This window comes from Bufo bufo, chromosome 2 (genome assembly GCF_905171765.1).
Source record: "Bufo bufo chromosome 2, aBufBuf1.1, whole genome shotgun sequence".
Classification (NCBI taxonomy): domain Eukaryota; kingdom Metazoa; phylum Chordata; class Amphibia; order Anura; family Bufonidae; genus Bufo; species Bufo bufo.
In genome coordinates this window covers 805346517-805418605 of record NC_053390.1, presented here as the reverse complement: position 1 = coordinate 805418605, position 72089 = coordinate 805346517, and the positions used below count along the sequence as shown (strand labels likewise).

General features: G+C 43.9%; 3 protein-coding genes across 6 annotated transcripts; all 3 read right to left on the bottom strand.

The window, feature by feature from the left end:
• Positions 1-27711: 27711 nt before the first annotated feature.
• UBOX5 (U-box domain containing 5) lies at positions 27712-43566 on the bottom strand. 3 transcript variants are annotated; one of them, XR_005776426.1, is made up of 6 exons: positions 43429-43557; positions 33003-33095; positions 30654-31830; positions 30072-30239; positions 28114-29621; positions 27712-27781 (listed from the first exon to the last, which is right to left on the bottom strand). XR_005776426.1 is itself a non-coding variant. In XM_040419321.1 (5 exons), the coding sequence occupies exons 2-5, from the start codon at positions 33054-33056 to the stop codon at positions 29413-29415; spliced, it is 1608 nt and encodes a 535-aa protein (XP_040275255.1). In that variant the 5' UTR covers positions 33057-33095; positions 43489-43566; the 3' UTR covers positions 27900-29412. The 3 variants fall into 3 exon arrangements, 2 of the variants coding, with proteins under 2 accessions (XP_040275255.1, XP_040275254.1); XM_040419321.1 differs by lacking the exon at positions 27712-27781 and having other exon boundaries at positions 27900-29621; positions 43489-43566; XM_040419320.1 differs by lacking the exon at positions 27712-27781 and having other exon boundaries at positions 27900-29621.
• On the bottom strand, positions 38459-43550 carry FASTKD5 (FAST kinase domains 5). Of its 2 annotated transcripts, none has more exons than XM_040419319.1 (2): positions 43489-43550; positions 38459-40972 (listed from the first exon to the last, which is right to left on the bottom strand). In XM_040419319.1, exon 2 carries the CDS (start codon positions 40936-40938, stop codon positions 38641-38643), a length of 2298 nt encoding a protein of 765 aa, XP_040275253.1. In that variant the 5' UTR covers positions 40939-40972; positions 43489-43550; the 3' UTR covers positions 38459-38640. The 2 variants fall into 2 exon arrangements, with proteins under 2 accessions (XP_040275253.1, XP_040275252.1); XM_040419318.1 differs by having other exon boundaries at positions 43429-43541.
• Positions 43567-48070: 4504 nt separating the features above from the next.
• LOC120991836 (progonadoliberin-2) lies at positions 48071-64008 on the bottom strand. The gene is made up of 4 exons (XM_040420589.1): positions 63912-64008; positions 57631-57803; positions 50520-50603; positions 48071-48924 (listed from the first exon to the last, which is right to left on the bottom strand). The coding sequence occupies exons 2-4, from the start codon at positions 57766-57768 to the stop codon at positions 48889-48891; spliced, it is 258 nt and encodes an 85-aa protein (XP_040276523.1). The 5' UTR covers positions 57769-57803; positions 63912-64008; the 3' UTR covers positions 48071-48888.
• Positions 64009-72089: the final 8081 nt, after the last annotated feature.

Sequence of the window (72089 nt, the reverse complement as noted above, 5' to 3'; positions counted from 1 at the left end):
ACTGCACTGTGGTATCTGGTTCTGCTGGGGTGGTATTTTGTTCTGCACTACAGTGTTGTTAGCCCCGCCCACAACATGGGGCCACTTAAAGTTCCCAGTCTGCCCCTGAGGAGCAGGCAGATGAAGAGAACCTGACTAAAAGGCTGGGAGCACAATAATCTTGCAAGGAAGGAAGTGCAAGGCCAGATTTAAACAGCGTGTCCAATCAAGGAAACACAGGGTGAAGCCAATCAGGAAAACAGCAACTGCATTTGCAGGAACAATGAACTAGAACAAGATTCAGCAGAGGAGTTGTCTAGAGAGCTAAATCACTTAGTGAGAAGAGCTGCTGCCTGGAGAACAGGAGTTCCGAGGTTTGAGTCCTGAAAGTAGTCTGCTCCTTCCAGGATGTCCTCTGGAGTCCAGAATTTTGTCAACAATATATTCTTCTTCACCTTGGACATTTAATAGTGGAGGAGGTGCCTGATTTCTCCCAGGAAAGGGGTTCTCATTGAATGGTTTGAGCAGTGATATATGGAACACAGGGTAAATTTTTGCAGTAATCTGAGGTAGAAGGAGCTTTTCAATGTTTATCCGCTGCTTTCTTATAGTCTTCTTAGGCCTCTATTAGTTGTTTTTCTGGGTTTACTGCAATGTTGTTATTAGTCTGTGAGTAACAGCAGGAATAGGAGTATTAAATGGGAGATTAGGAATAAATACTGGGTGCAAGCCAAAGCTAGCATCAAATTGACTTTGAGATGTAGAACTATGTTTGAGATTGTTATAGATTAATAATCTAATGTATACAACAGGTATGGGGGGGGGGCACACTACAAAAGGGAACACCAGGCAGTATATTGATAATACACTTAATTGTGTTAATCTACTAAAATATTACTATTTTGCATTTGATCAGGAGTTCTATGTACAGCGTACTGGCACCGCCATGGGTACCAGATTCGCCCCCAGCTATGCCAACCTTTTTTTGGCGCAATGGGAAGAGGAGGTCGTCAAGCCCAGGCTGGGGACGGATCTGGTACTGTGGCGGCGCTACATAGATGACATCCTGTTCATATGGCAGAATACGTCTGAATCTTTGGATGTATTCCTCCAGGATATTAATATGAATGAAAAAAATCTGGTGTTCAGCCCCACAGTTAGCAAGCTAAAAGTAGAATTTCTAGATTTGGAAATACAGGTAAAGGGGGAACAACTATATTGCAACACTTACTTCAAACCAGTCGCTAAGAACAGTTTTATTAGATATGCTAGCTGTCACCTACCTCGTTGGTTGGTAAATGTGCCAACCAGTCAATTTCGGAGACTTAGGCGAAATTGTACAGATGACAATAAATTTGAGGAGGAAGCGACTGTGTTGAAGCAACAATTGCTAGAAAGAGATTATCCAGTTCAGGTGATAGATAGGTCACTGGAAAAAGTGAAAAGAATGGAAAGGAAAGATTTCTTTTTGGCGAGTGATCCCCCACCACAAGATGAGGTATTGAGAATTATACTACCGTTTAATTCTCAGTATAAAACAATGGAAAAAAGTATTCGCAAACATTGGGGACATTTATTAAATGATAAAGTCTTTGGTCCCCTCTTGAGTGAAGCCCCTCAAATTACGTACACTAGGGCAAATAATTTGGCCGGCAAAATAGCTCCTACAGTGAAATTGAGGAAAGAAACCCAGAAAAAAGAAAACTGGTTAGCAGTCAATGGTTTTTTTAGATGTGGCAGGTGTGCCAACTGCAAAATTACCAGCTTCCCAAAAAAGACCACAAAAGTAGAGTCAACTGTCAACCCATTCAGTTTGGAAATACAGGAATGCCTAACGTGCGATTCCACAGACGTGATATATCTGTTACAATGTGGATGCAAGAAACAATATATAGGCAGGACAAAAAGAACATTAAAAAAGAGAGTAGCCGAGCATGTGGCAAATATTAAGAAAGGCCTGGAGACGCACTCTCTATCCAAACATTTTAGAGTATTACATAATAGTGATCCTACAGGGTTGAAGTTTGTAGCAATTGAAAAGGTAAAAAAACCCTGGAGAGGAGGGAACCATATTGCACATATATCGCGTCAGGAATCCCGGAGGATTTTTGAATATGATACTATTATTCCTAGGGGTCTCAATGCTGAGATGGAGGTGTTCGGGTTTTTGTGAGGGCCTGTCCGGTAGGGATAGGACATCGCAGTTTGGTCGTTTACCGACACTGTGATCTCCCCTCCCTGCCGGACGGTTTCTCCTAAGCTACAACAAGCCACAACAATAACAGAACGACTTCCAGTCAATTGACCCGCAATTGGTCACAAAACGCAACAGAAAACGCATGCAGCTCAATGCGGTTTGTGTGCGTTTATTGACATTCTGTGTGTTACTTTAGTAGTCCTCTCCAATTACCTAGATTTTAATGGGGTATTTATGATTATAAAGATATATTTATTGTTTTATGTTTTTATGTAATGAATTGTTGAATATGTACAAATATAAATGCACAGATGAACCGCTCCATCAAGGGTGAATCCACTCCGTAAATTATATAATGTACAAAAAAGATGGAGGATAGGGGGCGGAGTTAACCATTTATAAAGAGTGAGGATCCGTTCACTCAGTAGGCCACTGAGGAAGGGGCGAGGGACCCCGAAACGCGTCTGGCGGTTGTTAGAGTGAGCGTTGATCCACCCCAAGTCAAAGAAAAAGAATAAAGCCAGCAAAGAAAGGAAGACAAGTGGACTAAGCAGCGCCGCTGTGAAAGCTGTCGCACAATACCGACGTCACACAAGTAAAGCATCCGGTCTCCTTGGATACCCGGTCACGTGGGACGCTACGTTTAGGCAGAAGCACACCACGTGGGACGCTGCGGGTGTGCGGCCTTTCAAACCACCGCTGCAGTACTAGCAGTGAAGACCGGTAAGACCGTGCTCAGCTTGAGCATAGATATCATGTGTATTGTATTGTGGAAGGCAGCGGTATTGAGCCGATCACCATAGGCCATACCCAGCAAGCGCTTTGGATCTAATTTGGCCCCACAGGTTAAGACTGTTACTGAGGGTTACTAAGTAAGAACTGTGCAGCATCAATCCACTATATTTGGACACTTGCCGGACATTATTGTGGTTGTGGACAGTATTACAGGTGTGCTGCTAATTTCTATCAGCTGCTATTCGGTTGTCAAATTGTGGTATTACCTTGTGTGCATTACATAGATTTGTATATGGTCTATATTTTATGTGTATTTTAGGGGTATGTTCTTAATATTTTAACACATTCTAGTGTAATAGATTAACACAATTAAGTGTATTATCAATATACTGCCTGGTGTTCCCTTTTGTAGTGTGCCCCCCCATACCTGTTGTATACATTATATTTCCCACTTGGTCCTGAGGGTGGGACCTGGGGATGAGCACCATTTCCATATAGAGAGGAGGTGAGCCGCTGTATCTTTTCTATAGATTAATAATCTACCCAATCATCCTGGGTGTAGGAAATAAAACAGCAGAGGTATTGCTCACGAGTCTGGTTAGTTCTTTCAGTCTGGCCATAGAAATGAGGATGGAAGGCAGTACACAAATTACCAGTAAATCCTAGAGCTGTACAGAAGCTTCTCCAAAGTCTTGATGTACACTGAACACCTCTACCAGAAACTTCATTGTCAGGAATTCCATGAAGCCTAAATATCTCCTTGATCATTAATTCTGCAGTTTGTTCAGCAGTGGGAATCCCTGTAGCTGGAATGGAATGGGCCCATTATTGTGAGTAGGTCTACCACAACAAGGATGGCAGTCATTTATTTTGTGAATCGTGAGAGCCATGATAAAATCCATTGATATTGATCCTCAAGGCCTCGATGGAACTGGAAGTTGATGAAGAAGTCCTAAAGGAGGAGATTGTGGTTCCTTGTTTAGTGCACGTTAAACAGGAGGCAACATATTTCCTCACATCGTTCTTACAAATAGGCCACCAAAATGAATGAAGCAGTGGTTCATGAGTTTTCTTGACTCCAAGATGACTGGCAAGTTTAGAATCATGGACCAGTTTAAGAACTTCAAGTCGAGTAGATTCATGGACATACAATCTTTGTTCCTATATCCAAAACCCCTCCTTAAAAATAGATCAACATCCTTAGAAGGATGGTTGAGAAAAGAGTCATTTTGCTATCGATCTATGAACATTGTTAAGAATGGACTCTTCTGGGCGTCTAGATCCCACGTGGTATCAGCCACCCAGCGACGAAATTCTGCTCTACATTCAGCAACGGAGCGTCGCCCTTGTCGTAAATTATGTCATTTGGTTTCTGCTGTGGCACGGCGATTTGGGTCATCAAAAACTTGATCCTTAGCAGTGGTAAAGGTATTTAAGTCATTGAAGAGTAATTTTCCGCAAAAGGCGAAGCCCATGAGAGTGCCTCATCTGTCAGAAGATTGATAATATGCAGGTTGCATTTGGAAGAAAATATGGCATTGGTTAAGGAATCCTCTGTAATGGTGACGATCCCCGCTGAACTTTGCTGGCAGCGGCATGCGTGCATTTGAATCGGAGTCTGAGTTGCACAAATCCAGAATTTGCCTCTAAGTCAATTACTTATTTTTCTTTATCCAGCACCAGTATTTGCAAATTAGAACATTTTTCTTGGCATGTGGCACCAAATTATTGAAGTTCAGCAACTTGTTGCCTCAAGGTGGTGACAATGGACTTCATTTTTAGACGAGGATAATCTGTAACGGGCCAGTTTGGGATTGCAGACTTTTTATTGCAACCAGTGTGGGCAGGGCGCGTGATCAGGTGAAGCCAGAGGTTGGTACACAGGAACATCAATATCCGCATGGAGAAGCAGGCAGATGACGAGTGCTTGACTAAAGGCTGTGAGCACAATAATCTTGCAAGGAACGAAGTGCAAGGATAGGGTGTCCAGTCAAGGAAACACTGGGTGGAGCCAATTAGGAAAACAGGAACTGGATTTGCACGAACAAGGATCTAGAACAAGGTTCAGCAGAGGAGCTGTCAAGAGAGCTGGATAGCTTAGTGAGAAGATCTTGGAGTACAGGAGTTTCTGGGTTTGAGTCCTGACCATATGATAAATGGGAAGAGATTTTTATATTATCTCCACTGAGCAATTCAGTGATAAAGCAATATGCTTAGCAACTACTCCACTAATCTGATTTTAGGATTGTGGTCTTGTAAACGGTATGTAAACCTTTGCAATAATACAGTGGGATGCGAAAGTTTGGGCAACCTTGTTAATCGTCATGATTTTCCTGTATAAATCGTTGGTTGTTACGATAAAAAATATCAGTTAAATATATCATATAGGAGACACACACAGTGATATTTGAGAAGTAAAATGAAGTTTATTGGATTTACAGAAAGTGTGCTATAATTGTTTAAACAAAATTAGGCAGGTGCATAAATTTGGGCACCACAAAAAATAAATGAAATCAATATTTAGTAGATCCTCCTTTTGCAGAAAGTACAGCCTCTAAACGCTTCCTGTAGGTTCCAATGAGAGTCTGGATTCTGGTTGAAGGTATTTTGGACCATTCCTCTTTACAAAACATCTTTAGTTCATTCAGGTTTGATGGCTTCCGAGCATGGACAGCTCTCTTTAAGTCACACCATAGATTTTCAATTATATTCAGGTCTGGGCACTGAGATGGCCATTCCAGAACGTTGTACTTGTTCCTCTGCATAAATGCCTTAGTGGATTTTGAGCAGTGTTTAGGGTCGTTGTCTTGTTGAAAGATCCAGCCCCGGCGCAGCTTCAGCTTTGTCACTGATTCCTGGACATTGGTCTCCAGAATCTGCTGATACTGAGTGGAATCCATGCGTCCCTCAACTATAACAAGATTCCCAGTCCCTGCACTGGCCACCCAGCCCCACAGCATGATGGAACCACCACCATATTTTACTGTAGGTAGCAGGTGTGTTTCTTGGAATGCGGTGTTCTTTTTCCTCCATGCATAACGCCCCTTGTTATGGCCAAATAACTACATTTTAGTTTCATCAGTCCACAGCACCTTATTCCAAAATGAAGCTGGCTCGTCCAAATGTGCTTTAGCCCACCTCAAGTGGAGAAAAGGCTTCCTCTGCATCACTCTCGCATACAGCATCTCCTTGTGTAAAGTGCGCCGAATGGTTGAACGATGCACAGTGACTCCATCTGCAGCAAGATGATGTTGTAGGTCTTTGGTGCTGGTCTGTGGGTTGACTCTGACTGTTCTCACCATTCGTCACTTCTGTCTATCCGAGATTTTTCTTGGTCTGACACTTCGAGCCTTAACTTGAACTGAGCCTGTGGTCTTCCATTTCCTCAATATGTTCCTAACTGTGGAAACAGACGGCGGAAATCTCTGAGACCGCTTTCTGTATCCTTCCCCTAAACCATGATGGTGAACAATCTTTGTCTTCAGGTCATTTGAGAGTTGTTTTGAGACCCCCATGTTGCTACTCTTCAGAGAAAATTAAAAGAGGAGGGAAACTTACAATTGACCCCCTTAAATACTCTTTCTCATAATTGGATTCACCTGTGTATGTAGGTCAGGGGTCACTGAGCTTACCAAGCCAATTTGGGTTCCAATAATTAGTTCTAAAGGTTTTGGAATCAATAAAATGACAACAGTGCCCAAATGTATGCACCTGCCTAATTTAGTTTAAACAATTATAGCACACTTTCTGTAAATCCAACAAACTTCATTTCACTTCTTAAATATCACTGTGTGTGTCTCCTGTATGATATATTTAACTGACTTTTTTTATCGTAACAACCAACGATTTATACAGGAAAATCATGACGATTAACAAGGTTGCCCAAACTTTCGCATCCCACTGTATATATTACTCCAGAGCATCTAAAATAAAAGAAGTATCTTTGCTGATAATTTTAATTATCTACAGCTCCTGTACAGACCTAAGTGTCTCCATGGTTACAGACTACAAACAATGTGTAGTCTGATCCTGCAGTCATGTGTTAACCTCCATCAGAAGGAGAGGTGGAGTAACATAGACTACAGGATGAGACTACCCAGAGATGTTTGTATAGGAGCTGTATATCAAAAACGGCAGATTTTTATCAAAATTATTTGGAAATGTGCTTTCTTTTTATATTTTAGATGTATTGCAGCAACAACGCCATGTCTTTGCACAAGTTCACACACCTTTAATGTTTAAGTATTGTTTAACCTGTTGATTACATGTTTATAATATGTCATATGTCCTATGAGGTCTTCTGGATGAGGTCATGGAGAAGGCAGTCATCCTCGGGCTTCCAACCCCTATTAGCCAGAGCAGAGCCCAACGAGAAGAGCAGCCTGAATATTGCCATATATTATACGGTCAACCATTCATATGCACCATCTCCTCTTCGGCAGTCACGGCAGAAATGAGTGACCACATGGATCTTAGAGAAGTTGGATCCAAGTTGATCTAAGGAGATGCGGACAACCCATTTAGGAAAGGCTTTTCTTAAAGATAATGAAATCCCCAATTTGCTCTTTGATTAGGGAATCATAGTGATCAAACCTGAACATTCCTCCCACCCCAGTGGTGTCTCCTGACATGGCATTTAAGAAGATATTTTAAGATGGATTACTCCTTTAATCCAACTACAAAGTGAATAATAACATTCAGAAAGGTAACCAGTCAAGGGAAATCCGTTATCAGTAGAAAGGAGTGAAGGAAAGCTAGACTTCTTTGGTGGTATTACTTGGAAATGTCAGAATGAACTAGAAACTTTGCCAAGAACTTATTGTACAATACCTGCAACAGATGATGACATTTTAGGTGTAGAGTAGAGGGAATAATGTTGATTCTTAGAGTCCAAGGAAGCCATTACTTCGGCTCTCCTGAACATCTCAAAAGGATAACATTCACTCACCTGAAACAAGCAGAATTAACAATGTACACCAGGGTGTGAAGACCGTTCTTGTGTTTCTTTTTTAAAGCTCTCTCTCTGGACATGTCTTGTGTAGGAAATGAAGTAACACGTCTGTAGTATCTAAAATGGATAGATAGATAGATATGAGATAGATATGAGATAGATAGATAATAGATAGATAGATAGATAATAGATAGATAATAGATAGATAGATAGATAGATAATAGATAGATAGATAATAGATAGATAGATAATAGATAGATAGATAGATAGATAGATAATAGATAGATAGATAGATAGATAATAGATAGATAGATAATAGATAGATAGCTAGACAGAAAGATATGAGATAGATAGATAGATAGATAGATAGATAGATAGATAGATAATAGATAGATATGAGATAGATAATAGATAGATAGATAATAGATAGATAATATATAGATAGATAGATAGATAATAGATAGATAGATATGAGGATAGATAGATAGATAGATAGATAGATATGAGGATAGATAGATAGATAGATAATAGATAGATATGAGATGATAGATAGATAATAGATAGATAGATATGAGGATAGATAGATAGATTGATGTGAGGTAGGTAAATAATGATTGAACAGATAGATCGATAGACAGAGGAGCTGACAGTTGGTAAAGTGATGTGCGACAACGATGCCAATCTGCTGAGCGCACTGAAACAGGGCAAAATGACACACTTGCCGTGCATGGCACACGTTCTGAACTTAGTAGTGCAGCGATTCGTTGCCAAATACCCCGGGGTCCAGGACGTCTTGCGGCAGGCCAGGAAAATCTCTGCCCATGTTAGAAGATCTTAAACGGCCATGGCTGCCCATCAGACGTCTGATTTGTGACTGCCCGACGTGCTGGAACTCCACCTTGTATATGCCTGATAGGCTGCTCCAGCAGAAATGTGCCATTAACGACTACCTGTACGAACTCTGCGGCAGGTTCTGGGGAGCTTGGTTTCATTTCACAGCGCCAGTGGCTGCTCATGCGCGACGCATGCAGATTTCTGCGGCAATTTGATGAGATCACCCAACTGGTCAGTCGCAGCCAGGGCGCCATCAGTAACATCATACCTTACGCCTTCTTTCTGGGGTGTGCATTGCATCGTGTCATTCATCAAGCCGTCGATGAGCAGGAGCTGGAAGATGAGGAAGTCGCAATGCTGAATGAATTCCCAGGGGGGCTACTCCATCTGAGACAAGTCATCAGGAGTCTGAAGAGGAGTCAGAGGAGGATGGTGCCAGGGCGGAGGAGGAGCAAAAACAGCAGGCTTTAAACTTTTCGGGGATCCCTGGTGTTGACCGTGGCTGGGGGGAGGAGACCGAGGACGATATTATCCTGGGCGATGAGCAGGAGCCAGGACGCTCCACCACTTCCAATTTAGTGCAAATGGGGGCCTTCATGCTCCAGTGTTTGAAGAGGGACCCCCGTATAAAAAGCATAAAGGTCAAGGACCTGTACTGGGTGGCAACGTACTTAGACCCCCGGTACAAACACAAAATGGCGGACATGTTACCAGCATCACAGAGGGCTGTCAGAATGCAGCATTTCCAGGCCTTGCTGCGAGAGATGCTGCATTCTTCTGTTGCAGGCACTGGCAGAGGAATTTCCACCCACAGCGAAACAGGTGCGGGTGCCAATCCTACCGCGCCTGCAAAAAGAGGGCGGTTTGAAGATGTGTCGGTCACTTCGGATATGAGATCATTCTTGCAGCCAACCCATCGACAGCCGCCCGCCGGATACAGCCTCAGGGAACGCCTAGACCGACAGGTGTCCGACTACATCAGGTTAACGGCCGATGTAGACGCTCTGAGAAGCGAGGAACCCCTTGACTACTGGGTGTGCAGGCTTGACCTGTGGCCGGAGATGGCACAATTTGCCATGGAACTCTTGGCTTGCCCCTCGTCAAGTTTCCTGTCCGAGAGAACGTTCAGCGCAGCAGGGGGGATCGTGACCGATAAGCGCACTCGCCTAGCTCAAGACAGTGTGGACTACCTCATATTTTTTTAAATGAAGCATGGATCTCGGAGGAATTCAACACCTGTGATGACCACGTGTAATTGAATTTCCTCATGCCAGCCCACACATATCCTACACCACCCAGAACAAAGAATGGTCCTTGTATATACAGCGGAATAAAAGGTCTTTTATGTCAAGTGAATGCCTAATTTTTGGGGCCTGTACTGGCCGACCGTTACATATTTATCCTATGAACAGCGAATGCACCAACAGCCACAGAATCCAAAGTTCTTTGCTGTCAGGTGAATGTCTATTGGCAAATTTTTGGGGCCTGTACTGGCCGACAGTTACATTTTTTATCTCTAGCCACATAATCACACCCTTGTCTCACTCCTCTGCCTCTCATGGTGGTGAATGAACCGCATTCACCATAAGGACCTTCTAATGTCACAGGGTCATGTGACTGTGCCCCCCACCCCATACTTTGCCCCTCACCCTGTACTGTGCCCCCTTACACCCTGCATTGTGCCCTCTTACCACACCCTGTGCGTTGCCCCTAGTCATTCCCTGTACTGTGCCCTCTTATACTCTTTTATCCGGTCACGCTATGGTGGTGTTATCCAGTCACTGTACAGAGGTGTTATCCGGTCAATGTATGGCGGTGGTATGTAATAACTGGATGGCCATAACTGTATCCCTTTCCCTGCCCACGCCATCCTTTTTTAGACCTGGCATGAGCAGGAAAAATATGCAGATTGCGGTGCTAAGGACCTTTGCGCCATAATCTGTGTCATAAATACGCCTAACGTAGACGTATTTATATATAATAAATGACCACCTAAAAAAACATGGAGTGCTGCACATTTGTATACATCAAACCGATAGGAAATAACATTTTCTAGGCTCCAGCAGGGCACATTTTTGAGAGTTTCCCTTTAAGACACATAAAAATGGCCCCTGATTAAACTACATATTTTTTGTGGGAATTTTTGCAGAGAAGACTGCCGGCATCAGCGATAATTGGCAGTCTTCTCTTCCAGGTGTAGTGTGACGTAATCGGCGCAGGCGCACTGAGGAAGGAGCTGGCAAGCGTGCGTCCTTCACTCAGTACGCCTGCGCCGATGGAGGAACGTTACGGCGCAGGCGCGGGAATTCAGCAGCAGACAGGGCCAGCGAGAGGAGAGCGCTTGCTGGCCCTGTCTATCAAGAGGAGATGGGGCGTGTCTAGAAGCGGCAGATGCGGCTGCTACCAGCAAGTACACGCCCAACTTGACGGTAGTGAAGAAATTTGCATGTGATAAAAGTATGATTTTTACAAGAGATAAGCCACAGACAAAGGTAGGACACGTATGATTGCACTCAGCTAATGTCGGCTAATGAAAATTGCACAATGGGGGGTGACAGAAGCCCTTTAAGCAAAATCTAAATTATTTTTTCAGTTTATACATTTAAAGGGGTTGTCTCATCTGAGATATTGGTGACATATCGCTAGGATATGCCACCAATGTCAGATAGGGGCAGGAGCCTCACCTCTCTCTAGAACAAAGCTCAAAAAAGGCACAAGAGAGCACCACGCATGCGCGGCCGGCCTCCATTCATTTCTATGGGAGCGCCAAAAATAGCCGAGCGCAGGTTATTTCCTGCAGTTCTAGAGAAGCGACTGGAGCGGTGGCTGTGATTGCGAGGTGCGCTCTCCATTGATCTCTATGCTATTTCCGACGTTCCCATAGACATGAATGGAGGACGGCTGCGCATGTGCTGCTCCGTTCTAGAGATGGGTGCGATTTCCATAGGTGGTACCTGCCCCTATCTGACATTGGTGGCATATCCTAGCAATAAGCCACTAATATCTCAGATGAGACAACCCCTTTAAATGTTTGAGTTTTTGAAGAAAAATGCTGGCGAACAGCCCAATATTCCCTTTTCTTCACTCTGCACCCGCACTGAATCCCGAACCATTCATTTCAATGGGTCTGTGTACATGAGCGTTCATTTTCACGCATCATCTCTGCATTGCGTGAAAAATCGGAGCATGTTCTATAGTCTGCGTTTTTTCATGCAATCCTGGTCCCATAGAAGTGAATGTGGCTTCGGTAAAAAACGCATCGTCCGGATATAACCTGGATGCATCCGGATGCAAAGCGTTTTTCACTGATGGTCGCTAGGAGAAGTTTTTTTTTTCCTGCGCGTGCAAAATGCATCAAAACTGATTGCACCTGCGCAGAAAAAAAACAAAACACGGAACCATTGAACGCAATTGCAGACAAAACTAACTGACCTTGCGCGCAAAATCTTTAGTTTTTCTCCTGAACAGATCCGGACACGATCCGTATTGTTTGTGTGAAAGGAGGCTAAAACTTTTCTTGCCACAGAGATACTGTAGTTGCAGGTGAAGGGGTTGAATACTTCTGAAAACAACATGTTTCATTTTCATCTAGACAAACCCAAATCAATGGTTTTTAAGGGGTTGAATACTTTCGCAAGGCATTGTATGGGGTGCACACGTATATTATTGTAATGTAAGACCCTCCACGCTTTGAGATATTATTGTATAATTAGCTTGTTTCAATGACATTATCACTCCAGAATCCTGTACGTCATTCGGTCGCCTCTTTTGCATTGTAATAAGACATTTTCAGAGGTGAAAGGACCGCCTCAACGCCTCGTCTGTACATATTGACCTTTGAACTACGGAGACGCGTTCATGTGACAAACACGCACGTTGCTAATGGTGGAAGCGATATGTGCACAGGCTGATATTACTGACGAGGACGGTGGTAATTGCAGTAATGAAGAACCACCCCCACGATATGTGTGGTACTTACCTTCTTCTCACTGCCGACTTAGCTACTCTATACTCACCTTTCTGTGCACTGAGCTTGTACTGGACCTGTACCTATACTTACCAACTAATCTGATGAGCTGAGATGCAGTATAAAGTGCCTTTCAAAAGTATTCACTCCCCCTGACTTTTTTCGTGTTTTGTTACATTACAGCTGTACAATGTTTGTGATGGATCAGAACACAATAGTCTAAGTCGGTGAAGTGAAATGAGAAAAATATATAAAACAAACTATTGTTTAGAAATAGAAAACAGAAAATTGCCATGTGCGTATGTATTCACCCCCTTTGTTAGGAAGCCCATAAAAAGCTCTGGTGCAACCAATTACCTTCAGAAGTCACATAATTAGTGAAATGATGTCACCTGTGTGCAATCTAAGTGTCACATGATCTGTCACTAGATATACACACCTTTTTTTTTTAAAGGCCCCAGAGGCTGCAACACCTAAGCAAGAGGCATCACTAACCAAACACTGCCATGAAGACCAGGGAACTCTCCAAACAAGTAAGGGGCAATGTTGCTGAGAAGTACAAGTTAGGGTTAGGTTATAAAAAAAATATCCAAATGTTTGATGATCCCCAGGAGCACCATCAAATCTATCATAACCAAATGGAAAGAACATGGCACAACAGCAAACCTGCCAAGAGACGGTCGCCCACCAAAACTCATGGACCGGGCAAGGAGGGCATTAATCAGAGAGGCAGCACAGAGACCTAAGGTAACCCTGGAGGAGCTGCAGAGTCCACAGCAGAGACTGGAGGATCTGTACATAGGACGACAATAAGCTGCACGCTCCATAGAGTTGGGCTTTATGGCAGAGTGGCCAGAAGAAAGCCATTACTTTCAGCTAAAAACAAAAAGGCACATTGTGAGTTTGCGAAAAGGCATGTGGGAGACTCCCGAAATGTATGGAGGAAGGTGCTCTGGTCTGATGAGACTAAAGTTGAACTTTTCAGGCATCAAAGAAAACGTTATGTCTGGCGCAAACCCAACACATCACATCACCCAAAGAACACCACCACCACAGTAAGACATGGTGGTGGCAGCATCATACTGGGGGATGGGAAACTGGTCAGAGTTGGAGGGAAAGATGGACGGTGCTAAATACAGGGATATCCTTCAGCAGAACCTGCCCCACTCTGTGCGTGATTTGAGGCTAGGACGGAGGTTCACCTTCCAGCCGGACAATGACCCCAAACACACGGCTAAAGCAACACTTGGGTGGTTTAAGGGGAAACATGTAATTGTGTTGGAGAGGCCGAGTCACAGCCCAGATCTCAATCCAATAGAAGATCTGTGGTCAGACGTAAAGGTTGCTGTTCACAAATGCAAGCCATCCAACATGAAGGAGCTGGAGCAGTTCTGCGAGGAGGAATGGGCAAAAATCCCAGTGATAAGATGTGGCGACTGCTCATAGAGACTTATCCAAAGCGACTTGGGGCTGTGATTGCCGCAAAAGGTGGCTCTACAAAGTATTGACATTAGGGGGGTGAATAGTTCTGCACATTGACTTTTTTCTGTTATTTTGTCCTATTTGTTGTTTGCTTAAAAAAAAAAAATATATAATTTTCTAAAGTTGTCGGCATGTTTCATAAATTAAATGATGCAAATCCTCAAACAATCCATGTTAATTCCAGATTGTGAGGCACCAAAATACCGGAAAAAAAAAAAGTCAAGGGCAGGATAAATACTTTTGCAAGGCACTGTAAATCATAGGGGACACAAATCAGACTTCATATAACCTCTGACACCCATTACAGATTGGATCTATTTATTTCCTCTATCCATCTGATATCTGTCTCATCTATCCATCCACCTAAATCTTTAAACATATTTTATTATACTTTTGCACTGTACATGGAGCTGCACACACAATCTCTATGTCCTGACCTTCTGACCCTGCACTCAGCATAACACAATGAATATCATTTATGAAAACTGGAGTGTCCCTTTAAGCTTGAGGAGATCCCTCAGAACCAGGAGCGGGAGGCCGCTGTACATGACACATTATAATCGCCTGCCCTTCAGCGTCTTGTAAATTACCTCCTGAATCAATGACTAGATCATTATCACTCCATTCTGTGTACAAACACAATGAAGACGAGGAGCGGGAGGTCCAGAGAGAAGAAAAGTGGAGGACCTCGTGCGAACATTAAGCCATCAGTCTTTAGGGCAGGCTATTATAGTAATGAAATTATTATAGGGTTTTCATATCCCCTGTATGGACCACTTCAAAGGCAAGTCCTAAAAGCAGCCCCCCAACGACCTAAGTAGACAAAGAAAGCGGAGGGCTCCGACACAAAGGATAAAGATTCTTCAAAGTCTCCTTTCGCTTCTCATGCAGCGCCCGCACAATGAAGGGGATTATTCATGCAGCCATTACATGACGCTCTAATTTGATGACAGCTTCTGGAGATGGTTTAGGGGCAGATTTGAGAGCACCAGAATTATGGAAATTAGGATGCCATCAATGACAAGCTGATGAGCGCCCTGCTGGAGGCTTGAAGTTAGGATAAGAAAATCCATATTTCTTGTTAATCAGGTGTAGATATTATTTTCATGCAAATTTTTCTTTTATGGGAAAAAAAACTGCTAGGGAGTGTGTCACTAGAAAATTCATGGTAACACCGGGCACGATGTCTTGTAGGACTACCTCAGCGGAGTGTAAGGGTACCTTTCACTTCGCGATCGTTGCTCCATACTGGAGAAAAAGTACTTTTATTCCATATGCAAATGAGCAGCTAAGTGCACCGAGGGCGGGCCCAAGCCACTCTATGCCTCCTTGCTCCTCCTCTGTCCTCTACAAGCTCCTCCCTCTCTTTGGCAGGGCATGAAACAAAATAACAGATCCTGATCAGTTCCTATCAGGCAGGGACTGATATTTAGAGGGGAAAAGGTCAAAAACGTCACAGAACAAAAATTCTCAACCCCCTTAAAACTTAAATTGCAAAGGATTGGTGGCTCACTCTCTGTTCCACTATTGGGTAGGTGCACTGCCCAACAGCACTCCCTATTGGTGGTAAGGTAAAGAGATAATTAGTTGGATTGGGCGTCACTCAAAGAGTGACGCCCAATCCAACTAATTACCCCTTAAAACTTAACTTTTAATTCCAATACAATAGAAAATTTAACTTAAACCCTGCCTAGGGAACAGAATGGTCACCATGAAAAGGGCGATATTATCGGTCCTCAAAACTATCCCTATACTTAGATCATCGGAGTATCACCAAAACAACCCCCCAAGATAAGGGTTCATGCACACGAATGTACAGTACAGACCAAAAGTTTGGACACACCTTCTCATTCAAAGGGTTTTCTTTATTTTCATGGCTATGAAGGCATCAAAACTATGAATTACCACATGTGGAATTATATACATAACAAACAAGTGTGAAACAACTGAAAATATGTCATATTCTAGGTTCTTCAAAGTAGCCACCTTTTGCTTTGATTACTGCTTTGCACACTCTTGGAATTCTCTTGATGAGCTTCAAGAGGTAGTCCCCTGAAATGGTCTTCCAACAGTCTTGAAGGAGTTCCCAGAGATGCTTAGCACTTGTTGGCCCTTTTGCCTTCACTCTGCGGTCCAGCTCACCCCAAACCATCTCGATTGGGTTCAGGTCCGGTGACTGTGGAGGCCAGGTCATCTGGCGCAGCACCCCATCACTCTCCTTCATGGTCAAATAGCCCTTACTTTCAAAGTTTTCCCAATTTTTCGGCTGACTGACTGACCTTCATTTCTTAAAGTAATGATGGCCACTCGTTTTTCTTTACTTAGCTGCTTTTTTCTTGCCATAATACAAATTCTAACAGTCTATTCAGTAGGACTATCAGCTGTGTATCCACCTGACTTCTCCTCAACGCAACTGATGGTCCCAACCCCATTTATAAGGCAAGAAATCCCACTTATTAACCACCTCAGCCCCTATAGCTTAAACACCCTTAAAGACCAGGCCACTTTTTACACTTCTGACCTACACTACTTTCACCGTTTATTGCTCGGTCATGCAACTTACCACCCAAATTAATTTTACCTCCTTTTCTTCTCACTAATAGAGCTTTCATTTGGTGGTATTTCATTGCTGCTGACATTTTTACTTTTTTTGTTATTAATCGAAATTTAACGATTTTTTTGCAAAAAAATGACATTTTTCACTTTCAGTTGTAAAATTTTGCAAAAAAAAACGACATCCATATATAAATTTTGCTCTAAATTTATTGTTATACATGTCTTTGATAAAAAAAAAAAATGTTTGGGTAAAAAAAAAATGGTTTGGGTCCGCTTTTTGAAGCAGCTCTGACTTTCTGAGCACCTGTCATGTTTCCTGAGGTTCTACAATGCCCAGACAGTACAAACACCCCACAAATGACCCCATTTCGGAAAGTAGACACCCTAAGTAGACACCCTAAGGTATTCGCTGATGGGCATAGTGAGTTCATAGAACTTTTTATTTTTTGTCACAAGTTAGCGGAAAATTATGATTTTTTTTTTTTTTACAAAGTCTCATATTCCACTAACTTGTGACAAAAAATAAAAAGTTCTATGAACTCACTATGCCCATCAGCGAATACCTTTGGGTGTCTTCTTTCCAAAATGGGGTCACTTGTGGGGTAGTTATACTGCCCTGGCATTCTAGGGGCCCAAATGTGTGGTAAGGAGTTTGAAATCAAATTCTGTAAAAAATGGCCAGTGAAATCCGAAAGGTACTCTTTGGAATGTGGGCCCCTTTGCCCACCTAGGCTGCAAAAAAGTGTCACACATGTGGTATCTCCGTATTCAGGAGAAGTTGGGGAATGTGTTTTGGGGTGTCATTTTACATATACCCATGCTGGGTGAGAGAAATATCTTGGTCAAATGCCAACTTTGTATAAAAAAATGGGAAAAGTTGTCTTTTGCCAAGATATTTCTCTCACCCAGCATGGGTATATGTAAAATGACACCCCAAAACACACTCCCCAACTTCACCTGAATACGGAGATACCACATGTGTGACACTTTTTTGCAGCCTAGGTGGGCAAAGGGGCCCACATTCCAAAGAGCACCTTTCGGATTTCACCGGCCATTTTTTACAGAATTTGATTTCAAACTCCTTACCACACAATTGGGCCCCTAGAATGCCAGGGCAGTATAACTACCCCACAAGTGACCCCATTTTGGAAAGAAGACACCCCAAGGTATTCGCTGATGGGCATAGTGAGTTCATGGAAGTTTTTATTTTTTGTCACAAGTTAGTGGAATATGAGACTTTGTAAGAAAAAAAAAAAAAAAATCATAATTTTCCGCTAACTTGTGACAAAAAATATAAAATTCTAGGAACTCTCCATGCCCCTCACGGAATACCTTGGGGTGTCTTCTTTCCAAAATGGGGTCACTTGTGGGGTAGTTATACTGCCCTGGCATTTTCCAGGGGCCCTAATGTGTGGTAAGTAGGTAAATGACCTGTGAAATCCTAAAGGTGCTCTTTGGAATGTGGGCCCCTTTGCCCACCTAGGCTGCAAAAAAGTGTCACACATGTGGTATCGCCTTATTCAGGAGAAGTTGGGCAATGTGTTTTGGGGTGTCTTTTTACATATACTCATGCTGGGTGAGAGAAATATCTCGGCAAAAGACAACTTTTCCCATTTTTTTATACAAAGTTGGCATTTGACCAAGATATTTATCTCACCCAGCATGGGTATATGTAAAATGACACCCCAAAACACATTTCCCAACTTCTCCTGAGTACGGCGATACCAGATGTGTGACACTTTTTTGCAGCCTAGATGCGTAAAGGGGCCCACATTCCTTTTATGAGGGCATTTTTAGACATTTGGATCCCAGACTTCTTCTCACGCTTCAGGGCCCCACATGTGACCCCATTTTGGAAAGAAGACACCCCAAGGTATTCAATGAGGGGCATGGCGAGTTCATAGAATTTTTTTTTTTGTTGGCACAAGTTAGCGGAAATTGATTTTATTTATTTTTTTCTCACAAAGTCTCCCTTTCCGCTAACTTGGGACAAAAATTTCAATCTTTCATGGACTCAATATGCCCCTCACGGAATACCTGGGGGTGTCTTCTTTCCGAAATGGGGTCACTTGTGGGGTATTTATACTGCCCTGGCATTCTAGGGGCCCTAAAGCGTGAGAAGAAGTCTGGAATATAAATGTCAAAAATTTTTTACGCATTTGGATTCCGTGAGGGGTATGGTGAGTTCATGTGAGATTTAATTTTTTGACACAAGTTAGTGGAATATGAGACTTTGTAAGAAAAAAAATAATAATTTCCGCTAACTTGGGCCAAAAAAATGTCTGAATGGAGCCTTACAGAGGAGTGATCAATGACAGGGGGGTGATCAATGACAGGGGGGTGATCAAGGAGTCTATATGGGGTGATCACCCCCGTCATTGATCACCCCCCTATAAGGCTCCATTCAGACGTCCGTATGTGTTTTGCGGATCCGATCCATGTATCCGTAAAAATCATACGGACATCTGAATGCAGCCTGACAGTGGGGGTGATCAATGACAGGGGGGTGATCAGGGAGTCTATATGGGGTGATCACCAGTGTCATTGATCACGCCCCTGTAAGGCTCCATTCAGACGTCCGTATGCGTTTTGCGGATCCGATCCATCTATCAGTGGATCCGTAAAAATCATGCGGACGTCTGAATGGAGCTTTACAGGGGGGTGATCAATGACAGGGGGGTAATCAATGACAGGGGGGTAATCAATGACAGGGGGGTGATCAGGGAGTCTATATGGGGTGATCACCACAGTCATTGATCACGCCCCTGTAAGGCTCCATTCAGACGTCCGTATGAGTTTTGCGGATCCGATCCATCTATCAGTGGATCCGTAAAAATCATGCGGACATCTGAATGGAGCTTTACAGGGGGGTGATCAATGACAGGGGGGTAATCAATGACAGGGGGGTGATCAGGGAGTCTATATGGGGTGATCAGTGGTTGATAAGGGGTTAATAAGTGACGGGGGGGGGGGGGGGTAGTGTAGTGTAGTGGTGTTTGGTGCTACTTTACTGAGTTACCTGTGTCCTCTGGTGGTCGATCCAAACAAAGGGGACCACCAGAGGACCAGGTAGCAGGTATATTAGACGCTGTTATCAAAACAGCGTCTAATATACCTGTTAGGGGTTAAAAAAATCACATCTCCAGCCTGCCAGCGAACGATCGCCGCTGGCAGGCTGGAGATCCACTCTCTTACCTTCCGATCCTCTGAACGCGCGCGCCTGTGTGCGCGCGTTCACAGGAAATCTCGCGTCTCGCGAGAGGACGCGCCGGCGCGTCCACCCAGAAGAGCAGGGCCGCCGCAAAGACGCAATCCTGCGTACGGCGGTCCTGAGGAGGTTAAACCTGACAGGGCACACCTATGAAGTGAAAACCATTTCAGGGGACTACCTCTTGAAGCTCATCAAGAGAATGCCAAGAGTGTGCAAAGCAGTAATCAAAGCAAAAGGTGGCTACTTTGAAGAACCTAGAATATGACATATTTTCAGTTGTTTCACACTTGTTTGTTATGTATATAATTCCACATGTGTTAATTCATAGTTTTGATGCCTTCAGTGTGAATCTACAATTTTCATAGTCATGAAAATAAAGAAAACTCTTTGCATGAGAAGGTGTGTCCAAACTTTTGGTCTGTACCGTATTTTCTTTCTTTTTCTTTCTTGTCCTTTTTTTTTTTTTTGCGGACCGTATGCGGAACCATTCATTTCAAAAGGAAGTTACTCTGTGTGCTATCCGTTTCGGTATGTCCGTTCCACAAAAGAATAGAACATGTCCTATTATTGTCCGCAACAAGGACAAGGATAGTGCTGTTCTATTAGGGGCCAGCTGTTCCGTTCTGCAGAATATGGAATGCACACGGAAAGTTATCCATATTTTTTGGGGATCAGTTTTTCGCGGACCCCAAAATACACACGGTCGTGTGTATGACCCTAAGTCAGATATACACCCATTAGTACTTACTAGTTTTTAATGTTAACAAATTCTAATGTATTTCCACCCATACATTCACGTTCTGGTAAAAGCAGACCCTGAATATACAGTCTGGTTGCAGTTGGGCATCATGATAGGAGCGCAAACTTATAGATGTGGCATCTAGCCATCATCTAGAGGCAGGTCGTGGTAAGACGACTATGCTGGAACCTTTTCAATCAAGGAAAGAGGGAAGGGCTGGCAGAGGAAATATGTGGTGTAAGGATGCACAGAGGTGCTTTGGTCCGCTCTCGGTGCACTTAACTGCTCATTTGCATGTGGATTATTCAGGGAATAAAGTCGCCAAGACTCCCTTCAGGGCTTCTTCACATCTGCTTTGAAGGCTCTACTCAGAGCAGGGGTGTAGCTATAGGAGGAAGCTCTGCTTTGGGGCCCAGACCCACAAAGGCGCCCCCTCAAGTGGAAGACTAGAAAATTTTATTGGTCGGGGCCCCCTCAACAGTATTATACAGTGACATTATATACAGAGACACTGTAGGAAATGGACGGAGAGGCTGCCCGGCCTCGTCTGAAAGCTCAATCTTCACTAGCCAAAGGAGTGGCGGTTGCACGTGAGCTGGGGGTTGCGAAGAAATTGCTGTGGGGCCCAGTCATTTGTAGTTACACCACTGAGTCAGACAGAGCTTTTGTCAAAGATTATATCAAAAAGGCTGGACAAAAAAAAAAGTCCTGCATGAAGGACTTTTTTTGTCCAGTAAAAAAACAAACAAAAAAAAACAACTGGATCCCGAACAGAAAATTAATAGACTCCACTGTAGTCAACAGAGTCTGTTCAGCTCCATTAGTCTCAGTTCTGCCGAATCTAGCACTTTCCTTATTTGTGTTGTTCTGCTCCTCTAACGGAAATATATAGCGGTGATGTTAACTCACCATTAGGCCTCACGAATACAATTGTAGTCTTGAAAATGAAGGGTTAATATTCTGCAATACCAGGATGACACCGGCTTGGCTTCCAGTCTCCGATAATAATATGCATCCACCTGCAATTCAGCTATAGTACTGCCTCAACTATTCCCTCTGTGGCGGTATTACTGAGGTACAAGTCACACTGTTCCAGCAGAGCACAGTTAATTCCCGGCGCACCTCACCCTGTCAGTGGCTGCGTTTTCATATGAATCACATTTTGGTTGTTATTCTAGTTTAATAAATCTCCTAGGAATTAGGCGTGTGCTCAGGACACATCTTAATGTTGTACGATCTTTTCTCAAAAAAAACACTGTCTCCATTCTTTTTACGAAGAGCTGCAACGAAAGACTCATCTGTTGCTCCCATAGACCATTCGAATTTGCAGAAACCATCCCCTCCCCGGCTAAAGAACCGTCCCCTCCCTGGTGTTTATTTCATGGCTGTAAAAGTAGCAGCGGCCAATCTCCAGGCAGAGGTGAGGTAAAGGTAGGGATCACTGTGGATGATGTAGGGAATGTGCAAAGATGGACATCACTGGGAGACCATGAAAGGAGGAAAAGGCATAGGGGGTCCAAAATAATTATACAATTTGCCAAAATATTGCTTGTATGGCTGCATTCTATCCTATGAACCCTGGTGGGGGTGCTATTCTAAACAGACTGTTCAGCTGCACACGTCTTGCCAATGTGGAAGATCCAACTTTATCCCACAGGTATTCAAGCGCATTGAAATCAAAAGTATCGTGTGGCGAACCCACTAAAGTCACTAAGATGTCTCTATACCTAGCTGAAGACAATCCACAAGTCAAGTAAAGGGGTCGGAGAACAGGAACCAGAAGGTAAACCTCTTCATTAATGGTGGAGTGGCACTAGGAACCTCATATGTGCCTCACAGCATTGCCACAAGCCGTTTTTGGAGTCCATCAGCTTGTGCAGATTTGTCTTCCATTCCTGAGATTGTCTGCCCACCAGATGTTCTCCTGCGCTCCACTGTGCTGCTAGTGAGATGTGTGTTGCAAGCCTTTCAGTGGAAACAAATCTAATTGAGTATCTCTAGATCAACAACCATAGGTGTTCACAGACAAACATCATGCCATCAATGTTCTTGTTTCTCGCACCCCATTAACCTATGAAGGCAGGCTTTGAATATCAAACTCAATTTTTTTTTAGCAGTGTCCTTGTGTACTCTGGAGACAACCCCTTTTAAGCCTTCTGGCAAAACATGTAATGCAATTATCAATTTATAAAACAAACAATGTTCTGCAGTAATCCTACTATTCTATAGATATTATCCATATTTAGAGGTCTTTACTCTGGGTCTTCACCTTCCAAAGTTCTGAATATACTCTATTTGGTTAAATGAACAAACATGCAATCGTAATTTTGATGGCCCAACAGGTTCAACCTATAATTCTACTGTGTTGATCCAGAGCAAGATAAAAAAAACCCTATGAGGTGGTCACCAATGACCCCAAATTAGAGGGGAAAATAATTTACAACTCCAAATCTGGCAATCAGGATAAATCTCTGGATTAACATCCCATCCCCTGAAATCTAGAACCCATATTGTGTGATATTAATACTTTCAAGAAAGACATCAAGGTCTATTTTGAACTTGCTCGTACTCTGTCTATGGCGGTGGTGAAACTTTACCATCTTTCATCCAAACTGTAAAGCCCAAGTTTGCTAACCCGTCTAGGTGCTGCAGTCCACCCATTTCCCAAATTACCTTGGTCACACTCAAGTTGAGCTATGTCCATCTGCCCAGCTGGTCCACAAGTGAAGGAAAGGTTAAGTAGTATCAAAATGGGACAATAAAGGGTAGACAAAGATAATCAGTTCTGCCATTTGTCCTTCTTCCAAAAGCCACAAAAAAAATCATTTTTGAGGGCAAATAAAGCACGCACACATGAAGATTACCAAACCTTTAATGTGGCATACATTACATCAATGAGCAGTCATCCAGTTTCAACCAGAACGCACTACATGTTCTTACGCAGATTATTCACCCGTCAACTTGTGAAAGTTTTTGGCCCGTGTTAACGTCGGTTTGAAATTTTTACACAGTTTAACTTACACAAAGGCACAAGAAACAGGCAATTTCGGTTCCATTAAATATCCTGAAAGTCACATTTAGGAACTTTAATGCGACCTCAAGATCGCTTTTACTGAGCTTTAGGCGTCAAAAAGGGTCAACAGAACATGAAAAGGTCTGTAAACATTCACATTACAAGGGAGAATAGATTCTGCGTTGAGTAAAGTTGGATGTAGACACAATTTGGGATAAAGAATCAGCCATCCACTCCCATTCTCCCCCAAAAAAGTGGATGCCCAAGACTGTCTCAGAGCCCTAACCGAAATAAGATATTTTCTGAACTGTTTTGATCAAATTATCAAAAACTTCAGTTCTCCATCAGCTGTTTTAAGGCTAAAATGGAATTCTTTAACTGCTCGCTCAAACTTTTTACTACGAGTGATCAGTCAATGCAATGCTTCATTTTATCAAGATTCAGACTCTTCTGTCCAAAAGTTTGGCAGACAGAGATACATTCGATTACTGATCTAATTGCGAGACGCTAAAAAAATAAGAGGTCTTTCTCTAAAGGTGGACATAGAGTAAATGAGCCTACAAAATAGTAGCCTGCACAGTGCTAGGGCAATGGGCCGCTATTTACAAAGTGGCCAAGAATAAAAAAATGGAAGTCTTCAAAGACATCGGATGGAACAAAACAACAACAAAAAAAATTTCATCGTCTTACATTTATAGCCATTGCCTAGGAAAGTAAGCACAGTGAGGGTCACGTACAAACGCTCAAAAGGAAAATTCCAGTCATCATACAATTTTACGCTGAGGACATCCTACTGGAGAAGAACAATGGCTGGGCTTGAAAAAGGTTAACTGGAAATGTACACAGTCTTATTTTCCGATCATGTTTCATGACTTCCAAATGAAAGTTTCTAAATACTTCCTAAACTAACATCTATGGGGTCAGAGCGTGGAACAGCCTTCCTCCTCAGCAGTCAAGGTCCCGAGACATTATTTTCATCAGCATCATTAGCATTTGGGAGGGAGTCACATGAGTACCCCTAGAATAGCTTCTATACAGCCAGTCTGGTGGAAAGTCAAAGCATTAATGGAAATAAAAGGTTTCCAAAAAAAACATATCTATAAAGGGAAAATCATCATTGCCCAAAGTTGCAAGGTTCATGGGGTGAAATTCTGCAGGGAGGTCTGTCCTATCTATGGGTGAGGAAGAGCATCTACTTCACTTATACCTAATCCATTGTGTCTGTAGAACTCTATAAAGGGGATTATTGATAGGTCAGTGTGCGTTAGGTGTAGAGCCATGGGGAGAGTCTTTTCCATGTGATATAGAAAGGTTTTCATTTGTGTCACAGGTTAGATCTTACTGAGTGCAGTCCAATTGTATGTTTGGCTCAGAGTAGGCTTTAGCGGAACTGGATAAAGTGGCTTCTTTATCAAGCCCAAAAATGTATTGCCTTCATTTTGAGGGACACTGTTCCACCTTCTTTGGCGGAGTTCATTTCTGAAGTAAACCTGCTTTTGCCTACAGAAGTATACGTTCACCGTAAGCCAGGGTCTTCAAGGTATGAAGAGGCTAGATGCGTCTGACCTTGCTCACCTTTAATGGGCTAACGGGCAGATCGGAGTTCAGATGCCTGGATGTTGATGCATGTTCCTCACTGATGATGAATCGGACACATGGACTGCTATTTATCAAATTGTCTGGTGCCTTGACAGTTTTGTGACATTCGTGTGTGCATTGTGTGAGAGTATGACCTTATTATGTTTATTAAAATGTTTCAAAATATTTAATATAAATGATCGAAGAATAAAATATATGGACAGTGCGAAAGTTTTACGATGTGGAAAAAATGATGCAAAGTAAGAAAGCTTTCAAAAGTAGACGTGTTCATTTTTATTTTTTTTAATTGATAAAAATAAACTAAGTCAATAAAGTCAATGTTTGAAGTGACCAGCCTTTACCTTCAAAAAACAGCATCAGTTCTTCTAGGTATACTTACACACAGTTTTTGAAGGAACTCTGCAGGGAGGTTGTTCCAAACATCTTGGAGAACTAAGCACAGATCTGATCTTCTTGCCCCAATCCTTCTGCCTCTTCATGTAATCCCAGACAAACTTCACAATGGTGAGATCAGGGCTCCATGGGGGTCATATCATAGTTTCCAGGATTCCTTGTCCTTCCTTACGTTGCAGATAGTTTTCTAATGGCATTGGTTGAAGGTTTGGGTTAGTTGTCCTTATGCAGTATAAATTTGAAGTCAATTAGACGCCTCTCTGATGGTGTTGCATGATGGATGAGTAGCTGACTGTATTTCTCAGCATTGATGACACCTTTAATCCTGACCAAATCCCCAGCTCCATTTGCTGAAATGCAGCCTGAAACTTGCAAGGAGCCTCCACCAAACGTCACTGTTGCCTGCAGACACGTCTTATAGTACTGCTCTCTAGTCCTTCATGAACAAACTGCCGTCTGTTGAAGCCAAATGCTTCACATTTTGACTCCTCGGTTTAGAGCACCTGCTGCCATTTGTCTGCACCCCAGTTCCTATGTCGTCATCTATAGTTGAGCCTTGGCCTTGTTTCCACTCATCGGTTCAGGAAAACACAGGAGCTGAAGACATAGGGTGCTCACACCAAGTACCGATTCATCTTTTCTTTACTCTCTTTGGATTTTGTTACTTGATAAAAATAAATACCTCCGATTTTGAAAACATTCTCACTTTGCAGCATGTTCCCACCCCTGCCCAAACTTTTTGCCCTGTAAATTTCCTATTCTTGGTAGAGATTAGTTGTCACCGACCACGTGCACCAATATAGGCTACGGGTAATAACATGCAGGTTGGGCTGAAACGATTACTCGATTCAATAGAGTAATTAGACACAAAAAAATCATCAATGCAAATTTTTTGCATTGAGGATTCGTTTGTGTCATGTGACCATGCAGTGGGAGTAAAGCACTTTCTATTACTTACCGCTCCATAGTCACCTGCCGGCCCGTACCGCGCTGCACTGGATCCTGACCCATTGTCAGGTCATAGTGCACGTAAACACGCACTATGACCCAACGCTGCGCGACGTCAGGTAAGTATTTTATTTCACTGGCGCTGGGGACATGGCAATGAAGGGGGACAGCCGGCAATGGATGACAGTGAAGGGCTGATCTGATGGCAGTGGGGGGACAGTGAAGGGCTGATCTGATGGCAGTGGGGGGACAGTGAAGGGCTGATCTGATGGCAGTGGGGGGACAGTGAAGGGCTGATCTGATGGCAGTGGGGGGACAGTGAAGGGCTGATCTGATGGCAGTGGGGGGACAGTGAAGGGCTGATCTGATGGCAGTGGGGGGACAGTGAAGGGCTGATCTGATGGCAGTGGGGGGACAGTGAAGGGCTGATCTGATGGCAGTGGGGGGACAGTGAAGGGCTGATCTGATGGCAGTGGGGGGACAGTGAAGGGCTGATCTGATGGCAGTGGGGGGACAGTGAAGGGCTGATCTGATGGCAGTGGGGGGACAGTGAAGGGCTGATCTGATGGCAGTGGGGGGACAGTGAAGGGCTGATCTGATGGCAGTGGGGGGACAGTGAAGGGCTGATCTGATGGCAGTGGGGGGACAGTGAAGGGCTGATCTGATGGCAGTGGGGGGACAGTGAAGGGCTGATCTGATGGCAGTGGGGGGACAGTGAAGGGCTGATCTGATGGCAGTGGGGGGACAGTGAAGGGCTGATCTGATGGCAGTGGGGGGACAGTGAAGGGCTGATCTGATGGCAGTGGGGGGACAGTGAAGGGCTGATCTGATGGCAGTGGGGGACAGGGAAGGGCTGATCTGATGGCAGTGGGGGACAGGGAAGGGCTGATCTGATGGCAGTGGGGGACAGGGAAGGGCTGATCTGATGGCAGTGGGGGGACAGTGAAGGGCTGATCTGATGGCACTGGGGGGACATGGAAGGGCTGATCTGATGGCACTGGGGGGACATGGAAGGGCTGATCTGATGGCACTGGGGGGACATGGAAGGGCTGATCTGATGGCACTGGGGGACATGGAAGGGCTGATCTGATGGCACTGGGGGACATGGAAGGGCTGATCTGATGGCACTGGGGGACATGGAAGGGCTGATCTGATGGCACTGGGGGACATGGAAGGGCTGATCTGATGGCACTGGGGGATAGTGGAGCTGATGGCACTGGGGGAACTGATGCACTTGGGCTGATCACACAGGGGGGAACGAAGGGTGTTGGGGGCTGATGGCAGGGGGTCTGATGAGTTTTTATAAAGGAAAACAATCGAATTCCTTTTTTTCTTATTAGATTAATCGTAATAAATAAATCGATAGAATACTCGATTACTGAAATAATCGTTTACTGCAGCCCAACATGCAGGGTTGATGGACATATATGCTGGCAATAGAAAAGCGATGGAGAGAACAGTTAAGGTCTATTGGAGCGTTGAAGCCTTACTTTACAAGGACATGGTGACGATGTGTGAGATGAGTTTTCACATTTGACTTCCCAGCACAAGACCACATAGAAGTGCAGTGGTGGTTTCCATTGACTATAATACTGATGGCCGGCACCCTGACCGGTCTGCTGGACGAAGGGGCCGGTGCGCTCTGCACTTTTAGTACTGGCTCACTAGAATGGGAATGAGCGGCAATACCAGGTACAGCCACTACCGAAAGTATGGTGCTGTACAGATAAGACAAGGAATGGGACGCATCACTCCAGCCAAAGCCAGGACCCTTTAGTCACTATATCAACAGAGACGGCAAGGTGCCCCAAGTCAAACCCCCACGATCTGACTTCGAAGACCAATCCCTAGAATAGTCCATCAATACTGTAGTCCCTGAAAACCTATTTCATATATTTGATGCCTGCGAATACCTTGCTTCCTCCTTCTCAAAGTTACAATCAATGAGCCAATCACAAGAGGGACCAAAATCCGTGCACCCTCTGACAAACTCAATGGGAGACCCCTGGAATCCATGCCTGACCCCAGTAATAGTAAGTGAACATATTTAGACAGGGGCTAGGATTGATCAGTTTTGGCAAAAAAACTGAAAGCATATAATGACCCGGGACTTGGACCTCAAATCTCCAGCAAGTTCCTGAGATGTTTAATTATTGAATGGAGGCGGCCATATTGCAAACTGCACTCAAATCATGTGACAGGAAGCTTGCGCAGCAGGTGTACACATAGATCAAGGCTATATGTATGGGACACTGGCAACTCCAGCCCTCGATTCCTTGAACTCGAACACATTCGGCATTTATTTCATATCCACATTAGACAACTAAAGGAAGACGAGGGCGGTCTGTTCACAAACCGTGCCCAAGTACGGCCGTTCTATTACTACCGAAATGCTCGGGTGACCAGCAGGGCATAACATAGTGTTTACGAGGCCTGTACTTACGAAAACCACGTGGGGAACGTATCAGGCACCGAGGAAGGAAAGCACGAGGATCACGATACACAATTGCACTTATTTCCAAATCAGCCTCCATCAGGCGTCCATGTTATTCACATAGCACAGTATGGGAGCCCATTGTAAACACAAAATCTAGGACTTTTTTTTTTTTTTTTTTAAGGGGGGGGGGGGGGGTTCACCAGCACAACTATGAGTGAGCAGAGACGCCAAAGCCTAGGGCGCCGGTTATAGCTCCTAATGTGACCTTTCTAAATAAATACGCACAATTCTGGAGAGATTAGCAGCAAAGGTTGTGTCCCGTTTAAGCGTTATATCCCGGAAGGAAGCTGGACGTGATTGGCTTCTCTGGTCTACAGGTGGACCCTCAGCACATCTCGGGTGGCGACGGTCCGATTGCAATTCTTGCAGACCACCGACAGCGACTTTTGGGTTTCAGCCAGGCAGGGGCGACACATAAGGTGGCCGCACGAAAGCTGGTAAATGGGTTCAGTTTTACAGTAAGCTGAAAATGTCCTCAAACACGATGTGCAGCCTTGAAGCGCGCCGCTCCTCGCATGCTCTGCAGAATAAAAAGATCCGTCATGAACAAAAGACTTTAGTAACACGAATGAAAAAAGGTGAATTCAATACAGAATTATAACCTCCGCCATTTGTACAATATTTCGAGAAGGGCGTTTAAGCTCTGATGTCCTAACGTAAAGGCACAGATCAATAGTGCATGTGACTGTGAGGTTGGAGAATCCATCTAGAGCAGGGCTGGCCAACCTGCGGCCCTCCAGCTGTGGCAAAACTACAACTCCCAACATGCCTAGCCCGCCTACAGCAAGGCATGGTGGAAGTTGTAGTTTTACAACAGCTGGAGGGCCGCAGGTTGGCCAGCCCTGATCTAGAGTATTACTGTAAGTGTACGACAGGGAGGGAGGGGAGGCAGCTGCAGGCAGAGTCCAGTTTCTGTATATGCAACCCTCAATGTGCCAGTAGTGATCCAATGACTTGTCTAGAACAATACCAGTAAAAGACGAGGCTGTGGTCCAGGGTGGGCTCCCGGCATTCTCCATGTGAAATCCTTGCTGTTGACTTTTCATGAACTTTGCTGTGTACGATGGCATGGAGCCCAGGGCTGTGGTGAGAGCCTGGTCCAGACTCTGTGTCAGTCTCTGCTCATGGGACATTGACTCTGTGTACAAAAAAATAAATAAAATCAATCTTAAAAAGGACATCGGTCAGCAGGTTTGTACCTATGAAACTGGCTGACCTGTTACATGTACACTTGGCAGCTGAAGGCATCTGTTCATATGTGCCCGCATTGCTAAAAAAAATGCTAGGAGCAACTGGGGCGTTGCCGTTACACCTAGAGGCTCAGCTCTCTCTGCAACTGCGGCGCCCTCTGCACTTTGATTGACAGGGCCAGGCAGTGAAAGCATCATTACACCTAGTCCTGTCCTTCGACACTAATGGAACAAGGGTCAGCCACTGACTGCTGCAGCATTAGGAAGTGACTTAAAGGGATTATCCAGGAAAAGATAATGATGACCTATCCTCAAAGTAAAATCCTCTACACTTGTTTGGACATAGAGATTGCTGAGAATACCTGAATTTGAGCAATCCATCTGTGACGTTTGACTGTCATTCTCCGTTTTCATCTTCTTCGTTCCGAGCTCTGAGGTAGACGAGAGGCCACTCAACGCTGAAAAGTAGGTGTCTACGTTATCGCCGTCATTGGCCGAATCCTCCATCCATTCCACCTTCCTCTTCATGGAGGACAGCGCTATGACAGAAGGGGTCAGGGGGCCACCAACTCGTGCTCTTCCCAGGAGGTTGGAGCCAGGAATATTGTGCTGTAAGAGGAAGTAGTCTATCCTAGCCTTGAGTGGAGGATGGGGGAGAGGCTGAGAGTGTGGCGTGTAAGGAACGCCCGTAAACGGGTCGCTTGGCATCCTGCCCCACGACGCTTCGCTTTGGTTGCATTTATCAAGTGTGTTTTGGTCAATGACTTTCCCCGATGGAAGGACTATGGGGAAAGTCATGATCTCCAGTGTAATTGGGTCCAGAAACTCCTCGGGGACATCTTGGAGGAGAACAGCGAGCTCACTCAGGCTGTGCTGTGTATTTTCTGAGTTATTATAAGACATGTGGTTACTTTCCATAGGTGATGAGGGACGCTGCTGCCCAAAGCCCTGGGGAAGACTTAAACAAGCGATCTGGTAAACGTTCTCCACCACTTCCTTTGGGCAAGTCTTCGCAGGCTGCCCCCACACTTCCACCCTCTTTATACTACAAGGCGTACCCCCCGCTACATGCGTTATACAGAGCTTCAGGTGGGTGACGTTACTTAGAGAGTTCTGGCCCTTATTCCACAGATCTTGGCAAGACGACCCATGGTAGGACATCACGTTATCGGTCTGATGGAATGGGTGTCTCGGTTTGAAGCCTCTGTTGTTGAACGTCGCCTTACTTTGATTCTTCAGCACAACTTTCCCCACCAAAGCAAAGACTTCTTTCTCCAGTGCCTGGCCAACTGAAGCTGGCTCATGGTTACTCCAAGACGGTTTGTTGGTGGAGGTAGCTGTGTAAATGTCCATTCCTGAAAAGTGCTGGTGCCCCCCTGAGGAGGTGTCTATATTAATCCTACATATATCTATATTAAATGGAAACGAGAAGGTGAGGTGTATAGGAGGCTTAAGGAAATATTCACAGCGAAAACCACGATTCCTTTTAGCGAGGTCTTCGGAGACCAGATTCTCCACTTCGTAGCCATCAGCACTTATCTAAAAACAAGAAAGAGATATATAAAAGCAACACAAATAAAAATAAATTCTAATATTGTGCATAGTGGTCTTCCAAAGTCAAGGATCCCTGAACGGCTTTGTGCATAATGGACTGAGATTTCAAAGTCTGCTTCCAGGGTTCGGTAACTTAAAGGGTTTTTTTGAGATTTTTTTTTAAAAATGAGGACCTACCCTCAGGATAGGTGATCAGTACCAGATCGGTGGGGTTCCAACACCCAGGATCGTCACCAATCAGCTGTTTGAGAAGGCAGCCACGGCCTTCTCGCTGCTTTTCCTAGGCCAGTGACGACGCGTTCATCGGTCACGTGGCTTAGGCGCAGCTGCATTACTAAGCACAACCACTATACAATGTATGGCGCTGTGTTCAGTAGGCAAAGAGAAGGCCGTGGCGCTCAACAGCTGATCAGTGGAGGTCACGGGTGGTCTTCAGTAAAAAAAAAAAATAATAATCTTGGAAAACCCTTTTAAAGGGTTGTCTCATGAACCCTCTCCATGTGTCATTCCAGAACATATGGACATCACAGAAGAGGGTTTCCATGAACGGGCCCCTTCTATGAGCCAGAACAAAGGGTGACAGGGGGTCCCTGGAATGTGAAAAAATAAAGAAACAGCGATTACTCACATCTTAAAAGGGGTTGTCCGATCTGAGACATTTATGGCATATTGCGAGGACATGCCACCGATGTCAGATAGGTGCAGGTCACAGAGGTGGGACCCTTCTACAGACCGTGACACCCGAAGTGAGCGGAGAGCATTGGCTCGGCTATTAGCGGTCGTGTTTACGCTCTCTCCATTCATTTCTACGGGACTTCCAAAAGTATCTGAGCACGCGCGCTCATTTGGGGAACTCACATAGAAAAGAATGGAGAGCATGCCGCGCATGCGTGGTGCGCTCTCCTTCACTTCCGAGGGTCCATTATGGGACTTGCATCTATAGGACATTGGTGGCCTATCCTAGTGATATGCGTTCAATGTATGAGAGGAGACAACCCCTTTAAATCCCAGCCGATTTCCTGGTGCAGCCCAAGCTTCGGCTGTCTCATGGTGCACGTAGAGGCTCCAACCAAAAACCTTCACAAACCAGACTGTCTAGTCAAATTCATAATTCTCTGCATTTCCTAAATAGAGAAGCCAAAAAAATTAAAGATCACCTTGCTGCAAATGACCCGTGGCTTGAACTGAGGAAGGCAGAGGTTTACAACCATCTTGGAGTAGTATTCTGAGAGGTCTCCACGCAGCAACACCTAGGAGATGAAATGAGGATACCATCAATGCGTCGGCTCCTGACCAGCTACTTGTATGTGTCAGACCAGTAAGCGCCATAGTGCGCTGGTCCTCGGGACTTCTTAAGGGTTCGGAGTGCCTAAGGGTTTGGACATGCACATGGCGGCATTACTATCGTACCTCCATATGCCTCAGCTTACTGATGTTGTTTTCTCTCAGATTCTGTACGAATCCCAAAAAAAATAAAAAAAGATAGCGGTCTGCTGTATCGGACTCCATACTGGGGTATAAGGAAGCACTGCTTGTAGGGAGAATCACCTAATGAGGCCAATGTAAGGAGGTGGCACTGCTCTGTACCAAGGAGGCCATACATGCCCCGTAACGTAATCAGGGCCGTCTTTAACACGGGGCAGCTGCCCCGAGACCAGTTGCTCGTGGGGGGCCCAAGGCAGCTGCCTCTTGAGCCCCGCTGGCCACTGCCCACAAATTATTATTATTATTATTTATGCGCCATTTATTCCATAGCGCTGTACATATGACATCTATGATCCGGAGGACCGGGAAGTGGTGAAAGCGCTATACTCACCTCTTTCTGGTCCTCGGCTCTCCGCTGAGAAGGCTGCGCACATGTGAGGTCACGCTGTGACCGCCAGTTCACAGCACAGCAGACTGAAGAGGAGGATTACCGAGCGCGGGCGGTGAGGAGCAGCGGCGTCCGGAGCAGGAAAGGTAAGTGTTTTTTTTTTTTACTTATGAAGCTGAGGAGAGGCACATGGGGGCTGATATGAGGCACATGGGGGCTGATATGAGGCACATGGGGGCTGATATGAGGCACATGGGGGCTGATATGAGGCACATGGGGCTGATATGAGGCACATGGGGGCTGATATGAGGCACATGGGGGCTGATATGAGGCACATGGGGGCTGATATGAGGCACATGGGGGCTGATATGAGGCACATGGGGGCTGATATGAGGCACATGGGGGCTGATATGAGGCACCTGGGGGCTGATATGAGGCTCTTATCCGAGGTCTGTTTGGGGGTCATTCACATTAGGGTCTGAGCTGAGGTCTGATTGGTGGACTGACCTGGTGTCATGAAAAATATTTTTTTTTCTTATTGTTCCCCTCTAAAACCTAGGTGCGTCTCATGGGCCGATGTGTCTTATAGGGTGAAAAATACGATACTTGCTTGCTCCTCCTCCCAACCTCCCTTGCCTATTGCGCACGCTACGCGCAGTGACGTCACGCTAGGGTGAGCCGAGCCCCGGTCTCCTTCCTGAACTGCAGAGCGGTGCCCACTTCCAGCCCTGAGCCCAGCTGCCCAGAGCAGCAAAAGTGGGGGGAAAATGGCAGTGCGTCTTATGGGACGAACAATTTTTACATTGCTAATGCTTATACATCGCGGGCTGCGATGCTGAACAGCGCCGCGATGTATCAGCGGGGAGGGAGGAGGGGCTGGAGGCCGGCAACTCGCGGCGGGGCCCGGTGCAGTCACTGCACTCTTACACAGGGCCCCACCGCTCACAGCAGTATACATATCTAAACAGCAATCCTTAACCTCGAGTAACTAACTTTTAAGCAGCGCTATCCTGTTCACTACCTTACAATCAAGCTCCCACTTTATGAATGAAGCAGGCGGAGCAGGCGCGTGACGCGAGTGAGTGACGTTACGTCGTCGCCCGCTCTGCCTGTTACCGGAGCTTGATTGTAAGGGAGTAGGGATAGCGCTGCTTTAAAGTTAAAGTTACTCGAGGTTAAGGATTACTGTTTAGATATGAATACTGCTGTGAGCGGCGGGGCCCAGTGTATTGGGGGACACTGTTATGGGGGAGAGGGGGGGGGGGGAAATCTGTGGATGACACATATAGCATAAGATGCTATATATGTGTCATACATAGATCCACCTATAGCATGGTCATCCACAGATCCCTCTCCCCCACAACAGTGTCATCCACAGATCCCTCTCCCCATAACAGTGTCATCCACAGATCCCTCTCCCCCATAACAGTGTCATCCACAGATCCCTCTCCCCCATAAGTGTCATCCACAGACCCCTCTCCCCCATAACAGTGTCATCCACAGACCCCTCTCCCCCATAACAGTGTCATCCACAGATCCCTCTCCCCCATAACAGTGTCATCCACAGATCCCTCTCCCCATAACAGTGTCATCCACAGATCCCTCTCCCCCATAACAGTGTCATCCACAGACCCCTCTCCCCCATAAGTGTCATCCACAGACCCCTCTCCCCCATAACAGTGTCATCCACAGATCCCTCTCCCCCACAACAGTGTTATCCACAGATCCCTCTCCCCCACAACAGTGTCATCCACAGATCCCTCTCCCCCATAACAGTGTCATCCACAGATCCCTCTCCCCCATAACAGTGTCATCCACAGATCCCTCTCCCCCATAACAGTGTCATCCACAGACCCCTCTCCCCCATAACAGTGTCATCCACAGATCCCTCTCCCCATAACAGTGTCATCCACAGATCCCTCTCCCCCATAACAGTGTCATCCACAGATCCCTCTCCCCCATAAGTGTCATCCACAGACCCCTCTCCCCCATAACAGTGTCATCCACAGACCCCTCTCCCCCATAACAGTGTCATCCACAGACCGCCATTAGTTCAAAACCCACCAAAAGCACACCTTTTGGTTCTTATCTTATTTTCCTCCTCAAAAACCTAAGTAATCTGCAAAATACTAGATATTTGTGTCAGAAGTTGTGCTTTTTTAAATTTTTAGAATAATGATACAACCATTTTATTTGATACTTTTGTGCTGCCCGTACCCATCCTCTATTGAACTAGTGCTATGGTTTTTCCCAGTACGACAGAGCTGCTCACCGCTACCTCGCTAACAATAGTTCAGAAAAAAAATAATTCTAACGAGGAAGGATTTGGTTTTAAGAGCAATGGCACCACCTAGTGGTCAATAACAGGCACAACAAGATCTAAATAGTAAAAAAAAAAAGATGAAATAAGAACACTCAACTATCATTTTTACATCACCAAACAATGACACTTGCAGATCTGAGTATAGGGAATGGTGTAGAATTTCACTCACAACCAGACATATGAACATAACGAGTCTCAGTCCTGGCAGTGTAGTCATATTTTATATATAGTTTTTTTTAGCATGATTACACCAAAACCTTAAAGGGCATCTGTCAGCAGTTTTGTACCTATGACACTGGCTGACCTGTTACATGTGCACTCGTCAGCTGAAGACATCTGTGTTGGTCCCATGTTCACATGCGCCCGCATTGCTGAGAAAAATGATGTTTTAATATATGCAAATGAGCCTCTAGGAGCAACGGGGGCGTGGACGTTACACCCAGAGGCTTCGCTCTCTCTCTGCCACTGTCGCTCCCTCTCCACTTTGATTGACAGGGCCAGGTAGAGTAATCATCATCACACCTGGCCCCGTCAATTAGAGAGGGCGTGACAGTTGCAGAGAGAGCTGAGCCTCCTAGGTGTAATGGCAACTCCCCATTGCTCCTAGAGGCTCATTTCTGTGTGTGTGTATATATATATATATATATATATATATATATATATATATATATATATATTTATTATCATTTTTCTCAGCAATACATATGAACATGGACCAACACAGATGATGTTTTCAGCTGCCAAGTGCACATGATACAGATCAGCCAGTTTCATAGGTACAAAACTGCTGACAGATGCCCTTTAAGATTCAGGTAACAGGTTCACTGACCAACAAAATTAGACTATGAAACCCCCCTCCCCTGACACACTCACAAGGGGAATGACTGGCAGAGGTCTTCACACTAAAGACCAGCAGCTCTCCAATGATTTTCCTACCGTGTCATAAAATGCATGCAGCCGTGATTGGGGGGGGGGGGGGGGGGGGGGGGGGGGGGGGGGGGGTTAGGGGGCACCTAATTCTATTCCAAATTTTACAAAAGGAATCACACCCCTCATTCAATATCCTCCTTGATCAGATCTCTTTGGGGGACCCCAGCAATAACAGTTGAGCATAGGAAATGGTGAAAACACCCCCCCCCCCCCCCCCCCCCCCAACGCTCAATCTGTGATGAAAATCAAGAAGGCCAATACATGCCCACTTCAGATGGAGACTAAATGGACATGGTGGTCTACTGTTTTCTTGCCACTTTGATATAAAAAAAAAAAATTCTACATTTTCCCCCCTATGATTTTAGATGGAATCGCCTGTGAGCACCAATTCTCTAGTGCGAGGACCCCTTATAAACTGCTATGATGGGGTAACCTGTGATGTCGAGAGATTCTCAAGAATCTTCCTTGACATTGGCCCCAAATTCGCATTTCTCATCCATGTGATAATTAGAGCTCCGTCCATCCATTTTAAAAGGCAAATCTGCTGAGGAGACCCCCAGTGATCAGCTGTGATCTGCAAGAGACCCTGGAAGCATGTGTGACATTCTCAAACAGCGCCCCCACAGGGAAAACGAGGCAGGTCCTCCAGAGATAGACACTCATGGTGGCTGCTCTTTTCTCCAAGCTTATTGATGAAGGTCTGAAAGAAGGGACTCTCCAATAATTCAGAATGCACTAAAGGGTACTTGAGAAAAGGTTTTCTGAAGTGGACAACACTCATCAGTTCCCAGGTTTACTTTCTTATGACATGTCTTGTGGACTGCGGCAGGGCAAGGAAGACACGGGGACGTGGCAGCAAGGGGGGCACAGTTACTGAAAAAAACAAAAAACTTTAATATGCTTTTTTAACTTGGTACACAGGTTTTAAACAGATATGGATGACCACAAAGTGACAGCCCAGGATTCGCGTAACCAACGCATGACCCCTTTACTGCTGGCGTCTAGTTTTGCAGGTCTGTCTGCTATTTAAAGGGGTTCTCCATGATTTACATATAGATGGCAAATCCTCATCAATATGAGATCGGAGAGGGTCTGACTCCTGGGACCTCTGCTGATCCGCTGTATGAAGAGGCTGCGGCGCTCCGCCAGTGCTTAGGCCTCTTTCTAGACCGTGTGAGGTCACGTTCATCTGGCACGTGGCCTAGGTGCAGCTCAGCTCCAGTCAAGTGAATGGCTGCGGGGAGGCCACGGCACTCACAGGTGGGCTGCCTGCCGTCTCCTCAAACAGCAGATCGATGGTGGTGCCGAGAGTTGGGTTCCCATAGTCGAATGTGTATAGGTGGTAAAATGTCTTCATTGTTGAACTATCCTCAGACCCCCGCCTATCCGTTGATGATAGGTCATCAATATGGCAAAAGTGGAGAACCCCTCCTCACAAAGGAGTTTTTTTTTTTTTTTTTGTGATTTAGATGTACCTAAAAAAAATAAAAAGTAAAAATTCAATATGATGAAAAATAATAAGACAGACACAAATAATAAATCCTGCAATCATTTTATTAGGTGTATAACTTGCTTGTGGCACCAGCGGGACTGTGCTACTGAAGAATGAACAAGGTTGCGAGTCCATATTGATTCCAGTCCATTCCGTCCTGGTGGGTCAGCGATGAGCCCGCACTGTTGCACCGGAGGTAGGATCGTGAAGTAATCAGCAGCCAACACAACAGTCCCATCACCTCCCGCAGTCCAGAGAATCGTACACTTTGTAATGCAGATAGGAAAGTTTTTCTGACTGGGAACATTTCGCGAGGGGATACCACTCCCAGTAAGGCAGCTCGACCACCACATAACCCAACTTCTGCAGCTGCCTCCTTTTCATGGCATGGAGACCCAAGAGCCATTTCTGGCCATAACAATAGTGATTCCGGTTAGTAACCTGAATGGCCAGCTTAATAACCTCAGTTTCAGGTTTCTTATTACGTTTCCGTCCCACGGTCAACTGGGACAGCAGGTCTTTGGTGATTTCAGCAGTCTTAGGTCTGGAACCAGTCTTTGGACCATTCTGGGTACTATCACAAGTTTGGTTCAAGTTTCTATTCAGTAACTGACTCATGATATCATCGGTGATGTGAACACCGATGGGCTTCTTCTTAGATTGCGCCACTTTAAGAATCTCTAAATTTATTGGGATGGGCTTGTTGTTAGAATCAAAGTGGACCTCCAGATCTTTTGATCTACTATGAGGCAAGATCATGTGGTGCTTTACAAACTCTGGTCCTCCCAACAAGATTTCTAACATCGAGGCAGCTTCGAGGGCCTCCTCCTTCACGTATATGTCCTGGTTGGACAAACAGACGAGCATTTCTGTTACTTCTTGCCGAAGCTGGGGGGAAATGGTTTCTCCGGCGTACTCAGGGCATTCGATCTCAACACTGCCCGCTATAGTGAAGAGATCCTTCTTAAGTTCAAACATGCTTATTTTAGTAGACTGGATGAGAAATTCTTCACTTAAGGCCACCTTAATTAGATCTAATGGGAACCTCTGACAGAAAGCCAGGGCCATCAGACAAGTCAAGAAGTGTTCAGGAAAGTTCAGAAATTCCTGGAGATTCTTATAGATTTCATTGATTAAGGCAGAGTAAAAAACATCGGCGTTTGGTGGGTTATACATCAGAATACCAAACGACCATAGCAGCTTGGCAATGTCTTTGCTCCTACAGTAAGATACACGATCTGGAATAACTGAAGCTACCGTATTCATGAGGTCTTCATCTAGAATATGCATCGAGGCGAAGGAAAGGGTAACATGCATGATACCCTGAATTCCCATGTCAGGTATACGTTTACGAGACACCTGTCCAACCTGCCTAAAAAAGTCTAGATGGTCAACACGGGTGAACCGGAACATCTTAAGGACGTTCACCAAAGAGTAGTTGCTTATGTCGTCTATGTTTTCTACGATCATATCACCGAACTTTCTCATTAGGTACTCTGATAGTCCATGACCGGTCTTAAAAAAGCCAAGACAAACCGTACCAATTTCTTCGAGGTTGATGCTCTGGAGATATCTCAATACCACCGCCTCAAGTTTCTCCATGAGCTCTTCGGTGGCACGTCTTCCTTCACCGATTATGTATATTAATTGGATGGCCTGTGCCAAATTTAGGTCCATACAACGTAAGTGCATATAACTGTACATTATGTCCAAGAATTTAGGGACACTGAATGACAGGCATCGCCACATATCCGCCACCAGTAGCAGCTCATTGGTGGATAGGTGCCACACCCGACGACTAAACTCTTTTTCATAAGCTTTGAGTACGGGGTGGCTTGTGGGAATTTTGAGTCGGACAAAGGCGCCAAGGATACGGATAAGGTCTCCGTGGGTGTAGAGCTGAAGGGCTTCCATGCTGTTGCTACATAATTTTTCAAATTGTTTATTTGATTTTAGTCCACCAATGTGGTCTTCAGGTAGACCACTTAGTTTCTCCAAAAAATTAGAAATTTCTGCAGGAGCTAGATTACCATTACAAGCCACCGCCTCTAGAAGGGTCTCACTTTCCTCCAGGGAAACATTCACAGTATGTTCAGGGTTGAAGCACAGAGATTTATACTCCGGTCTACTTTGTTGGAAGCCTCTTGGATCGGCCATTGTATCGTAAGATTCTACATCATCATATATATTTTCGTTTTTGGTTTTTCTATAGGTCTTTGCAAATTTCTCTGAAGGCTTATCCCAAGTACGTGGAGGCAACGCAAGCTTTTTATTCTTCTTAGGGTATGGCAGCTTGTAGTAACGTTCTGGCCGTCCCTTCTTGACATCAATGACTGTTGTGGAAAATCCTGAAGGTTTATCGAGATCTTGAAGGTCTCCGGCATTGCCGTCTACTTTCTTGAAATAAGATGAAAGCTGAACGGTAATTCTCCTAAGTTTTTCTGGAGTTTTAGTGCTCGACCATCTGGAAAAGGATGAAAAGGTGGCTGCACGGAAAACTCCTCCTGGCAGTCCTCGACATAGTGCAGTAGCCATGGGTCCTGAGGTGCCGAATCGGAGTCGTCAAGTGCTGAAAAAAGGGTAGATGAAGAATGATGATGAGTGTCTTCCAGCGGTATAATTAACGGTGCACAGAAAAACAATCAGACTGGAAAAAAGATCCACAAGAGCTAAGGCAGAGAGGCGCCGGAGGGTGCATGGAGAACACCAACAGGCGAACACCACACGTTCCACTGGTCTATGGAAAGTTACAGAAGAGCTCGCTGCATGATGTTAGGTAGAAATACCCATTGTTAAAGGGGACAGAAAAAACAGTAAGGAGTGAGACATAACGCAGGAGACCCTCCGGTTCTCATAAGCCCCCGACAGTATTTTAAGGTTTTATAATGAAAATTGTGTATTTTTGGAATATAATAGTAATAAAAATCAAAAAAACACTGTACATGAAAGGAATATTCTTTTAAAGGGATTTTTATACCGCTAGGAGGACCCCCCCACTTATAAGGGGAACAGGGGATCCTCAGCTTGCTCAACTCCCATAGACTGGAATTAAAGGGATAGTCCAATTACAAACACATGCCCTAACCACAGGATAGGGGACTGTCCGATTGTGGAGACCAGGGGTCTGACTGCTTGGGGCCCCTGCCGATCACAAGAACGGAGGCTTTCCCAGTCTGAATGATGTGGCAGAGCTACAACTGGTTCTAGACTGAAACGGAGACAAAACGCACATGCATGACTGGTGAGGCTGGGAACGACCGGGCACTCGGCGGGGGTCCCACTGGTCGGACACACACCGATCAGAAACTAATCCCCCAATCCTGTGGACAGAGCTGTGTTTGTCATGGTGCAAACCCTTTAAGGAGGTACTGTCCCAATAAATCACTGCCTGGCTGGGACTTATGAACGCCGTTATAGCTGGCAGTCCTAGAGGTGGGACCCTTTGGATATACCATGAGTGTCCTTAGTATAAAAGGAGTTCAACGCAAAGCCCTGAAGGCCACGTCTGCAGCCGTCAGTAGTGAAGCCAGGGCAGTCAGTGGCCCTCATACATTAAAGGGCATCTGTCAGCAGTTTTGTACCTGTGACACTGGCTGACCTGTTACATGAGCACTCGGCAGCTGAAGGCATCTGTGTTGGTCCCATGTTCATATGTGCCGCATTAGGCTAGGGCTACACGACGACATATGTCGCACCAATTTTTATAAGGATAGCCTATGGTGTCCCATCTTGCATGGATTTTTTGCTACTGTCGTGTCGCATTACACCTGCCCTGTCAATCAAAGTGCGGCAGTTACAGAGGGTGGAGCCTCTAGGTGTTATGGCGACGCCCCTGGTGCACCTAGAGGCTCATGTGCATATACTAAAATGGGGCTAGTCCACTTACAGCCAGGCGGCTACGTAGCCACATGTGGATTTCCACTAAAAACAATGGAACGTGGACTTACCACCGGTTTCAAACGGATTTCGGTGCAAAATCCATGCAAATTTTAAAACCTAACTCAGCGCAGTTTTTCCCCTCACAATGTATATATGCCCCGTGTGAACATACCCCAATCTACAGCCATCAGGCTGTTAACACAACTATAACTCCCAGCATTTGCCAATTGGAAAAAAAAAAAAACGGAAATCAATGAGGACGCCGACAGGAACGTTTCACTCGTTTTTTGCTTCTGTAAAATGACCAGACAGGACTGCGCAGCCGCCTAATCTGCACACGTGTAGATATCACACCGCCGGCTCAGAGCGCATCTAACCTGGAGACATTTCCGGAGTATACGGCGGCCGGCAGCGACACGTTATGGGGTGAACCGCACAACCCATTGCTGAGATGTCACCCCGGGTAGTCAGAATAGAGCGCCCTCTGATGGCAGCTTTCAGCAGTGTCGCCTCTCCCTCCCATTGCGCCCTCTGATGGAAGCTGTCAGCAGTGTCGCCTCTCCCTCCCATTGCGCCCTCTGATGGAAGCTGTCAGCAGTGTCGCCTCTCCCTCCCATTGCACCCTGGGCGCATTTTCCTGTTGCCATGCCAACCATTTCTGCCATAAATTGGCAGCAGGAGAAATATGGCTGCCGTATCACTTCGCATATATAAACGTGCAGATTTTGCAGTATAACGGGCGACGTGACTTAATTAACCATTGACCACCGACCAAGACGGCATCAAAAGATTAGACACAGTTGTCAGGAAAATTGCGCCCTCACGCAACTTCTTTCGGCACCTCACTCGCTTCCAATGTCCAGAGCATGCCCCATGCCCATATTATTACACTAAAAATTTTTGTAAAATGTAAATAAACTAAGAAAAACAGGCTTCTATAACTTCCCAGGGGCCACAAGCAGCACTTCCCTACATATGGGGCCCTTCTACTTAAGCAACCAATCAGAAGCCAGGTTACATTTCCATGACCGCTCTGGGGAAAAGAGAGCTGCACTCTGATTGGTCGATGATATAGACCCGTCTCAATACACCTCCGCCACAGGCAGCTTTGGGAGGGGGCGAGGGCATAGATACATGAAGCCTCACCGTATATATAGTGTATAGTGGCCCCGTCTACACAGGCGGACACATCCGCCGGTGACTTACACGCTCCGTTCTCCTCTATCGCCTCCCGTCCATGCACTGAGAACGAAGAGACGCAATCCAGCGGCGCGCTCTGATGACACACACACAATGTCACAGCTGCAGGAGGCGTGGTCAGCTCTCGGGTGACGTCAATAGCCCGGCGTCCTGCCAGTAAGTGGGAGGGTTTGAAAGGAATGATGGAAGCGGCTTTGCCTGTAAGTGGGCGGAACTAGACGTTAAAGGCCGTCTAGCTCTGTGAGGGCGGAGCCTGGAGGAGGTGTATCAATGTGGGAGGGCCTAGCAGCTTCAAATCCTTCAATCCTGATGTTTGTGGGCGGAGCCAGTATTTATTAGTCAGTTAGATGTAAAGTATGGAGGCGGAACTGATCTGTCAATCTAAGGCATGTGGGCGGAGCTCGTAGTAAACTGTCAATCTAAGGCAAGGTTAGCAACCTTGGGCTGTCCACCTCCTGTGAAACTACAACTCCCAGCATTCTGATCTGTTCAACTGTTTTTGTAACACCCATAGAATGAAGCATTCTGGGAATTGTAGTTTCAGAACGTCTGGCGTGCTGGAGGTTGCTGATCCCTGATCTGAGGTATGAGGACGAAGCACAGCGCCATACATTGTATAGTGGTTGTGCTTGGAATTGCAGTTCTTCCTCATTCACTTGAACAGGACTGAGCTGAGCCTATTAGAGACTCTGCACTTTCATCAACAGGGCCAGGGGTAATAATGGGTTCACCGCCTGGTCCTGTCAATCAAAGTGCAGAGAGAGCGGACCCTCTAGGAGTAACAAAAACGCCCCCGTTGCTCCTAGAGGCTCAGTTGCTATCATACTGTGGCTCCCAGTAATATTAGTGCCCTCAATGATAGTAATGCCTCCATTACTGCCTCCCAGAATTAATACTGTCCACATTAGTGCCCCCTAGTAATATTAATTCATCCATCAGTGCACCCCAGAATTAATGCCCCCCATTAGTGCCCCCAGTAAGAGTAATGGGCCCATTAGTGCCCCCCCAGTAAGAATAATGCCCCCATTAGTGCCCCCCCCCAGTAAGAATAATGCCCCCATTAGTGCTCCCAGTTAGAATAATGCCCCCCATTAGAGCCCCGTTAGAATAATGCCCCATATTAGTGTCCCCAGTTAGAAAAATGACACCATTAGTGCCCCCAGTTAGAATAATGCCCCGATTGGTGCCCCCAGTTAAAATAATGCCATTAGTGCCCCCAGTTAGAATAATGTCCCCCATTAGTGCCCTCAGTTAGACTAATGCCCCCCATTAGTGCCCCCAAGTTAGAATAATGTCCCTCATTAGTGCCCCCAGTTAGAATAATGTCCCTCATTAGTGCCCCCAGTTAGAATAATGTCCCTCATTAGTGCCCCCAGTTGGAATAATGCCCCATCAGTGCCCCCAGTTGGAATAATGCCCCCATTAGTGCCCCCAGTTGGAATAATGCCCCATTAGTGCCCCCAGTTAGAATAATGTCCCTCATTAGTGCCCCCAGTTAGAATAATGTCCCTCATTAGTGCCCTCAGTTAGACTAATGCTCCCCATTAGTGCCCCAAGTTAGAATAATGCCCCCATTAGTGCCCCCAGTTAGAATAATGTCCCTCATTAGTGCCCCCAGTTAGAATAATGCCCATTAGTGCCCCCCAGTTAGACTAATGCCCCCCATTAGTGCCCCCAAGTTAGAATAATGTCCCTCATTAGTGCCCCCAGTTAGAATAATGTCCCTCATTAGTGCCCCCAGTTAGAATAATGCCCCCATTAGTGCCCCCAAGTTTTTAATAATGCCCCCATCAGTGCCCCCACTTGGAATAATGCCCCCTTTAGTGCCCCCAGTTAGAATAATGCCCCCATTAGTGCCCCCAGTTAGAATAATGCCCCCATAAGTGCCCCCAGTTGGAATAATGCCCCCATTAGTGCCCCCAGTTGGAATAATGCCCCCATTAGTGCCCCCTTCTCTGTTTCTGCAAAAAAAAAAAAAGCACTCACCTCCTCCATTTGCTTGCGCTGCTGTGAACACTCCCTGCTGACTGGAAGCTCAGGACAGGACCTGCACTCCAGCGTGATGACGTCTCGCAGGTCCTGTCCTCCAGTGGAGGTGAGTGTTTTTTTTATTTTTATTAACACAAGTTGCACTAATCAGCACTACACAATGGAAGCGCTCAATAGTAGCAGTCCTGTTAGGAACATACTGGCAATGTTGAAAAAAAGTATTGGCACCAGCAGGGCCACTAAAATACCGGCCGGGTGGCAACCTTGCTCTGGACTGGTATCGCCCTTTCTCTAAGGCCCTCTGTCGAGATGCCATGTTAGATCAGATGGCGGACGGCTATGTCACCATTCAGAGTAAAAGTCCAAGTAGGACAGGAGTCCATGCACCATGTAGTGTTGTGTACTTACCTTCTAGTGCGCCCGTGGTGATCCCGGCCTCATTACAGCAGCTCGCTGGTCCTAGGTGTGCGGAGGTCACGGCAGTATGACCTTTTGATTGGGACGCGAGGCCAATCAGGATGAGGGCCAGTATCCTGTGCTTGTTACCGTTGTCTATTTAAACAGATGACTGCTGACCACAGTCGCCGGTGATCGGTCCTTATTACCTCAATGGCGTTCCACTTACTATGTCCTCCTGGATATCAGACCTTTGGATTGCTCTGACATTGCCTGACTTCTGTTTCTGCTATTGACTTTATCGCCTGGTTCTTACTCTGTACAGTATTAGGACCCAGACTCTCTGTCGTGCGTTGGTTCTGATGCTTTCTCTGGTTTGGACCCTGTTTTGTGTCTCTTGTCCGGTTCTGACCTTTCTGTCTTACCCCCCTTCCCCTGTTAGCTCCTGTGCATTGTACAGGATAGGGACAGCCGCCCAGTTGGTGGCCGCCGTTTAGGGTGGCTTGTCCAAGTAGGTTGGGACAGTAGTGAGTTGGAGACTAGGGGATGAACTAATCCCTACCCTACATGACAGTGAGATGCCCACCCAGTGCTCTGTATAGAAAACGAAGTGGCAGCCCTGGGCAATACCAAATTCTTTGCCCTGGATTTGGACAGTAGACACTGGTAGGTACCCATGGCCAAAAAAGACAAAGAGAAGGCAGTGTTTATTAAACCACCAACAACCTTCTTGAGACTTGGAGCTATGCCTAGGCTGAGTGCCCACTGATGTAATAAGAGGACATTGCTAACTTTTCAGCAACCTTCTCTGAACATCTGCAGATGTTGTATCTGGTGCCAACTGAGCTGGAAATGCACGGGTTGAAGCTGAATCCGAGCAAGTATCATCTTTTCAGAGAAAACATTGAGTGCAAGGGGCACATGGTAACCAAGGAGGAGCTCTGATCCATAGACTCAAAGGTAGTGCAGCAATGGCCCAACAATATGACTGAGCTCTGAGCGTTCCTAGGACTGGTTGGCTACTACCAAAAGTTCATCAAAGACTTTGTAAAGGTGGCCACACCTCTATACACACTTCTGAAAGGGGCCATTCCCTGGACTTTAAAGAAGAAGGTGGTGGTGGACTAAGATTTTTTCAGGTAGTTGAAAAAGTTGTTGACTTGTGCACCTGCCCTGGCCTATGCTGACTACACCAACTGGTCTGGGAGCCATGCTGACTCAAGGGCAAGATGACCAGGGATGGGCCATCAGTTGCCTATGCTAGCCAAACTTTTATGAATAGATTGAAGAAGAACCCCACCTAACCCAACTAAAGCGCCTTCAGGATGGTGTCATTTGCCAAAGTTTGGGCTATCACCAAGAAGGTTGCTGATCTCTTGCTAGCAAGAGAGTCTATGTTTCAGCTCCGACCAAAGTTTTCTTCTAGGCTGTGCCCAGCCAACATGATGGAGAGGTAGGGACTGCCTGTGACTCCGATCGGGAAGCCAACCATAGTTCAGAGCAGCTCCATGAGGAGTACCCAGAACCGGAGGAGTCCAGAACCTGAGCAGAGACCTAGGCTTCCAGAAGCCACCTATGATAAGGACTGTTAGGTAGGCTGCGATAGAGACTGCCACTCCATCTACATAGTCTAGATCTGCTTGCTTGTTACAGAATCCCCAGCAGTACAGATTATTTCAGGAGAGGATTATTATACCTTCTGTAAAGTGATGCAACAAGATTGTGAACATCTTTCACTTTATTCCTAAACAAGTTTTATTGGAGATCTACAGACATGAAGTAAAATGATGACGGCACGCTTAACATGTATGTGACTGCACTGTTGCCCCCATTGTTTACTGGGCTGAGCAGCTCAGTTGGGGAGCAGTGTATTGATCACCGGCCCCAAACCTGCATGTTCTAGAATGCCACCTTCCAGTGCTGGGACATTGTAAAACACAAAGGTCCTCTGGTGCTGGTGTTAGTGCAGTGACCTCCCAGCACAGGACTGTGACCTAACAGAACCAGAACATCACCACTAGAGGGAGCGTAGGAGCCTACCACCTACTGTTTATTCCTGTGGTGGGCAACTGGTTGCACCTGGCTCTCTACCCTCTACTGCACTATTACCAGTCACGTTCCACAGGAGACCTCCATGAATGCAGCCAGCAGGGGGCAGTATCGCACAGAAGACCTGGCAGGGAGACAATAGTGAGCATATACATTTTCTTGTAGATGCCACCTTGTGTCCATGGAGCTGTGCCATTTCTTGGTGGTCATGTGGATGCTCTGTGCATTGTCTTGGGGGCAGGGAGCTGTGGTGGTCTTTGGGGGCACTATTTCATGGGGGCATGTAACTACACCATTTGTCTGGACATCAAGCTGTACCAGTTGGAAGGTTGTTCCATGTGGACATAGAGCTGTACTGTTTCTTGAGGGACGTCTAGTGTAGCTGTGTTATTTGTTGGGGGCAGGGAGCTGTGGTGGCCTTTGAGGGGCACCTAACTACTCCAAGCTATGAAGATGGATCTATGCTGTTTCTGGGTGGCCTATGGCTGCTACATTGAATGTGATGTAATGGAACCAAGGGCTGTATCTGAGGAACTCAATAAGCTCTTTAGCTCCCTCTAGTGGTGGACCGCCATATATATATATTTTCTTTTTTACAGAATTGCCCCTCTGCGTACAGATACTGGACTGCATTCCAGACAATGGATTTTATTTCAAGATGTCCCCTTTTAACCCCCCCCCCCCCCCCCCCCCCGCAGTGTCATCTAGCTAAATACATATAAATTATTTATGAAAATCCCAGGAAAACACAAAATGGGACATATGAAGAAGGCAATGTATAAGAACAAAGGATATCTGCCCCGTACAGATCCGCTGGCGTATAAGGGATGTCTCATACAGAAATAAAACAGTGCCCAGCGTGGTGAATGATGCCCGGGCACCGGCTGCTCTAGGAGAATGTTAAACATGGCGTGGCTTCAAAACAACACAGGAGTCCGGGGTGAAACGCGTAGCATAATCGGTTATAACGGGTCACTTCTTCTGGAGATGTCTTGCCAGTACATCATTCTGAAAGAGAATAAGATGGTGGAGGGTCAGTCTACAGGACGGGTGTTCTAGAGCAGATTTTAATAGGGTTTTCAGCTGCAGTGTTTGCCTGAAGATCTCGCCATGATTTCCTTCATTCCTTTCTTTCTCACCAAATATTTTTTATCTCCTCTAAAAACTCTCCTGCCGGTGTTGGATCAATCTCTATCATTCCTCCTCCATCCGCTTTGAATCAACCTATCTAAAAGCGCCGATCAACACATTTATCGCCGATCAGCACTGGTGTATGGGAATGCCAGTCTTGATAAAAGTCCCTCTTTGTGTTTTAGTTCCATACCATTTTCAACATCTCTGCTTGCTGGCGGTAGTGTGTCTGGCAGTCAAAAACCAACTGGCCAAGCCACAGATTGTCACAGTTTCTGTTACGGGTTTTAGTCCCATCAGTGGAATATGTGAAAACCACACTCAGTTTTCCCTTGAGGGGGGGGGGGGTCTCCGACTACACTGTATACTACAGCTAGGTGTATGGGCCCCCTTAGAAAGAGAAACATCTTGTACACTGTAACGAGCTCTGAAAACTGAAACCAAATTTCTTATAAAGGTGATTTATGGTTAAAGGATTTTTCTGGGATCATCTGTAGGAGAAAGTTTGTAATATACTTAATCTCTCGAAGTTGCAGGAATCGGATGCTTGCACTTGAGGCTTCACTTCTGAAAATCCAGCTTCCTTCGATGTTGTGTCTATTATCAGGTTTCCGGGCCTGGGCCATGGATGGGAAATCAATTCTGCTAAAAGTTTCCTCTCCCTGGCGCATGCGCAAAAAAGGTGGCTTCGGGAGGTCCCACATGCGCAAGGGAGACGAATAGTTCTGGCCCAGTCCACAGCACCTCCCCCGTCATGGGCTGCGAAAGTGAAGTCCCCGTCCATAGTCTACGCTGCAAACCTTGTGAAGGTCGTGGAAGCTGGATTTTCACGAGGGGATCATCACACGACCGCTTCTCGAGCGGCCGATCCACACAACTTTGAGACATAGTATATTACAAACTTTCTTCTGCAAGGTGAGTTATGTGTAATTAAGGAGGGTTTGTGGGATCTGCTGGGTTCCGGCAACCACCATTAACCGGGAATGTGATAAGCCTCAAACCCTGATAGTCCATCGCTTATTCCAACAGGCCTGATTAAAGGGGTTGTCCCACCAAGACAATTCCTATCCATATGTCCTGGACATCAGAGAGAGAGAGGGGATTCCCAGAATGGCCACGGCTGACCAAGCGGAAGCATGCATGTCATGGACGTCCGTTTGTTTGAATGCTACAGGAGATATAACGCACCATCAGGAGCTGGACCTTTGGTGATCAGCCGATTACATTGGCCCCTTTTTAAAAGGGCTTGTCTTTGTGAGACTGCCCCTTTAAGGAATTCTGCCTATTAGAACATATACTGATAGCAGCCAATTTATGTTCACATTTTCATACATCTTCATGAAGATTGTCTAATATTACACAGTTTTCATCCAGTAATCCAGAACATCTGATAATCCGACACCTCTTAGGTCCCAGATTAAAAAGAATTTTACAGGATTGCAGTTGGAATCCCTTTAAGTGATTCTTCTTACCAATATGTTCTTTAACAGGTTTTTCCTGGGGTTCCTGAGATAAGCGCATTCCTCTCCTTCACAAAGCTTAATTTCTTCTGAGACCTGCGGATAAAATGGGGGTCATATCATATAGTAAAACCTGTGTATGCATAAATTAATGACCACGGCATCTGCGCAGACCGGAACCGGAAGTCGCGCGCTTCCGGTCCGGTAACAGCGTTCCCTGGCTGAGGTCGGGGAACTTGTTACCTTGAGCTAATTGACCGAAGCCTCAAGCAGGCTTCAGAGTCAATTAGATGTGTATATCAATACAGGCCACTAGGTGGCAGCCTTGTATTGATATAGTGCAAATGAAGTCTTCAATGATGGCTATTTACTATGGGAAATCGAATTATTGTCACCCAAGGTGACTTAAAAAAAGTAAAAAAAAAAAAAAAGTTAAAAAAAGGTTTTACAAATATAAAAAAAAAAAAGGTCAAATCACCCTCATTTCCTTAAAATAAAAATACTTAACCAATAAAAACAATAAACATCATGGGCATCGCCGCGTGCGAAAATGCCCATACTATTAAAATATAACAATGTTAATGGCATACGGCAAATGGTGTAGCAGAAAAAAAAATTAAAAACAGACAATTTTTTGTCACTTCAACTACCCAATAATTTTTTAATAAGAGTCAAAAGTGATCAAAAAGTCGCACCCACTTAAAATTGGTATCGCTGAAAAGAACAGATCGTCCTGCAAAAAATGAGCCCTCACACAGCCCCGTACACATAGCTACAAAAAAGGTATAGGGGTCAGAATATGCTTATGACAAAAAAAAAAAAAAATTTCCTCAAAGGTTTTAATATTTTTTTTTCAGTATTAAAAAATTATACAAAATGTGGTATCGTTGGAACCGTACTGACCTGGAGAAGGAAGATAACAGGTCAATTTTACCGCATCGTGTACAGAGTAAAAAAAATATCAGAATTGCATTTTTTTTCCCCAATTCTACCCCATTTGGAATTTTTTTTCCCGCTCCCTACTACATGCTATGCAACCCTAAATGGCGCCATTAGAAAGTACAACATGTCCCTCAAAAAAATAAGCCCTCATAAGGCTATGTGAATGGGAAAATAAAAAAAAGTTAGGACAATGAGAAGGCGGGGAGTGAAAAAACGAAAACGCAAAAATGGTCCTTAAGGGGTTAAAGTAGTGTTGTGCCTTTTCATAGGTAAATGCATTGATATCCAATTCATTATTGTAAAGATGTATGTTCATTGCCTTTAAGAGCCATGCTCGACTATAGTTACAATTTTGTATGTCTTGAGTAGGCCGAAGTAAGGTCACACAAAGGTTTATACTTCAGTGTTATTCTTCTAATGAATGTACCAGTCTGAGAAGAGGCCTCCTTGTCTACTTTTAAATTTATGACGGGAGGTAAAGATAAGCTCTATGCAGCTGGTGATAATTACCTATACAATTAGGCATTTATAAATGAAGCAAAATATATAATATGTATGTATTCATTTATTGAGCCTTAGTTAGTCCTTAGCATAAGACAATCAGTAGGACATATATGTATCTGTTTATATTATATTGTTATATGTTACGAAGACAACATGTATCCAGTATATTGTGTATATTTCTCCTTAGAAGAGTTTCTGTAAAGATATGTGTTTTGTAACAATTAATCACATCTTTGGTATGACAGGAGGTACTGATATCTCTGTGAGAAAACAAGGGAATTTACGATCCATAAATTAGCAGTGTGAGAAACGTTTAAAGAGACGCCTAGAGGTCTGTCTCTAATTGCTACAAGTGTCAGAATTAATCCCTATGGCTTTGAATTAAAGCTTCTAAGGTCAAAATGTATATTCAGACTCATATAAGTTAACCCTTTATACTATAATTCAAATAGCTTATACAGCAGTGCCACCTAGGTATCAGTAGGTGACATTGCAACAGTAGCAAAAGTGCATTCTGGGTAAGGTTATGATGTCACATTTTATCAATGGTCACGCCCATCCGACAATGATTGGAAAGTTCCAAACTAGGAAGGTGTGTCTAACTGATAAGTTTGGGATCATAAGCCATACACAGGAGGGGGGAGAAAAAGAAGAGAGGAGAAGAGAAGTTGAGGTCTATCAAGAGGAAAGCCATGGTGACATGTGCTATGATGGACCACCCAGCTTTCCTAGGAGCAGAAGTGAGATTCCTACTAGGACTTGGTAAGAGACACAGAAAATGATATTTCATTTTATTAAGACTAATTTGATAGTGTGGGTGAAGTTATACCATCTAGATTGGCGAATAAATAAATGATTAATTGATCATCTCCATATTGAGATGTAGTCTTAGGATATTGTGAGGCTTCATTCTACCTGCAGAAGAATCTAGACTCATAATCTAGCAAAGCATTAAATAATTGCTTATATATATATATATATTTGATAGAACATTCTTCGCCAAGCTAAGTGATGGATTCCCACAGGAAAGATTTATTTCAAATCCTTTCCGTTTAAGATCCTAGATCCCTGTTATTTGTCTTAATATTCTTACCAAAGTTATATATGTGAAAATAGTCCAGGATGGGGCGGAAGGATACAGTTATCTCTTCTAAGTTATATCCTTGGATGGATTTGCCCATCTTGAAGTCATGTGATGTGTAGAAGGGGGCAGAATGTATTTAGCATTCTATAATGATGTCTAGGATTAGACATGCCCATCCTGATATCATGAGGTTTTCTCTGAACAGAAGTAATGTATATAACTTATGTTCCTACACATGTATTGTTAAGCTTGTAATGCTTTATATTAACGCTATATATATATTCATTTGCATGTATCTTTGTGTTTATTTACTTATATATGTTTATAATCTTGTAACCAATAAATCTGCATATTTTTATACCTGTGTATAATTGTATAATGCAGAACTACATTTTATCATTAACGTCATCTAACGTCAAAAAGAACTTATTTATCTGAGGAAATAGTCGGACTCAGATGTAAATTGTATCAATTAGGTTGTCTACAATTCACCAGGTCATGATTTTAAGAATTTATGACAATTTTTATAAATTTTATTTTTTTATGGTTAATTATTTTTATGACCATAATTAATAATTCTTAATTGAATTATTACCCACCGACAGTAGTTTTAGGCATCAGGTGGACTGTTTAGTAGAAAATACTAGGAAGTAGATGTACCGTGCAGCGCAGGGACAGAGGGAGACGAGGCTACAGCCAAGCACCGATACGGCTCGCTACATCCCTACTACTATAATGAGTCACCCCACCTCTGACACCTTCTGAGAGATGAGCGTCGTCCCACCTCTGACACCTGTGGTTTACTAAGATCCTGCTGCGGAGATTGGACAGGCTTCAGCGGCCAAATGTGCCAAGTAGCATCAGGGAAGTCAGCACCAAGGCTGCATAGTCCTACTGAGATGACGGCCCTATCACATGCAGGATGCACATCCTAGAATCTGCCAGGAGGGGGCACTGGAGGAGGGAGTTATTAGAGCAGAAGATGCTTACAGACTTTCTCCTGAAAAAGGACAACAGGGCGTGAAGGGTTAACGGTTTCTATAATCCAGGAACCCCTCTTCAAGCCCCGTATGCCATGTTTGAAGACCCCCATATAATGTGCCCCCCCCAAGGAGGCAGATCGATCACCGCAGGTCCTTGGATGATTGGGGCGCTCCTTACAGGGTTGTCCCACGTCAGGAACCCTCTCTATTACAAGCAAAGGTCTAATATCCATGGAAAGGGGTTCTGTGCCTGTGTCCCTACGACAGCACTTCCTGCCCCTGGACTCTGGTAGCTTAGACTTTTCATAGGAAGACCGGGACCTGCTAGGTGAAAGAGTCATCTGATTGGCTGCCAGGAAGCCTCGTCATAGCCAATCAGATGGCTTCAGTTTTTCAGTGATGCTCAATCTGATAGACTTAAAGCAGGACTAGATAATACTAGTTATAGATAGATAATACTAGTTATAGATAGATAATACCAGTTATAGATAGATAATACCAGTTATAGATAGATAATACCAGTTATAGATAGATAATACCAGTTATAGATAGAGAATACTAGTTATAGATAGAGAATACTAGTTATAGATAGATAATACCAGTTATAGATAGATAATACCAGTTATAGATAGATAATACTAGTTATAGATAGATAATACCAGTTATAGATAGAGAATACCAGTTATAGATAGATAATACTAGTTATAGATAGATAATACTAGTTATAGATAGATAATACTAGTTATAGATAGATAATACTAGTTATAGAGAATACCAGTTATAGATAGATAATACTACCGTATTTTCCGGCGTATAAGACGACCCCCAACTTTTCCCTTTAAAATATAGGTTTTGGGCTATACTCGCCGTATAAGACTACCCCTGCCTGCCCAGCCCTCCCTGTCTCCAAAACGATCTTCTCCAGTCCAGGTAAGGGGGGGTGGCATTGTTTAGGGGGTCTGTGGATGGCATTGTTTAGGGGGATCTGTGGATGGCACTGTTTAGGGGGGGATCTGTGGATGGCACTGCCATGGGGGGGGGTCTGTGGATGGCACTGTTTAGGGGGGGATCTGTGGATGGCACTGTTATGGGGAGGGGGATCTGTGTATGGCATTGTTATGGGGAGTGGGATCAGTGGATGACACTATGTAGCATCTTATGCTATATGTGTCATCCACAGATCCCCCTCCCTATAACAGTGTCATCCACAGATCCACCTCCCCATAACAGTGCCATCCACAGATACCCCCCTAAACAGTGCCATCCACAGATACCCCCCTAAACAGTGCCATCCACAGATCCCCCCCATGGCAGTGCCATCCACAGATCCCCCCCTAAACAGTGCCATCCACAGATCCCCCTAAACAATGCCATCCACAGACCCCCCCCCCCCTCAAACAGTGCCATCCACAGATCCCCCCCTAAACAGTGCCATCCACAGATCCCCCCTAAACAGTGCCATCCACGGATCCCCCTAAACAGTGCCATCCACAGATCCCCCCCTAAACAGTGCCATCCACAGATCCCCCCCTAAACAGTGCCATCCACAGATCCCCCCCTAAACAGTGCCATCCACAGATCCCCCCCTAAACAGTACCATCCACAGATCCCCCCCTAAACAGTGCCATCCACAGATCCCCCCCTAAACAGTGCCATCCACAGATCCCCCCCTAAACAGTGCCACCCACAGATCCCCCCCTAAACAGTGCCATCCACAGATCCCCCCCTAAACAGTGCCATCCACAGATCCCCCTCCCTAAAGCTCAGAGGAGTGTACATTTATAAACTGTAATCCGTAACTTTAACTTTAAATCATCGCTCATCTCTTTACTAGGATACCTTACTCTCAGCAACAGTAACAGGCAGTGCGGGCAGCGCTCACTCACTGACGTCACGCGCCTGCGCCGCCTAGTGGGAGGAGCAGGCACGTGACATCAGTGAGTGAGCGCCGCCCGCACTGCCTGCTGTTACCGGAGCTGAGAGTAAACAAAGAAACATAGAAACATAGAATGTGTCGGCAGATAAGAACCATTTGGCCCATCTAGTCTGCCCAATATACTGAATACTATGGATAGCCCCCGGCCCTATCTTATATGAAGGATAGCCTTATGCCTATCCCATGCATGCTTCAACTCCTTCACTGTATTTGCAGCTACCACTTCTGCAGGAAGGCTATTCCATGCATCCACTACTCGCTCAGTAAAGTAATACTTCCTGATATTACTTATAGAAGTAAGGTATCCTAGTAAAGAGATGAGCGATGATTTAAAGTTAAAGTTACGGATTACAGTTTATAAATGTACTCCTGTGAGCGGCGGGGCCATGTGTATTCTAACCCCTAGGCAAGCGTCCCCATCACCATGGGAACGCCTGGGGGTTAGAATATACCATCGGATCTGAGTATACCCAGCGTATAAGACGACCCCCAACTTTTGAAAATAATTTCTAGTGTTAGAAAGTTACCAGTTATAGATAGATAATACTAAATATAAAATAATCAGTGATGGCTAACCTCCGGCACTCCAGCTGTGGTGAAACTACAACTCCCAGCATGCTCTATTCATTTCTATGAAGTTCTGAGAACAGCCAAGCAAGTGTGCATCTTGGGAGTTGTAGTTTTACCACAGCTGGAGTTCCAGAAGTTAGCCATCACTGATCTAGATAATACTGCATATATAATACTAGTTATAGATAACAATACATATATAATACTAATTATAGATAGTACTACATATACATAATGCTAGTTACAGATAATACTACATAAATAATACTAGTTATAGATAGTACTGCATATACATAATGCTAGTTACAGATAATACTACATAAATAATACTAGTTATAGATATTACTAGCTATAAATAATACTACATGTATAGGTCTAGCTGTAGATAATACTACATATATAATACTAGCTGTAGATATTACTAGCTATAGATAATACTACATGTATAGTACTAGCTATATATAATACTACATGTATAGTACTAGCTATATATAATACTACATGTATAGTACTAGCTGAAGATATTACTAGCTATAGATAATACTAGCTATATATAATACTACATGTATAGTACTAGCTATATATATATATATATATAATACTACATGTATAGTACTAGCTGTAGATATTACTAGCTAATACTAGCTATATATAATACTACATGTATAGGTCTAGCTATAGATAATACTAGCTATATATATTACTACATGCATTGTACTAGCTATATATAATACTACATGTATAGTACTAGCTATATATAATACTACATGTATAGTACTAGCTGAAGATATTACTAGCTATAGATAATACTAGCTATATATAATACTACATGTATAGTACTAGCTATATATATATATATATATAATACTACATGTATAGTACTAGCTGTAGATATTACTAGCTATAGCTAATACTAGCTATATATAATACTACATGTATAGTACTAGCTATATATAATACTACATGTATAGTACTAGCTATATATAATACTACATGTATAGTACTAGCTGAAGATATTACTAGCTATAGATAATACTAGTTGAGTTTATTTCAAAGGTAAAGAAATGCCCCCCGATGGTTGAGCAGTGGGTGTGGAGGCCATACCTCTGGAGAAGCCGGCATGTCCAGCTCCCTCTTGCCTCCTGGGTACCATCCATGAGACCAGTGCTGGCCGTGTGACAGCTGTGTGCTGACTGCTATCAGGACGAGGAGGAGCAGGACCAGGTGACTGTGGCAGGCCATGGGTCGGTTTATGGTTACAGTTCACAGAACTGGGTCTGAGAGGGGAAAGAAAACATATTCTCCTGTTAAAGGGGTGGTCCGACCAAAACAATTCTACATTTCCCAAACCAGCACCTGGATCTGAACACTTTTATAACTGAATGGAATGAAAAAATATGGTACAACCACTGAGTTATTCAAGAAACTCCATCGGTATAGCTCCACCTGCTGTTCTTTTCATTATTTTGCTGTCCATAGTAACATCGGTGAGGTGGTCGCACATGCTCAGTTCCATCCAGCAACTGCCACCAGCTATACCTACTGTTATAAGCTGTGACAGTTACAGGAGAGAGCTGCATCAGAAAGGACACACACACCCCTGAACTGTGATAGGGAGAGAGCTGCAGCAAAAAGAACATGCCCCCTGAGAATGGACATGTCCCTTGAGCTGTGATAGGCAGAGAGCGGCAGCAGAAAGGACACTCCCCTTGAGCTGTGATAGGCAGAGAGCGGCAGCAGAAAGGACACTCCCCTTGAGCTGTGATAGGCAGAGAGCGGCAGCAGAAAGGACACTCCCCTTGAGCTGTGATAGGCAGAGAGCGGCAGCAGGAAGGACACTCCCCTTGAGCTGTGATAGGCAGAGAGCGGCAGCAGAAAGGACACTCCCCTTGAGCTGTGATAGGCAGAGAGCGGCAGCAGAAAGGACACTCCCATTGAGCTGTGATAGGCAGAGAGCGGCAGCAGAAAGGACACTCCCATTGAGCTGTCAGCTGGATATAAATCTAGCAGAGCAATAAATGGGGAGATCTCTGGATCCATGTGAGGTACAGGGCTGGTTCTAGCTTTGTTAGAAAGAGATTTTCATTTTTTATATTAATCATTGGATAAATATGACAGATGATGAACATAATATTGGAAGCCATTTTGAAAATATTTCCAGATTTATTTATTTATTTATGTATTTTTTGAGTGGGGGGTACATTTATTTTTAAAATCCCTCATCTTCTTCAGTTGTATCCCAGGCCACCATTAACTCCACTTCCCACCATTCTTTGTAGGTCAACCTGTTTCTCAAAATGGTGTAACCATATTGGTCCTGTTTGTAGGACCTCCCATAGAAGAAGGCTCTGCAGGGGCCGGTCCTGCTGTTTGGGGCAGGATTTGAGAACCTGTATCTTATCATTTACATGTTACTCACCTGTCCAGGATCCAGAGGCGCGCTGTCCTGCTCCCCTCCTCGGCCTGCCTCTGGTTACCATGACAACCCTGCGCACTGCGGTGTCATCACACCAGCAGGTTATTGGTACCTGCCTCTGACAGTGGGATGCCGCCTGATTGGACTATCGCTGAGTCTAGTCATTGGTTCTCTCTGTTCTGTACTCTGCTACTTCAGTCCTGTCGCTGCTCCAGCTCTGCTACATAGTCCTGCCACTACTCCAGCTCTAAAACAATCAACCCTGCTACATTACTGTATCAACTCTTCTACATTACAGCCAACTCTCTACATTCCATCATCAGCACTACTACAGCTATGCTACACCTAGTATTCTTCAATTCGTACCTTCTCAGAATCAGTACAGCTCTGCTACACCAAATGTTCTTCAACATTGCATCATTGGTTCCTGTTAATCGCTCAGCATCCGGGCACCACTAGTACAGGTTTACTACACCTAGCATTCACACCTCTGCCTCATCACTGCATATCCACAGTACTATTACAACTCTGCTACACCAAGTGTTATTCAACCCTGCCTAATCGCTGCATTATTCCCATCCTGCTGCACCAGTGCCACCTGTCCGTGCTTTGTAAGACCTGCTTACCTGGACCAGAGGCTTAATGGATCCATCTCACCAGGTGAAACATAGTGCAACATATGTAGTAGAGCTGAGGTTGTCAGTGTAGCAGAGCTGGCTTTCTCATGAGCTGTTAGGACTGCAGGTAAACCTACTACATCATAGTGCATTATCATACAACTCCCTGCATACCATGTGGTAGCTGCGAGCATACTGGGAGTTGTAGTTTTCCAGTAGCAGGGGAGCCTGCGGTATTGACGCCTTCAGATATCGCAGATTAATGATATGCTGTTCCTGTCAGTGATGTAATTGTGGCCTTTATAAGACGAGGGAACCTCCGACCCCCCTGCATGTGTCACTCCGCTGACATCACTCCCTCCCTAAAATGTCTGGCGCCTAAACGTCTCCTAATGACCTCTAGGCCTGGGCCGACATCACCCTGGTGGGAAATACATCATTAACTCACTGACTCAATATTATCCAAAAATAAGATCTAATATTTATTTAAAGGGCCACAAATGCAAAATATGGAGTAACCTTAAAGGGAATGTCTACTTTTAACACCATAGGTGCAGTGTTCTGTGGCGATTAGTTTCTTACTATGCCTATGATAAAATTCTGAATCCTGACAGTCACCACTAGGGGGAGCTAAATGCATACTGTTCTTATAACTGTGCCGTAAGCTCCTGAGCTCCCTCCGGTGGTGACTGCAGGTAGCCAAAATTTTATCATATAACCCTATGGCTATACAAAGGATGAGGATCTCCGTATCAGAAAAATGGAGCTGCGACCACTATAAAGATATTTTATGAATTTAGCTCATAATTTTGGATCGAAAAACGACAGGGTGTTAAAGTGTGGACACCGACTTGAACGTCTCCTGGCTGTAGTCACCGTTCACCCCACAAGCTCATTGCTCTGTCTCCAGTGCCTACAAAAAACAGATAAAAAGCCATGGAGATGTAGCAGAGCTTATTACACAGCTGGCACCCACTGGGTGAGCCCAGCTCCATACTTCCTCTTAACGCTCATGACGTCCAGGTATGTTATGGTGGGTTAAGGGTAAGTCACTAAGGCTAGTCAGTAGGTATGTCACTAAGGCTGGTCAGCAGATAAGTCACTAAGGCTAGTCAGCAGGTAAGTCACTAAGGCTAGTCAGCAGGTAAGTCACTAAGGCTAGTCAGCAGGTAAGTCACTAAGGCTAGTCAGCAGGTAAGTCACTAAGGCTAGTCAGCAGGTAAGTCACTAAGGCTAGTCAGCAGGTAAGTCACTAAGGCTAGTCAGCAGGTAAGTCACTAAGGCTGGTCAGCAGGTAAGTCACTAAGGCTAGTCAGCAGGTAAGTCACTAAGGCTAGTCAGCAGGTAAGTCACTAAGGCTAGTCAGCAGGTAAGTCACTAAGGCTAGTCAGCAGGTAAGTCACTAAGTCTAGTTAGCAGGTAAGTCACTAAGGCTAGTCAGCAGGTAAGTCACTAAGGCTAGTCAGCAGGTAAGTCACTAAGGCTAGTTAGCAGGTAAGTCACTAAGGCTAGTCAGCAGGTAAGTCACTAAGGCTAGTCAGCAGGTAAGTCCCTAAGGCTGGTCAGCAGGTAAGTCACTAAGGCTAGTCAGCAGGTAAGTCACTAAGGCTAGTCAGCAGGTAAGTCACTAAGGCTAGTTAGCAGGTAAGTCACTAAGGCTAGTCAGCAGATAGTCATATGAAGTAATGATAGGATGTATAGGGAGGTTGAGGTCTTACTTAAAGGGGGTGTCAAGGATTAAAAAAAACATGGCTGCCTTTTTAGAGAAACACCACATCTGTCTATGGGTCTTCTCCATAGATGAACAGGGCTGAGGTGCAATGCCACACACAACCTGTGAACAGATGTGGCGCTGTTTTTTTTGGGAAAATTTTTATATTTTTTTCTAATCCCAGACAACCCCTTTAATCTGGGCATAGACAAGAGAATGACGTCCTAACTCCACCATTAGCGTGTTTATTTGGTTTGGCAGAACAGATACGTTATGTCTGTGTAGACAGGGGGGAGATAAGTGGCTGGCAGCACTATTTCAAGACCTCTGTTTGCTGGCATTGAATAGGAGCATTCCTTGTTTACATAAAATCATACTGACTTTTCACAGCTGAGAGTTTGCTACAGAGTACCACTATATTTGCTCTTCCTGCATCAGGGAAAGCTGGGTGACTAGTTTACATTTTTATTTAAAGGGGAAGTGCTCTTTAAACAGCCCATGGCAGATGTGTATATTATATTTCCTTTCAAATGTAGGGGCATGACCCTTGGTGGATATGGATGTCCCTTTATGTAAGTCGGGGTTCTGTAGAACTACATGTTGGCATTGGTATTTTCGGTCCTGCAGCAGAACCCCCCCCCCTCCAGAATAAATGAATAGAAATGTCATATAGTGAGCAGCTGGTGATTACATTGGGCAGGTCGATGAAGGAGATGCCCAAATATTTGCCATCTATGATTTCAATTTATATGTGGTTTGAGCGTTTGCAGGTCTTGTCATCCTGATCTCAAGAGGCAGCGTAATCCTGCCCCCCGAGGGACCACCTTACCCAGACGTGTCCCTTTAAGCAGTATTCATAGAGAAGCTGGAGGCGCCTGGCATTAGTTTATAGGGCTCTCGTGTGCCCGCCACTGAGATGGATGCAACCTCCAGCACGCCAGCTGTTCTGAAACTACAACTCCCAGAATCCTCCAAGAAGAGCCGAGCAAGTGTGCAGCTGCGGAGAGTTGTAGATAGATAGCCCACAATGTGTGCGAGTCTGGTCCACAGTGAGGGGCAAGAGCGTCGGACCCCCTACCGAACCCCCTATCTTCACCCCTATATATGACAGACAGGTGGGCAGTGTAGGATAGTGTGGTTTGTCATTTGCCACAATTTATACTAATATCTAGTGACCCTATTTAGTCCTGCCATATCTATACATGGAACGATGTAGCAGAGCTGAGTTTGTCATGTAGTGCTGCCGATGCCAATATCAAACTGTCATCTAGTCATTGCAACACACAAAAGAAATAGTTGCGTTACATAATTAGCCAGAGCTGGGTATGCAGCAGAGCTGAGTAGGTCATTTGGCACAAAGTGTTTTAATATAATCAGAGTGCACCGCTCGAAGGGCAGCCACTTCATGAAAATGAATGGAGGGCGGCCATGCATGCTCCCGTTGGGGAGATAGGTGCGGGGGTCTCAGAGGTGGGATCCGCACGTATCTGACATGGGTGGCATATCCTAGGGCAGGGATCAGCAAGATCCAGCACTCCAGCTGCTGTGAAACTACAACTCCCAGCATGCACATTTACTCGGCTGTTCTTTATTGTATATCCTGCTAAGTGGAAGAGTTATCATAATCTACGACAGTAACAGTTCAGTGATATGGTCTGCGCTGCTAGTACTGTAGCTCAAACGATGTAGCAGAGCCGAGTTTGTCATTGGGTCCTAGGCATATCACAATAGGTTATCATCAGTCTTTCTATAAGGGTTCATGCACACGACCGTGTTTTTTGTCCACATCCGAAACGCAATAAATGGGGCCGCAAGAGAGGTCCGTATGTCTGTGCCGCGGCCGTGTATGAGCCCTAACACTGCACAAAGAAAACCGCTCAAAAACATATTCACATCTGTATACGTAAAGACGCAGCAGAGATGAGTTTGTGTTTAGCCTTTCCATTGAACTGCAGGGAAATGAACGGAGAGTCATGATGTATAAAAAATAAACAGTTTAACGTAAACCCTGCCACAAAATATGCAAAGATGTAGCAGTGGTGAGTGACTCCATCAATGTAGCAGAGCTAAATTTGCTATTGCAACGCACAGGACTGGAGAAGAACCGGAAACATTATCCTTAATTCCAAGAGTTATGAAAGCACAAAAGAAACAGTCAGATTACATATTCAGCACTGCCACGACTGTATATGTGAAGTGTTATGTAGCAGAGCCGAGTTTGTCTTTGGCACAACTCATATCACATTATATGTTTGATAATATGTTATCACTTTCTGGCATGAAAACTAATAGTTGTCATGAGGCATAAAAGATACAATTAAAAGAAATGTTCAGCCCTGCCGTATCTATATATCTAAGATGTAGCAGAGCTCAGTAGCATGAATTCATGTGGCTGTCCATAAGCACAGCACATGTTGGTATTACACCAGGTTTTTATAGAGGTTAATGGTAAGAGCATAGCATATCACAGTGCACAAAAGAAAGAGTCTGATGACACATTCAGCACTGCTACATATATATATACATATAGCATACAGCATACAATTAGAATGAAACTTAGAAATAGAGCAAACAGTTGTCAGAAATAACTGGACAAGTCAATAAAATGAAGGTGAGATGTACAGTAGGAGGAGGCACGTACCTTGCAGATGTCTGCTTAGATCCACCAGACTTCACTGATTAGTGAGCATTTGCCCCGAGTATTTATACATTCCCTTTGCTTGGATAAGAATGATTTCCCTGGATCTGCCTTCTGCTGACGTGTGGGGTCTGATTAGTGACATGTTCAGGTCTAAGTCACAGCACATGCCATCACATCTTCAGCTTGGAGAGGGGGTTCTGTGCTGCACTCCCCTGTCACATCTAAAGTGGGCAACACATTTCATAGGAGCAGAAGTGGCTGAGAAATAAAACAAATATAATGTGTATGGGGTCCAAGGCAAACATCTGAATACTTACTCAAATAGATTATTCTATTCAAATCCAAAAATTAGTTGAGAAGAAATTGTTGACTTGCAGTGAAAAATCTACTATCATACTGCTCCTATGTACAAGAATATAACTACTATAATACTGCTCTTATGTACAATAATATAACTACTATAATACTGCTCCTATGTACAAGAATATAACTACTATAATACTGCTCCTATGTACAAGAATATAACTACTATAACTCTGCTCCTATGTACAAGAATATCACTACTATAATACTGCCTCCTATATACAAGAATATAACTACTATAATACTGCTCCTATGTACAAGAATATAACTACTATAATACTGCTCCTATGTACAAGAATATAACTACTATAACACTGCCTCCTATGTACAATAATATAACTACTATAATACTGCTCCTATGTACAAGAATATAACTACTATAATACTGCCTCCTATGTACAAGAATATAACTACTATAATACTGCTCCTATGTACAAGAATATAACTACTATAATACTGCTCCTATGTACAAGAATATAACTACTATAATACTGCTCCTATGTACAAGAATATAACTACTATAATACTGCTCCTATGTACAAGAGTATAACTACTATAATACTGCTCTTATGTACAAGAATATAACTACTATAATACTGCCTCCTATGTGCAAGAATATAACTGCTATAATACTGCCTCCTATGTACAAGAATATAACTACTATAATACTGCCTCCTATGTACAAGAATATAACTACTATAATACTGCCTCCTATGTACAAGAATATAACTACTATAATACTGCTCCTATGTACAAGAATATAACTACTATAATACTGCCCCTATGTACAAGAATATAACTACTATAATACTGCTCCTATGTACAAGAATATAACTACTATAATACTGCCCCTATGTACAAGAATATAACTACTATAATACTGCCTCCTATGTACAAGAATATAACTACTATAATACTGCTCCTATGTACAAGAATATAACTACTATAATACTGCCCCTATGTACAAGAATATAACTACTATAATACTGCTCCTATGTACAAGAATATAACTACTATAATACTGCTCCTATGTACAAGAATATCACTACTATAATACTGCTCCTATGTACAAGAGTATAACTACTATAATACTGCTCTTATGTACAAGAATATAACTACTATAATACTGCCTCCTATGTGCAAGAATATAACTGCTATAATACTGCCTCCTATGTACAAGAATATAACTACTATAATACTGCTCCTATGTGCAGGAATATAACTACTATAATACTGCTCCTATGTACAAGAATATAACTACTATAATACTGCTCCTACGTACAAGAATATGACTACTATAATACTGCTCCTATGTACAAGAATATAACTACTATAACACTGCTCTTATATACAAGAATATAACTACTATAATACTGCCTCCTATGTACAAGAATATAACTACTATAATACTGCTCCTATGTACAAGAATATAACTACTATAATACTGTTCCTATGTAAAAGAATATAACTACTATAATACTGCTCCTATGTACAAGAATATAACTACTATAATACTTCCTCCTATGTACAAGAATATAACTACTATAATACTGCTCCTATGTACAAGAATATAACTACTATAATACTGCTCCTATGTGCAGGAATATAACTACTATAATACTGCTCCTATGTACAAGAATATAACTACTATAATACTGCCTCCTATATACAAGAATATGACTACTATAATACTGCTCCTATGTACAAGAATATAACTACTATAACACTGCTCTTATATACAAGAATATAACTACTATAATACTGCCTCCTATGTACAAGAATATAACTACTATAATACTGCTCCTATGTACAAGAATATAACTACTATAATACTGTCTCCTATATACAAGAATATAACTACTATAATACTGCTCCTATGTACAAGAATATAACTACTATAATACTGCTCATATGTACAAGAATATAACTACTATAATACTGCTCCTATGTACAAGAATATAACTACTATAATACTGCCTCTCCTATGTACAGGAATATAACTACTATAATAGTGCTCCTATGTACAAAAATATAACTACTAAAACACTGCCTCCTATGTACAAGAATATAACTACTATAATACTGCCTCCTATGTACAAGAATATAACTACTATAACACTGCCTCCTATGTACAAGAATATAACTACTATAATACTGCTCCTATGTACAAGAATATAACTACTATAATACTGCTCCTATGTACAAGAATATAACTACTATAATACTGTTCCTATGTAAAAGAATATAACTACTATAATACTGCTCCTATGTACAAGAATATAACTACTATAATACTTCCTCCTATGTACAAGAATATAACTACTATAATACTGCTCCTATGTACAAGAATATAACTACTATAATACTGCTCTTATGTACAAGAATATAACTACTATAATACTGCCTCCTATGTGCAAGAATATAACTGCTATAATACTGCCTCCTATGTACAAGAATATAACTACTATAATACTGCTCCTATGTGCAGGAATATAACTACCATAATACTGCTCCTACGTACAAGAATATAACTACTATAATACTGCTCCTACGTACAAGAATATAACTACTATAATACTGCTCCTATGTACAAAAATATAACTACTATAATAGTGCTCCTATGTACAAGAATATACCTACTATAATACTGCTCCTACATACAAGAATATAACTACTATAATACTGCTCCTACGTAAAAGAATATAACTACTATAATACTGCTCCTATGTACAAGAATATAACTACTATAATACTGCTCCTATGTACAAGAATATAACTACTATAATACTGCCTCCTATGTACAAGAATATAACTACTATAATACTGCTCCTATGTACAAGAATATAACTACTATAACACTGCTCCTATGTACAAGAATATAACTACTATAATACTGCCTCCTATATACAAGAATATGACTACTATAATACTGCTCCTATGTACAAGAATATAACTACTATAACACTGCTCTTATATACAAGAATATAACTACTATAATACTGCCTCCTATGTACAAGAATATAACTACAATAATACTGCTCCTATGTACAAGAATATAACTATTATAATACTGTCTCCTATATACAAGAATATAACTACTATAATACTGCTCCTATGTACAAGAATATAACTACTATAATACTGCTCATATGTACAAGAATATAACTACTATAATACTGATCCTATGTACAAGAATATAACTACTATAATACTGCCTCTCCTATGTACAGGAATATAACTACTATAATACTGCTCCTATGTACAAAAATATAACTACTAAAACACTGCCTCCTATGTACAAGAATATAACTACTATAATACTGCCTCCTATGTACAAGAATATAACTACTATAACACTGCCTCCTATGTACAAGAATATAACTACTATAATACTGCTCCTATGTACAAGAATATAACTACTATAATACTGCTCCTATGTACAAGAATATAACTACTATAATACTGTTCCTATGTAAAAGAATATAACTACTATAATACTGCTCCTATGTACAAGAATATAACTACTATAATACTTCCTCCTATGTACAAGAATATAACTACTATAATACTGCTCCTATGTACAAGAATATAACTACTATAATACTGCTCTTATGTACAAGAATATAACTACTATAATACTGCCTCCTATGTGCAAGAATATAACTGCTATAATACTGCCTCCTATGTACAAGAATATAACTACTATAATACTGCTCTTATGTACAAGAATATAACTACTATAATACTGCCTCCTATGTGCAAGAATATAACTACTATAATACTGCTCCTATGTGCAGGAATATAACTACCATAATACTGCTCCTATGTACAAGAATATAACTACTATAATACTGTTCCTACATACAAGAATATAACTACTATAATACTGCTCCTATGTACAAGAATATACCTACTATAATACTGCTTCTATGTACAAGAATATAACTACTATAATACTGCTCCTATGTACAGGAATATAATTACTATAATACTGCCTCTTATGTACAAGAATATAACTACTATAATACTGCTCCTATGTACAAGAATATAACTACTATAATACTGCCTCTCCTATGTACAGGAATATAACTACTATAATACTGCTCCTATGTACAAAAATATAACTACTAAAACACTGCCTCCTATGTACAAGAATATAACTACTATAATACTGCCTCCTATGTACAAGAATATAACTACTATAACACTGCCTCCTATGTACAAGAATATAACTACTATAATACTGCTCCTATGTACAAGAATATAACTACTATAATACGGCTCCTATGTACAAGAATATAACTACTATAATACTGCTCCTATGTACAAGAATATAACTACTATAATACTTCCTCCTATGTACAAGAATATAACTACTATAATACTGCTCCTATGTACAAGAATATAACTACTATAATACTGCTCCTATGTACAAGAATATAACTACTATAATACTGCCTCCTATGTACAAGAATATAACTACTATAACACTGCTCCTATGTACAAGAATATAACTACTATAATACTGCCTCCTATGTACAAGAATAAGACTACTATAATACTGCTCCTATGTACAAGACTATAACTACTATAATACTGCCTTCTATGTACAAGAACATAACTACTATAATACTGCTCCTATGTACAAGAATATAACTACTATAATACTGCTCCTATGTACAAGACTATAACTACTATAATACTGCTCCTATGTACAAGAATATAACTACTATAGGGGGCGGAGCCGAGCCACGCTGCTGAATGGCCGCACGAGCTTGAGCTCCTCCAGCATTCCGGCTCATTTGCCCTATATAAGCTTATAATTTGCCTGATTATGGGGAAACCTGGCAGAGAAAAGAACAGAGGAAGCTCAGAGTCTACCCCACTGCGCTCCAAACAGCCAGAGATGGAGAAGTTTCTCCGGAAAACGTCGAGGTTCACGGCGCAGAAAGGCCCCAATATGGCGACGTCTGCTGCACAGGACTCTGACGCCGGGGAATTATCAGACGCAGGCAGCGGCTCCGATGTCTCGGACAAGAGACCCAGAGACCCACCTCTCTCAGAGCGAACCCTGCGCCGGGTCCTTGAATCTGCCCTCTTGCCCCTGAAACAAGACCTGTCTGATATCAAGGACGACATGAAGCATCTGGGGCAGAGAGTGGTGGCGTTAGAAGCCACTCAGGAGGCCATCATGACATATGAAAGTAAAGCGTCGGAGGTGCTGGCGTCTCACAAGGCCTTGCTAAATGATGCCTTCCTAAAATTGGAAGACCAAGAAAATCGTAGCCGCCGGCGCAATATCCGCATCCGCGGCCTACCTGAGTCGTTTGCAGCGGAGGCCTTACCGACAGTGGCACGTGAATTGTTCTCTAAGCTGCTGGACCCTGACAGAGCGGCGGGAATCGTGGTGGAGCGCATACACAGGGCGCTGCGCCCCAGGCCTAAACCGCAAGAACCGCCACGTGATGTAATCTGTGGCTTGTTAAGTTACGTTGATACCGCAGCCATCCTCAAAAGCCAAAGAGAATTAGAGGTACTGGAATACGAAAATACCCCGATCCAGATGTTCCAGGACATCGCGCCATCCACCCTGGCCAAGCGGCGCCTTCTCAGGCCTCTCCTGGATATCCTGAGAAAAACCTCGACCCCATTCCGCTGGCTATACCCCTTTGGGTTGGCGATTTCCAGGAATGGTAAGATACTGACCGTGCGTTCACCTGCTGACCTGGAATCTGTCTGGCGGTCCCTGGACGTCCCTCCGATGGAAATCCCCTCATGGTTACCGGCTGACCAAGATGGCGCCCTCCCCATACCACCTCGTGTCAACGCTTGGCAAACAGCGTCTGCGGGCAAGTCGGACCGTTCGGGACGCAGCAGGATGGAAAGGGATCCCACCTGATTAGAGGTGTTTGTAAGCATACCCTGCTGATATTTCTACCTCCACAGAATAGGAGATGACTGATGCTCACCTATGTGTTATACAGGTTATTGAAGGCGGACATGATCTTCCTACATTTTCAATGTTTTCTACATTTTTAGTGTTTTATTTTTATGGCCTACTGGGCTCAATGTTATGTTTAAAGGGCCTTGTGCCGTGTCATGGCTGCTACAGGACGCTACCTCTAGGACATTGCATTCTGTTCCTCACTGCAGGGCGATGTCCGGATAGATTAAGATGCTGGACACATCTTTCGTTTTTGGTCTCTTTTGTTCAGACCACAGGTGCTTTACTTGCCCCCTCGCCAGCCCAATCCTGTCTTGGCTGGTGATAGGTAGAGTGCCTAACCCTCCTCGGACGGGTAACTTGTCTGAGTCACTCATTTGTCAACTTGACATGTTTAATGTTCTCTTACTCATTTTTTGTTCTTTTGTACTTCCCTTACCTTCCTTCCCTTCTCCTGCTCATATCATCTGTGTGCTCTTCCATACTTCCATGGATGTATTATGCATTTACTCACCTGAATGTATGCAGAAATGTCTTCTATAACAGTCGCTTCACTAAACGCGCACGGGCTGAACGAGCCATGTAAGAGGTCTCAAACTCTATCTCTCCTTCTGAAAGATAAGGTCTCTGTGGCCTTTTTGCAAGAGACCCATTTTAGAACAGGCAAAGTTCCTAAACTTCCCCCCAAGAAATTTGTCCAGTGGTTTCACAGTACTCATGATTCCGCCAGTAGAGGGGTTAGTATAGCTGTGCATAAATGCCTCCCCTTTAAGCACTCAGCTATCTCAGCGGACCCTGAGGGCAGGTACATCTTCGTAAAGGGTTTACTGGGCGAATCTCCAGTGACCTTTGCCAACGTGTATGCTCCCAATAAAGGCCAAGTACCATGGCTCGTTCAGACCCTTACTGCGTGTCCTCCTTCTCTGAGGGCTTACTAGTTTTGGGGGGCGACTTCAATGTTGCCCTGGAGCCAGCGGTGGACACCTCGGCGGGCAGACCTTCTGTATCTTACAGGCTCCTGAGAAGATTAAAAATTTCCCTGAGGAAACTTAAAGTACTAGATGTCTGGCGGGCCCTAAACCCCAATGGCCGAGATTATACTTTTTATTCACATGCTAAACTGTCTTTCCACAGATTGGATTACATTTTCCTGTCGAGTTCTCACGTGCGTAATGTCTCTGGAGCCCGGATAGGGAATATAACATTGTCCGACCATGCCCCTGTCATTGTAAATTTTTCCCTGTTTGGACCACAGAAAAGGGAGCGCTTGTGGCGTCTTAATGATACCCTGATTCTAGACCCCAGACATGCAGACAAAATTAAGGCCTCAATATCCGAATTTTTCACGCTTAATGATACCCCAGAGTCGCCTTCTTCTCCTTCTATATTATGGGAATCCCATAAGGTGGTCCTCAGGGGGGAGCTTATAGCTTTGGGAGCTTTTTTGAAAAAACAAAGGACACTAGCACTAGACGCCTTATTGGCGAACATAACCCGTTTAGAATCCTCCCATAAGGAATCTCGGGCTATAAGCATCCTAGCAGAACTAACTGAAGCCAGAACAAAACTAAAAAATCTATTGAATGTCACCTCAGCAAAGTTGATACTTCGTTCCCGATTTAAGGCCTATGCACATGGGGATAGAGGAAACAGACTGATGTCGGCAATTGCCAAGAAGCAGTTCTCTGACTCCTTTGTTTCCTCTATTAAAGACTCCAAGGGCAAAATACATAAGTCCACTCCAGATGTTGCTAAAGCATTTTGTGCCTTCTACGAGGCCTTATATAATTTGCCGCCCCCTAATGGGACTACACCAGGAGATTTATCCGAGGCCACTGATAAATTCTTGCAGTCTCTAGATCTTCCCTCTG

What these genes read in the sequence shown, in the direction of transcription:
- FASTKD5 (XM_040419319.1), bottom strand. Translation starts at nt 40,938, where the DNA reads ATGGCTACTGCACTATGTCGAGGACTGCCAGGAGGAGTTTTCCGTGCA.
- LOC120991836 (XM_040420589.1), bottom strand. Translation starts at nt 57,768, where the DNA reads ATGGCCTGCCACAGTCACCTGGTCCTGCTCCTCCTCGTCCTGATAGCA. An exon ending in ACATGCCGGCTTCTCCAGAG is followed by an intron (nt 50,604 to 57,630) that starts GTATGGCCTCCA and finishes TTTTATCCGCAG; the next exon opens with GTCTCAGAAGAAATTAAGCT. An exon ending in ACCTGTTAAAGAACATATTG is followed by an intron (nt 48,925 to 50,519) that starts GTAAGAAGAATC and finishes ATTCTCTTTCAG; the next exon opens with AATGATGTACTGGCAAGACA.
- UBOX5 (XM_040419321.1), bottom strand. Translation starts at nt 33,056, where the DNA reads ATGGTTGTAAACCTCTGCCTTCCTCAGTTCAAGCCACGGGTCATTTGC. An exon ending in CACGGGTCATTTGCAGCAAG is followed by an intron (nt 31,831 to 33,002) that starts GTGATCTTTAAT and finishes TCTTGTTTTTAG; the next exon opens with ATAAGTGCTGATGGCTACGA. An exon ending in GATGGATTGCTCAAATTCAG is followed by an intron (nt 30,240 to 30,653) that starts GTATTCTCAGCA and finishes TTTTGTACACAG; the next exon opens with AGTCAATGTCCCATGAGCAG.